This window comes from Nicotiana tabacum, chromosome 8 (assembly GCF_000715075.1).
Source record: "Nicotiana tabacum cultivar K326 chromosome 8, ASM71507v2, whole genome shotgun sequence".
Lineage (NCBI taxonomy): Eukaryota > Viridiplantae > Streptophyta > Magnoliopsida > Solanales > Solanaceae > Nicotiana > Nicotiana tabacum.
In genome coordinates, this window is record NC_134087.1 from 210557723 (window position 1) to 210612295 (window position 54573).

The following is a 54573-nucleotide window of genomic DNA, read 5'->3' on the forward strand; positions in this document are numbered from 1 at the left end:
ACATGTTCGAGGGAAACTGGTCTGGGATTTGGAAAGAGGAGAGTGTGATGGTTGTTTGGTGTTAATTTGGGTGAGATTAGGCGCCGCCAGGCTCGAGGTGGGGAAAAGAGGGGCGACGGATTAGGGTTCCTATTGGCCTCTGAGAGGAGGTGAGAACGAGACGATAAGAGAGAGGGGGAGGGGGGTCTGGATTCGGACATATAAGTATTAAAAGACCCCTTAGTTCTCACCCGTCTGATTAACTAATCTCGACAGCCCAGATCAAGCCTAACGAAACGACGTCGTTTGGCTTTAGGGTGGGGCGGACCGGGTTAGGGGACAGGTATTGGGCTGGGTTAAGGAGTGTTTAACACTTGGGCATGGGACAAACTCAATTGTAACAGCCCAAAATTCAGTTTTTCCTTTTATTTCAATTCTTTTTATTTTTCAATTTCAACTCCTTTCTTTTCAAATTAAAAATAAAATCCTAAATTAATCTAAATTAACCTACCCAATTAGATTAATCACTCATCATAGTATTTACAATAATTAATTAAATCCTAAATTTAAAGAAAACCATAAAATCCAAAATTAAAGAGTAAAAATGCAAAAATGAACTACATTTTTTTTTTGTGATTTTCATATTTTATAAAACAAACTAATTTACTAATTAATCCAAACGATGTAAAATTAAACCTTAAATGCAATGCGTGATATTTTGTATTTTTCATTAATTAAACAAAAATGAAAATGCACACACAAATGCAAACAATTATCAGAAAATGCCACAAAATTCACAAAAATTGCAAATAATGAAAAGAAATTATTTTGTTTTGAATTTATGGAAGTAATTCATATAGGGCAAAAACCACGTGCTCACAACAGTCATGATGAGGCAGTGACTATTGTTTCTTAGGTCAATTTTTATGGGCCTCCAAAATTTTAGGTGATCCGAGTTCGGGCTCCTGGGCCCGAGCAGGATGTGCGTGCTATATAGCACATGAATATATGAGAATCGGGCGGAATTTGAATTTTATTGCCCTAAGACGCCAAAAAACGAATAACGATCATTGCGATGCGATGACTTTTGTTTTTTTGGTTATTTTTTATGGGACAGAAAAGTTTTTGGCAATCTAGATCCAGGTGTCCGGCCCGTGCAGAAGGCGTGGGCTATCGCATACAAAAATTTGGGAATCGGCAGACTAGTTTTACGGCCTTAATACGCCAAAAAACGAGTAATAGTCATGGCGATGTGGTGACTAATATTCCTTAGGTCATTTTTGATGGACCGTTAAAATTATAGGCGATTTGCGTCCGGTCTCCCGGGTCCATGTAGGAGGCGTAGGCTATAGCACACAAACATCTGAGATTCAGACGAAATTCCAATTTTATGGCCTTAATTTGCCAAAAAAACGATTTACGGTCGTGACGATGCGGTGAGGATTGTTTCTAAGGTCATTTTTGATGGGCCGCAAAAATTTTAGGCGATCTAGGCTCGTGCTAGAGGCGTGTGCTATAGCACACGAAAATCTAAGAATCGGGTGAAATATTAGTTTTATAGCCCTAAAACGTAAAAAAACAAGCAACGATCATGGCGAGGCGGTGACTTTTGTTCTTTTGGTCCTTTTTGATGGGCCGACAAAATTTTTGGCGAAAATTTGAAAATCGGGCGGACTAATTTTTCGGCCCTGAAACGCCAAAAAATGAGTAATAATCATAGCGAGACAATGACTATTATCCCTCAAGTCATTTTTGATGAGCCGTCAAAGTTATAGGCGATCCGGGTCCGGTCAACCGTCCCCATGCAGGAGGCATGAGCTATACCACACGAAAATCTGAGAATCGGACAAAATTATAATTTTATGGCCTTAATTCGCCAAAATACGAGTCGATTATGACGAGATAGTGACTATTGTTCCATAGTCATTTCGGATGGACTGGCAAAATTTTAGGCGATCCAGGTCTAGGTGCCCAGGGCCATGCAGGAGTCGTGGGTTACATCACGCGAAAATTTGAAAAACGGGCGAAATCCAATTTTATGGTCCTAGAACGGCAAAAAACGAGTAACGGTCATGGTAAGGCAGTGGCTATTGTTCTTTAGGTCATTTTTTATGGATTGACAAAACTTTAGGCGACCCAGGTCCGGTCGCCCGCGCCCATTCAGGTGTGGGCTATAGCACAAGAAAATCTAGGAATCGGGCGAAATTCCTGTTTTATGGCCTTAAGACGCCAAAAAGGAGTAATGTTCATGGCGAGGCAATGACTATTGTTTCTTCGGTTGTTTTTAATGAGCTGACAAAATTTTAGGTGATTCGAGTTCGGTCGTCCGGGCCTATGCAGGAGGCACAAGCTATAGTATACAAAAATTTGGGAATCAGACGGAATTTCCAATTTTATGCCCCTAAAATACCAAACAATTAGTAACAGTAATGGTGAGGTTCCTTAGGTTATTTTTTATGGGCCGACAACATTTTAGGTGATCCGAGTGCAGTCATTTGGTCCCATGCAGGAGGTGCGGGCTATAGCATGTGAAAATCTAGGAATCGGACGGAATTACAAATTTTATGCCCCTAAAATGCAAAAAACGTAGTAACATTCATGGAGAGGCGGTGACTATTGTTCCTTAGGTTATTTTTTATGGGCCGACAACATTTTAGGTGATCCGAGTGCAGTCATTTGGTCCCATGCAGGAGGTGCGGGCTATAGCACGTGAAAATCTAGGAATCGGACGGAATTACAAATTTTATGCCCCTAAAATGCAAAAAACCTAGTTACATTCATGGAGAGGCGGTGACTATTGTTCCTTAAGTTATTTTTTATGTGCCGACAAAATTTTAGGCGATCCGGATCCAGTCGTCCGGGCCCATGCAGGAGGCATGGGTTATAGCACACGAAAATCTGAGAATCGTGCGCAATTCTGGTTTTATGGCCCTAAAATTCCAAAAAATGAGTAATGGTCATGGCGAGGCGATGACTATTGTTTCTTAGGTTGTTTTTGAAGGGTTGGAAAAATATTAGGCTATCCAGGTCTAGTTGCCCGGGCTCATGTAGGACGCGTGGCTATAGCACACAAAAATTTGAAAATCAGGTGAAATTCTAATTTTATGCCCCTAAAATGCCAAAAAGATGAGTAATGGTCATGGCGAGGTGGTGACTATTTTTTCTTAGGTCATTTGTTATGGGCGGGCAAAATTAGGCGATCCGGGTCTGGCTCCCGGCCCCTACAAGAGGCGTGGATATAGCACACAAAAATCTGAGAATCGACGGAATTTCAGTATCAGTCACGGAGAGACAGTGACTATTATTACTTAGGTCATTTTTATGGGTCGAAATATTTTTAGGATTTTCGGGCTCGGGCGCCTGTGCCCATACATTAGGCATGGGCTATAGCACACGAAAATCTAAAAATCGAGCAACATTCCAGTTTTATAGACATAATACGAAAAAATAGTAACGATAATGGAGACGTGATGACTATTGTTTCTTAGGTCATTTTTTATGGGCCGAATTTTTTTAGGTAATCCAGGTCCGGTCGCCTGGACCCATACAAGAGGCATGCGCAATTATGATTTTATTGCCCTAAAACGTCAAAATATGAGTAAGATCATGACGAGCTAGTGATTATGGTTCCCTAGGTCATATTTTATGGGTCGGAAAAACTTTAGGCGCTCCAGGTTCGGGCGCCCGGGCCCGTACAAGAGGCGTAGGTTATAGCACACGAGAATCTGGGAATCAAGCGGAATTCTAGTTTTATGGGCCTAAAAGGCCAAAATACGAGTAACGGTTATTGCGAGGCAGTGACTACTATTCCTTACGTCGTTTTTAATAGGGCGACAAAATTTTAGGTGATTTAGGTCCGGTCGCCCGGGCCCATGTTGGAGGCATGGATTATAGCACACAAAAATCTGAGAATCGAGCGTAATTCCAGTTTTATGACCGTAAAATGCCAAAATCGAGTAACGGTCATGGCAAGGTGGTGACTATTGTTCTTTAGGTCATTTTTATGGGCAGAGAAATTTTAGACGATCCGGGTCTAGTCGCTCGGGCCCATGCAAGAGGTGAGTGTTATAGCACACAAAAAATCTGAAAATTGGGCGTAATTTCAGTTTTATGGTCCTAAAAGCCAAAATACGAGTAACGGTCATGGCGAGGCGATGACTATTGTTCCTTACGTCGTTTTTATGTATTGGCAAAATTTTAGGCGATCTGGGTTTGGTCGCCCAGCCCATTTAGGAGGCGTTGGCTATTGCACACGAAAATCTGGGAATCGCACGAAATTCCAATTTTATGGCCATAAAATGCCACAAATGAGTAACGACCATGGTGAGGCAGTGACTATTGTTCCTTAGATTGTTTTTGATGGGCGCCAAAATTTTAGGCAATCCGGGTCTGGTCGCCTGGCCCATGCAGGAAGCGTGGGCTATAGCACACGAAAATCATTGAATCGGGCAAAATTCTAATATTACTACATGTTGATTTTGTAGAAGCTTTTAACGGACTCCGATTTACCTAAATTTTTGTAGATTTAGAAACGGCCTAGTGACTAATACTCATTTCTTACCTTAATTTTTCGATTCATTTTATGGCATTTTGAGGTCATGCAATACGAATTTGTGATTATATCCAGTTTTTCATTTGCATTAATACATGATGATTTTGTAAAAAAAAATGACGAACTCTAATTGGCATGAAATTTTGTAGGTCCAAAGGAAACGACCTAATAACCAATTGCCATTGCTTCGTCATTACTTTCAAGTTTATTTTATGGAGTTTCGAGGTCATGTAACACGAATTTGTGATTATATCCCGTTTTTCATGTGTATTGGTTAATGTTGATTTTGTAGAATTTTTTTATGGACTCTGATTGGCCTGAATTTTTGTTGGTCCATATGAAAGGCCTAGTGACCAATACCTATTGCTTTCCAATCACTTTCAAGTTCGTTTTATTACGTTTCGAGGTCAAGTAACATGAATTTGTGATTATATCTACTTTTTCGTGTATATTAGTACATGCTGATTTTTGTAGAATTTTTTTGACAGACTTTGATTGGCCTGAAATTTTGTAAGTCCAAAGGAAACGGTCTAATGACCAATACTTATTACTTCGCCATAATTTTCGAGTTCATTTTCTGGTATTTCGGGGTCATGCAACATGAATTTATGATTATATCTACTTTTTTGTATGTATTAGTACATGTTGATTTTGTAAAAAAAATTAACGGACTCTTATTGGTCTGAAATTCGTAGGTCCATAGGAAATGACCTAGTGACCAATACTCACTTTTTTTCGCCATAACTTTCGAGTTTATTTTGTGGCGTTTCAAGGTCATACAACACGATTTGTGGTTATATCCATTTTTTCATGTGTATCGCACATGTTGATTTTTTAGATATTCTTTTTTGACAGACTCTAATTGACCTGAAATTTCTTAGGTCCAAAGGAAACAATCTAGTTACAAATAATCATTGTTTTTCATGACTTTCAAGTTCATTTTATAGTATTTTGAGGTCTTGCAACTTAAATTTGTGATTATATCAATTTTTTAATGTGTATTAGTACATGCTATTTTGTAAAAGTTTTTTGACGGATTCGATTGGCCTGAATTTTTGTATGTCCATAGGAAATGCCCTAGTGGTCACTCATTACATAATATAACTTTCGGGTTCATCTTATGGCCTTTTGTGGTCATGAAACACGAATTTGTGCTCTTCTCCACTTGTCATGTGTATTAGTACATGTTAATTTTGTAGATTTTTTTGGCGGATTTCGATAGGTCTGAAATTTCTTAAGTTCACAGGAAACGACCTAGTGACCAGTACTTATGGCTTAGCTATGACTAATGTTGGTATTTGGTGTTTGGGGTTTATTTTTTGGTATTTTGGAGTCATACAACACGAAAGTAGGACCATTACTTATATCTATTTTTTTGTGTATTAGTATATGAGCATTGATTTTGTAAAAAAAAAAAAAAATTGACAAACTCTGATTGGCCTTAAATTTTGTAGGTCCATAGGAAATGACCTAGTGACCATCACGCATTGCTTCTCAATGACTTTTGGGTTCATTTTCTGACGTTTCAGAGTCATGCAACACAAATGTATGGCTATTTCCACTTTTCTGTGTGTATTAGTACATATTAATTTTGTAAAAAAAATTGACGGACTCTTGATTGGCCTAAAATTTTATAGCTCCATAGGAAATGACCTAGTGACCAATACGCATTGCTTCGCAATGACTTTCGAGTTCTTTTTATGGCGTTTCAAGGTCATGCAACACGAACTTATGATTTTATCCATTTTTTTCGTATGTATTATATTAGTTACGGACTCCGACAGTCTTGAAATTTAGTAGGTCCAAAGGAAATGACTTAATACCAATCCTCATTGCTTCTCCATGACTTTAGAGTTCATTTTATGGCGCTTCGAAGTCATGCAACACAAATTAGTGATTATATCATCTTTTTGTGTATATTAGTATATGCTTTTCTTGTAGAAGTTTTTTTATGGATTTCGATTGGCCTGAATTTTCGCAAGTCCATAGTTAACGGCCTACTGACCAATTCTCGTTGCTTACCATGACTTTCGGGTTTATTTTATGGCGTTTCGAGGTCATGCAACACAAATTTATGAATATATCCAGTTTTTCGTGTGTATTAGTACATGTTGATTTTGTAAAGTTTAAATGACCGGCTTTGATCGACCTAAAATTTCGTAGGTCCATTTCGCCATGACTTTTGAGTTCATTTTATGGCGTTTCGAGGTCATGTAACACGAATTTGTGATTATATGCATTTTTTTCATGAGTATTAGTACATGTTGATGTTGTAGAATTTTTTTGACGGGCTCTAATTCGCCTAAAATTGTATAGGTCCATAGGAAACGGCCTAGTAACCAATACTCATTGCTTTGCCATGACTTTGGCATTTATTTTATGACATTTCGAGGTCATGCAATACGAATTTGTGATTATATCCATTTTTTCGTGTGTATTAGTATATGCCTATTTGTAGAATTTTTTTAACGGACTCCGATTAGCCTGAAATTCATAGGTCCATAGGAAATGGCCTACTAACCAATACCCATTACTTTGCCATGACTTTCGAGTTTATTTTATGGTGTTTCGAGGTCATGCAATACGAATTTGTATATCTTTTTTCGTATGCATTAGTACATGCTTATTTTGTAGAAGTTTTTGTGTGGACTCTGATTGTTATGAACTTTCGTAGGTTCATAGAAAATGGCCTAGTGACCAATATACCCATTGCTTACCGTGATTTTTAGGTTCATTTCTAGCGTTTCGAAGTCATGCAATACGAATTTATAATTATATCCATTTTTCGTGTGTATTTGTAAATATTGTTGTCTAAACTGCACTCAAAACTTCATATAAATGAAAAATCAGAGTTTATTTGAAGAAGTACATCCATGCAATGCAACCAGTTCATTGCCTATGTCAATTTCTTATTTATTCATTTTGTTTAGTCGACGTTCCTTTCTCTTCTCATCTCAAACCATATGAGAAGATAGTAAGTAGTACATTAGATAAGGCTCGTGATTCAGACAATCCAATCAATTCATGTGTCTCTTTTGAAACTATTAATTTACTTTGTGAACAAAGTTGATTGATTTTTAGCTATTGTACACTAGTACTGCGTTACACATTCAAATAATCACCATGCTAGTTAGCATAATATGTTGGATTATAGAACTCTTGCATATTAATTTTCAACCTATTATACTGGAATTTTATTTGTAAAGAATTCGAACTCCAGTATATTGCTGGAATTTTCCGAATTTTTAAGGGTATTTTTATTCAGATTTTATTTTACGTAAAAAAAGTTACTAAATTTCAATTACTTTTGAAACTATAAGTAATTTTCAGTTAGCAGGTTTGAAGCTATTTCTAATTTTTTTGACACCACCTACTTGAGAAGGAATGTAACTAATAAATTCTTATACTAACATTTGTAAGTCCTTTAAAGGGACTATTGAAGCAGCCGTAAAGTTGTCTATATGTGATCTATAGGTCATTGGTTTCGAGCCGTAAAATCAGTCCTTGATGTTTGTGTCAGGGTAGATTGCCGACATCACACCCTCTTGGAATACGGCCCTTCCCGAAACTTTGTGTAAACGCGAAATGTTTCGTACACCGGACAGCCAATTATTTTAAGTCCTTTCCCCACCACAAATCGGCTGAATAGTTGTATCACACAGACACAAGGTGGACCTTGCTTTTCTCTGTAGGTTTTCTTTCATGTTGTCAAACTCTTGTCTTGTGGATACAAAATTCCCAAGTGTAACATTCAATTGTTAGTTTATCTCGATATTGACTATGGTCCATATACCAGAAATACTTACATCTTAACATGTGTCCCATCTTATATAACGACTAGTTAGACACTACATTCATTCTTAGGACCGTGAATTCGATAGAATTTATGTTGGTATTTCGTACGTTATATGATTAAGAAACTAGAAATTGTACTAAATGATGTGTCTTTTTGGTGAGTGGCAGCGTAAGCTGGAAATGAGAATTTATCTCTTTAAATGGTTGTTAGATTAACATTATGTTTTTTGGAATAATGACACAATTAGATCAAGGTTATGACTTGTAGCAAAAGGTTACGACCATTAAGTGTAGTTAACTAGGTCAAAGCTTAAATCATTTATGGCTAAAACGAGACTGAGAGCAACGTTAAAATTATTTTCGTGTAATTTATAGGATACAGATTCGAGCTATGGAATAACACACGAATGCTTGCGTAAGGGTAGACTGCATGTCTATATTACACCCTTTGGACGGAAGGTCTAAATTATTTATGGTTACAAGGAGCGTGAGACCAACAATAAAATTATTTGGGGGTGATTTATAGGGTGCGGATTCGAGCTATGGAATTAGACACTGACACTTGCATAAGAATAGACTGTCTATATCATACCCTTTGTGATGCCGTTTTTTCCTGATCTTGCATGAATGCGAGATGTTGCGTAGAGCAAATTGCCTTTTAATTATGTGTAACGAAAATTGTCCAATTTTCTGTTTTCATATTTTTAATCACGACTTTTCTGAATTTTGCAAATAATTGGCTAATAAACAGTACAAGTCTCAACGTATTTTTTATTTTATTTTCGTTCCCTATTCGTCTCTTCTTTTACACCGAACCATTAAAACTTCATAGCAATTATAATATTTCTTTTCTTTATTTCAAAAAATTACAATCGACTAAAATTTCTTGAGGCCCTGAATGTTTTACATTTAAGTGTACGTAATTGTTTTTTAGGCAAAGTGACAGAGCCACAGGGTATCAATCGTTACCCTTTTGCTGAAAAATTATACTGTGTAAAGTTAGGTTATTTTTTATATTATATGTATATATATTATATCGTGAATCTTCTTTAATTGTGTTTACTTCTTCAAACTTTAATTTTTTTTTGTAAAAATTCTGGCTCCGACACCGAATATGACATGCATACTAATTTATTTCCCTATAAATAACAAGAAAATAGAGGGAAAGAATACTGGAAAGTATTCTATCTGTCACGACCCAAACTGGAGGGCCATGACTAGCACCCGACCATACTTGTCGAGCACCAATGTACATTTTATCTAATCTCCTTTTTTTATTATCTTTTAGGGTTGACGAGATCAATATAAATGGTAGACATGGATCATGGACAACCAACAATAAAATATGATGGCATGAACATACATAGCAGAGGATGACCAGACAATCAAGAAACTACATATAAGGTACGAGCTACCACGCTACCATGAAAGACTATACAACAAAAACCAGCCGACAAGGCATACCAAACTATACATGAGTCGACCACAAAAATGTCTATAACAAAAATGCATACCAAGACCACGGCAAGTCCGGAGAAAGGATCTCGCCAATCACTGCTGAACTGGACAACCTACTGTGGTGGGGGAGCTGCACCTGCTTGTCTATTAGGGCCTGCAGCACGACATGCAGCGTCCACAAACAAAAGGACGTCAGTACGAATAAAGTACTGAGTATGTAAGGCAGAGAACCATAAATACGAACAGTAATGTAAGCAGGGATAGAGAATATACAACCTGGAACATCTGAGTACCTCTGAGGGCTACTGACATGAAATGCATGATACATATGTATGTATACATAAACTTTTAAAACATACGCCTCTGTGGGCATCATCATCATCATATCGTACCCAGCCATAATAGACTTGGTAAAAACATACCCAGCCGTCATAAGGCTCGGTAAAATCGTACCCGACCACATGGAGCTCGGTAAAACCCTACTGATCAGTAGTTGCACAATATGTGCCGTACCCGGCCGACTATAGCGCGGCTCGGTAGAGTAAAATAGATACATATATATAATACATGCTCGACTCATGGAATCACATTCTAAACCTTTTAGAGTGACGTAAGGTCGGTATCCTCTGTACACGTTATTAGGACCAACTCTTCATTACGAACCTTATAAGAATCACGAAGTACCAACAACATTGATAACATAAGAATAAGAGAAGTAACATTAACATCAATCCTTCCATAAGAGGGAAAGCAATGTAAGTACTGCTAGCTTCTAAGAGTAGAGTATCTTTGGAAGCTCGTTCATTACATTATGTACAATTGGAGTCGTGCAAAAGAAGAAAAGGGATAGCCTCACATACCTTGTATATACTGTCCCAATCACAAGCTATGCAATTGTCATAACTCCTTAGTCTACAATAAGAGAAACGATACTATCGTTATCATTTAAGCGTCATAACTATTATGTATTGACTACAACCTATTTTACGTTGAAATGGACAGCACTTCCCCTATATATATGACTTCACACCATTCAGAACAATCACCAAAAAGCCCAAACAAAATCAATAATAAACATATTGAGCCTCCCAAAACAATCTACGCACAACCTAATTACATCATACATACGACGGCCGCCGTAGTCGTGTCAAACGACCCGGAAATATTACGAATAACTATCATCCCACAACCCTACATATATATGGTGTTTCTCCATACCCTTCCACCTCAAAAATTCCACAAAATAGTAGTAAAACATGCAGCCCAATAGCAACACAAAACAGTCCACAAAACAGTCCGCTACAAGTGAATAACTCGAACTCACGGCTTCCGATCACCGTCCCGTGAGTTCTTACATGTATAGAACGAATTACCATGAATTCACAGCAGAGAAAAATGTATGAAAGATGACAGTAACTTACCTTACTTGTTGGATAACTCAGCCCTTCCCTTGGTTCTTCAAACTCTAGGTTTTACCTTCAAATAGAACTTGAAAGAGAGGGAAAATCGATTAGGGTTTGTGTGGGATTTTTGGGGAGGAATTGCAGGGGTTAACTTTGGTTTTGAGATCTGAAATATGGATGAAATAAATGAGTTCATAACCCCTTAAAAGTTCTCTCTTGGCTGACTTAGGTCCTTTAATTTTGTCCTATCATTTTGGCAAGTAGGTGATGCACCTACTTGTCATCTACCAATCTGCACAGGCTTGCGAAAATATAAATATCTCTATACTCCGAGATCGTATTGACAAACGGTTTAATGCGTTGGAAACTAGACTCATAGATCTTTAATTTGGTGGGTAGATAACCTCGTAATTCCTTGTAAATTAGGAGAAAAGCTTAGAAACATTTAACCTAATGTTTAAGTAAAATTATGAACTTAAGTTGCGACAACGTTTGTCGACTTTTGTTTCATAACTCGTTTGACTTCAAGTCTTATGATACGGATATTATATGATTCAAATACCTTAATACATTACCTCTTGAGTGTATTAAGAACCTCTAGGTTTACCTGAAAATACGAGTTACAACATCCTTGATTCATTTAACTTCTAATACTTGTTAATCACCCTTATACACCCTTGTATCACTTAAGACCAATAGGATTAACTTCTTATCATCTCAAAGGTAATTCCTTCTTGGATTTATGTTAACTAATATATGGCATGAACTAACACGTGTGGATATGGGTTGTAACACTATCATTCTATGCTTGTTTTTTTTTTTTGGTTTCTCACCCGGTGTCCGATACCCGCATTGGAGCCCGATTATATCTGGATTCGCGCCGCGTATGGCTCCATTCGGGGGGAAGCGTTCCCTACCAAGGATTTTTCCATACCCAGGGCTCGAACCTGAGATCTCTGGTCAAGGGAGGAGTAGTCTCATCCACTATACCACATCCTTTGGTGGTCTATGGTTGTGTTAATAAGGGCTTATTTTATTTTATTTTGTGAACCATAAATTTGTTGGAAGAAAACAAATACAGATTGTTCTCTCTATTTTTATCAAAGAGGGAAAGGATTGAATTTTTAATTATCAGGAATTGCGTTATTAAGCAATAAGCATTATCAAATGATGGAGTTTGAATTGAGTGGTCATTCCTTACTTATCTTAAAACAGATAAGATATACAAAATTTTGAAATGAGAGGAAGTCGTGTTTTTCTATATGTCATTTATGTTATAATTTCTATCCCTACTTTCAACTTTTCAAATTTTCTTTGATGTTACTAGGGGTGTACATATGTCGGGTTAGTTCAGATTTTATAATTACCAAATAAAACTAATTATGTCGGATTATTAAATTTAAAACCAAACCAAACCAATAAAACTCGGATTTTTCGCTCTCGGTTTTTTTCGGATTTTTGGGTTATTCGAGTTTTTCGAATTTTTTCCGGTAAAATCTTCGTAGAACAAAACATATAAATTATGCTCAAAATATTTCTTTAATCTTAGTTAGATACAACTATATAAAATATTTTACAAGAAAATAATACAAAATATGAGATGTGTCATGGCAGTATCCTAAAATATTCAATAATAAAGACAATAAAATTATGTAATATAGATATTGCTAATTAAAAATCCATAATAAAAATAAACATAATCTAAAAGTACTAAGTCATGCTAAAATAAGTAGACTAACAAGGGAGTATTAATTACATGACTAAACGCTAAAGAAAAAACAAAAATAGGTTATGCATTTTTATCAAAATTATTGCAAAACAAAAATAGATATTCAATACATTCTCGTTTGTACTATTGAATTGAATGTCTTTTGTTAGAATAAATATTGATTTGATTTTGGTTTGGACTTTTATTAGCATTATTTAATTTACTAATGTTAATGGCTCTAAAACTTATTGGAACATTCAAAAGTTCTAAGTCCAACTTTGAAATAATACCTTAAAAGATAAAATTATGAATTTTTTTAAGAAATATTTATAAATTACATCACATTAAGTATATTTATTTATTAAATATATCTAAAATTTCTATATATGTAATGTCGGGTTGGTTTGGTTTCGGTTTGACTTTTTTAGTTAAAACCAAACCAAGCCAAATATGATCAGATTTTTTTTCCCAACACCAAACCAAATCAAACCAAACCATAGTCGGATTTTTTTCTCGATTTGACTCGGATTATCGGGTTAGTGCGGTTTGTCGGTTTTATTTGTACACCCCTGGTCTAAACTGTAGGATTATCGTTTATGTTTCAAAATTATTACAATAATTAATCAAAAGCAAAAATTATTACAATAAAGTGAGGCACTTTTTTTCTTTTCTATCTTTTCTTTTTGGATGTACAGATATAGAATCTAGGGCAGATTATGCAAGTTAATCAATTTATTGTTTTCAAATCGAATTATGTTTATATATATTGAGAAAGTGGAAAATATATACGTCTAATATTTATTTAAAATTTACTGAATTCTAAATCCTGGATCAACTTCAATCATAGAAGATGTTTCTGGTTGTTTGGCTCAACAAAAAGACACGACCTGTCAATAATGCTAATATTATACTCTTTCTGGGCAAATTTATGTCACCCTATTTTCTTTTTAACTTATTTCTAAAAAAATATCATAATTTTTTAATTTATTCTTAATGACAAGCTTTTATAGTTTTACAAATATTATAATCTATTTAAATTCACAAATTTTAAAAGTATTTTTTCTTACATAAATAATAAAAAATAGTAATTAATATAATTTGAAGGGGAAAAAATAAAAAGTCGGTTTGTTAGTAATAATATTTTCGAGCTCACATCACATGGCTGATTGATTTCAAGTATATCATTAAAAGATTCCATAATAATTCAAGCTGAGGAAAATAGCTACCCAAGATAAGATTAGGTCATATATATGATTTTTTAACACTTCTCATCTTTTTATGAGGAAAATTTGGTCACGTAGATCTTCTATTTCGCCGGAATTCGTTGATTGCTCCAGAAAGCCTTGGAGCAAGAGTTAAGTTGTTTTCACGTGATTTATAAGTTACGGGTTCAAGTCATGGAATCAGCCATTGATGTTTGCATCAGGGTAGGCTGCCAACATCATACCCTCTTGGGGTACAGTCCTTTCTCAGGCCTTGCGTAAAACGCAAAATGCTTTGTGCATCGATCGAAGTATCGAACTACTCTTTTTTTAATTTTTTAATTAAAAGATTGATTCATATAATGCTGCATTAGTAAGGGAATTTCTTTCAAGAATAAATGTGTAGCCAATAGTATAGATATTTGTATTACGAGATTTATCATAAATTGGCAATTAAGTTTTATGCTGGCTACTAACCTACCGTAAGCCTTCTCGGGCTCGGAACTGATAACATGGATGAGATAAAAACTTATTTGGGATTGAAGCGTTATTGTTATTGTAGTCATGGACGTATCTACCTTGCTTCGAGCGATGTCATGACATTGCTTGGTGAATTTTTTTATGAAATAATATACTATAAATAATAAGTAAAACAAAAATATTAGATATAACTATAGAAAATAACACTACTTATCACTATAGTGATCTATTGATTTATTTGTTCACTTCTTTAATACCATTTATTAAAAATTCCCACGTATTCCAATGATTTTAGCAAATAGTATTTTTTTATTTTAGAACTATTTTCTTGCATAAAACAGCGCAAAGCACATGGTATTCTTGTGGTTGTAAATGCTTGCAAAAGAATACAAACAAACAAATCCTTTTAATAATTTTGTCCACAGTTTAACCTTTGGATTCGATTGGATATTCTCATATTCAGTTAGTACATAGTTTTTTGGTATTTCAGGAAAGGTTACGTGGCAGCTGATGCAAGGCTTACTATACCAGTCATCTTTTTCATTTTCATTTTCATGGCAAGACAAATTATTTTCCTTTTCTATTTTTTTGAAAAACAAGACAGAACAACGACTATATCGGCTTCTGTTGCTTTATGAGTCGAGGGTCTCCTGGAAACAGCCTCTCTACCCTTCAGGGTAGGGGTAAGGTCTGCGTACATATTACCCTTCCCAGACCCCACGTGTGGGATTATAATGGGTTGTTGTTGTTGTTGTAGACAGAACAACTGAAGAGTCTTGTAAACCCATGTGAAGCTGTTATTTTCATCACTTAATTCTCTTGTCCTTTCAAATAATATATTGATGAAACCTTGTGCTATTTGAATATGACATTTATACTGACAAAGAATATTTTCTCATGCATTATAAATAAAGTGACAATTTTTATTTTCTCGAAAAAATTTAAATAATTTACATGATTTATTTTGAGCAATATTAGAGATATATCTTATTCGAATATGGGCAAAAACACATTGATAAACATCCCTCGTTAACTCCTTTTTGTTAATAAGAAAATCTCGTGAACTATTTATATTGAGTTTTATACAGAACACTTATTGAAAATTATTAAGAAAATAATGGTCTAAGTCTTTCATAAAAGTTAGCTCACGAAATGAGAATTTGCATCCAAAATCTTACAATAGAACATGTCATCGCTTAAATCAATGTGAGACATTCTAACAAAAATTCGACGTTGTTTACCTTTAAAATGGATAACAATTAAATTTGTACGGGGTTTTAAGGATATGTGGATTGATTCGACACAAATAATCAAGAATATTAGATAAACGAGTTAAAGACAAAATGAATGATCAAACCAATTGTAATGCCACGGCCTGACTTGAACTTAGATTGAACAGTATTTTTGCCTTCGATCGGACCCTTGGTTCGAAGCCAGTTATGAACGAAGAATAAACAGTAACGTAAAAACTCTGCAATAGCTAAAGAGCAGAAAAATGAATTTGTATTGCCTTCATTCGCGTACTTCAATGTGTGTTGTTAAAGAAAAAGCTTCCCCTTTATAGTAGGAAAGTATTTTCCCTAGTACAATTCTAAAAAGGGTAAAAATCCTCCTTTCTTGTTAATTACTTATCCGTAATCGACATCGGGCGAGATCTGCGTCGTGATATCCGGTTGGGTACGGATATCACTGCCCTCTGTTAGTCGTGCGTAACTGTTTGCCATATTTTTCGAGGTCTTAGAGCTCGTTTTGGGTCAGGTGTCGCTTCATCACGCCTGATGATGAGCACATCGTTCACCTTTTATAGGCCTCAGCACGAAAGGCTCTCAGCCTCGATTGAACCTCATATGTCCCTACCCTTCTTCCGGCTTCTTCATCGGAAAATCGAGTATGAATTATTTTTTATTTTACCCGTATACAGATAGTCCCCTCATTTTCTGAAGAGTAGGTTTGCCGGAACAATGGGAAACGAATAGATGAAACCTGGTTTCTTCCTTTGTACATTATAACTGAGATAACGGGCAAATCGAAATGTCCCATCTATTGCGTCGTTCTGACTTTGGACACGTGTCAGTTATCGGTTGACTGTCTTTAATGTGAAACGTCGCACAATGATTGCATTTTTTCCCTGTAAAAGCTTCAACCCTCTTTACTTCTTTCACTTTCCGATCCTAGCTTTTACCTTCGGATTTTCTAACGGCTTTAAACCTTTTCAGATCTCCATATCCTGCTTCTTGAACCTTCGTATCTTCATCTTCAGACCTTCAAACCTTCATATTTTTTCTGAAATTCCAACCTAGATCTTCATACCTTCATACTCTCAAGCGGCTCCCTCGTCTTCCCATCCCGCCACGGGCGCCGAGGTGGCTGCCCCCGAGGTGTCTCACAAGCCTCCTATGAAGAGCTTTATACCCGGGGGTTGCTCCATCGGGGATGATTTCAAAGTTGAGAAGGCCTCTATTCAACAAGACAAAAGTGTGGGATCATGGAGATACATATGCTTTGTTACTGAAGATACCCTTACCATAGTCCGAGAGGACTGTAAATGAGAAGGTAAAGACGTGGTCGTCCCCGGGCCTAATGACGATATTCCTACTCATGTGGAGAGGTATTTAAATATTTATACTTACCCCTTCACGTTGGGCTCGGTAGATCTCGTAATCCCGTCTTTTCGCGATTTTAAGGATATGTAGATTGATTCAACACAAATAATCAAGAGTATTAGATAAATGAGTTAAAGACAAAATGAACGATCAAATCAATTTTAATGTTACGGCCCGGCTTGAAATTATATTGAACAGTAGTTTTGCCTTCGATCAGACCCTTGGTTCGAAGCCACTTATGAACGAAGAACAAACAGTAAAATAAGAACTCTGCAATAGCTAAAGAGCAAAAAAATAAATTTGTATTGCCTTAATTCGCGTGTTTCAATGTGTGTTATTAAAGAAATATTTCCCCTTTATATAGTAGGAAAGTTTCATCCCTAGTACAATTCTAAAAAAAGATAAAAATCCTCCTTTCTCGTTAATTATTCATCCGTAACTGATGTCGGGCTAGATCTACATTGTGATATCTGGTTGGGTTCGAATATCACGACCCTCTATTAGTCTTGTATAACCGTTTACCGTATTTTTTGAGGTCTTAGAGCTCGTGGGTCCGGGGAGTGTTGCTTCATCACGCTCGACGATGAGCACATCGTTCACCTTTTATAGGCCTCAATATGAAAGGCTCCCGGTCTAGATTTCGACCTCGTATGTCTGTACCCTTAATCGGGAAATCGGGTAAGCATTGTTTCCGATTTTACCCGTATACAGACGTCACTAATAATAATTCTAACTATATATATATATATATATATATATATATATATATATATATATATATATATATATACACACACACACACACGTAGGAGGGGGTATAGCCGTGCACTCAATTGCTTAATCAAATTAAAATAGCTGGTGAATGTATAATATGTATGTATAATCTATGTTTGATATGTGTATAATTAATTTATAATTTTTAAATAATAATTAAAAAATAAATATTGAATCTGATCGGCTATTTGCATCAAAAATCCTTTTTCTTATTCTTTCTTTTCCGTTAGATTTGTTCTTGGCCCTTGAGATAGAAAACGAAATAACAGTGATAATGCAAATTTAAGAGAGACAGACATTTGAACTTTTGTATTTATTTCATAAAACAGTCAAAACCCTAAAAAATAGAGTGTCCAAACTAGTGAAGGTTGGACCCTAGGGTGAGCTCTCTTCTATCCTTAAAAAAAACTGTTGAATATCCCAGCTTTCAGTGGGCACCAAGGAGGTTACATACTTGCTAGAGGTCACTGTAACAATAACAATAACAACTCAGTATAATCCCACTTAGTGGGGTCTGGGGAGGGTAGTGTGTACGCAAACCTTAGCACTACCCTAGGGTAGAGAGACTGTTTCCAAATAGACCCCCGGCATCCTTCCCTCCAAGAACTTCTCACCTTGCTCTTGGGGAGACTCGAACTCACAACCTCTAAACCCAACCAATTCTTTGCCAATAATTGGTATTAGTAGTACTTTTTCAATGTAACTATCGGATATATGGAATCAACTGGTCCGACTAATTAGATTTACATCACATAAAATTCATTTATGGAAAAGCGCTCCCTATATGAAATTTTTTAATTTTCGGATGCGAATCCAAAGCCTATAGTTAAGGACGAAGGGATCTCGTTCATCCTAGCACACTTCTTGATGTTCAAAAGAATGCCTGAAAATGTCATATAGTAATTACAACAACAACAACAACAACAACAATAATAACCTAGTGTAATCTCGCAAGTGGGGTCATGGGGAGGGTAGGATACAGTGGCGGACGCATGTGTTGGCAAGCGAGTTCAACTGAACCCGCTTTATCAAAAAATAATATTGTTTATATGTATAAATTACGATTAAACAGCGTATGTATAAATATTTTATTTGAACTCACTTGACAACTACTATTTTACGACTAAAGTTATGTACTTCTAAGATTAAACACGCTCGCACAAAATCCTGGGTCAGCCACTGATAGGATATACGCAGCCGTATCCCTATCCTAGAAGAACAGACTCTCTGTTTCCGATAGACCCTCGGCTAAAGAATCATATATAATTGCAAGATGACTTAAATAACAACCACTAAGTAAGAACGATTTGGCTAATAAATAAGATTGGTTTAATAGCAGTAATGAGATGGGGGAAAAACAGCACGCATTAATGAGTTTTTTTTCAAAAAAAAAAAACAATTTTTAGTAATCCTGTTGCAAAAATTAAAGATAATAGGAGTAATTAATAAGAGCTCGGTATTTCAAGAGACTCAAAGAAATATTGGAAGAAAACAAAGAACGTTGATAGGTGGGGTTATTATTACTCCCTGTTCACTTTTACTTGGCATATTTTAACTTTTCACGCTCCTTAAGAAATAATAAATAAAGTGCATAATTTATCATGATATTCATATTAATTGATGCATATTTTATTGGATTTGAGAAAATAATTTGAAATAAGTAGTAAATATTGTGGATATAACAGGAAAAAAAATTATCTTCTCTTGATATGCGTAAAGTGACAAATAAAAATAAATATTTATTTTTAGTATACCTGTCAAGTAAAAATGAACGGAGAGTGTAGTTGAAATGTTCTAGTCTAGTGAATAATTCAATGTGCTGAATGGTGGGGAAGCCTGTCCATTTTATGAGTTTTAATCCGGAATTTTATCATTACTTACTTAAATTATTTGGTTCAAAATTAATAATGTGTGCTACTTATTTAATAAATTTAACATAAGTTAGTGGGTTTGAATAAACCCATAACTCATCCTCTTTCTAAGCACTATTTTATTTATACCACATGGAAGATATGATTAATTTAGATTTTCTTTCTATTAATGATGATTAAGATAATTATTGAGACAACAATATTAATGGTTAGAAAAAAATTATCGCCTGTGAGTTGCCAATGGTTATTATTGTTTCTCTTTAATTAGGCTACATTTGTATCTTGTCACGTATGCAAACTCTAGCATTAAACAATAGTTGAGTGATGTTATTCACAATTTGATTAAATTTATAATTTTTGGTATGTTATAATAACTTAAGTAAATATTACACATGGGCAATATGTAATATCGTAATTATCGAATGATCGTACCAAAATTGAAAGTATTTGATATTTAGTATTTCGGCATTTTGTATGGTATTTAATTTAAGTTTAAAAAAAATTGATATTAGATATGGTATTTAGTAATTAAAAATATTGATACTGTACCGAAATATATACTAAAGTTACACAATGCAAATATTATTGATTATAACATACTAAGTTACACAATACTTTTCTTTGGCATTCATGTTGAGGTTGGCAGTCATTGTTATAATCTCTAAATTCAGCAATTAGCTATTAGCAAGTAACAAGACATTTTCAATAATCAATTTATTTAGTTATGCATCTTTTTTTTCTCTATGTATTTTAACTTGTTGATTTTGAATAAAGATTTTGTCAATAGTTAGGTGAGCTTAGAATATTTTTATATTTATATTTATGAGTACCTTAATTAATGAGAATATTACAATATGTCGCTCCACGCATTAGTTAATATTCAAGCTGAACAAATCGAAATTATCAGATCGAATAAATTAAAATCGGAAAAAGAAAAGTCGAACCATATAGAATTTAATTATGTATGGTAATAGTATTTTAAGAAAGCGAATACCTAAAATCTCAAACCGAAATATCTAAAAATCATATTGTACCGATCGACGAACACTCCTAAAGTAATTAAATATTAAGGGACAAAATGGTAATTGGTATTAGAGTCGGTTACAAAATACAAACTCGTTCACTTCAATGATAAAACCAGACCAACTGATTACAAGGTGCTCAATACACGTGTCTGACTCTTATTGCCAATAAGATCAAGCAGATTTGTATACACCCATGAAAACACGCCACGTGTCAAACCAACAAACACCTCATGCTGGCTGATAAAAAGACAGTATTACCCTTAATCAGCTATAAATTCATGACCATCTCCTCAATTCCAGAGATATTACAGAAACCAAATATACAGAATCTTTGATATTCTGCAAACCCTAAAAAATCCCAATTTCTTTCCAATTTGTGGAGAGTGAAATCATATTTAGGGAATGCAGAGAGATGGTAAGAGAATCCCCATTTTCTAATACCCTTTTAGGAGGCTGTAAGCCCCAAATCTCCCTCGCCGGCGGCCGGAATTGCCACCGGAAACACGTCAATCTTTTTTCTGAAGGTTCTTGAACCCACCCACCCACCCCCATTTTCACCCCCCACATAGACCCATCAATCTTTTATTGCAAAAACAAACACCCTTTTCAATCTTGCTTCAGAAACTTTGCTCAAAAAATAATCTTTTTGCAAAAACTAACACCCTTTTCAACCTTTCATAAAACAGGTTATTTTTGCAAAAAACAAACATCCTTTTCAATATTTGCTTCAAAAAGCAATCTTTTTAGCACAAAACAAACACCCTTTTCAGTTTTGCTTCAGAAAAGTTGCTCAAAAAACAATCTTTTTGCAAAACTAACACCCTTTTCAACCTTGTGTTCAAAAAACAGGTCATTTTTGCAAAAAAACAAACACCATTTTCAGCATTTGCTTCAAAAAAGCAATCTTTTTTGCAAAAAACAAACACCTTTTTCAGTCTTTTCTAATGGGGCCAGAAGAAAAGAATGGAGTTTTGTATGGAAAATACGAGCTGGGACGAATTTTGGGTCAAGGAACTTTTGCAAAAGTGTACCATTCTCGTAACGTGGTTACAGGGGAAAATATAGCCATGAAAGTTGTGGGGAAAGAGAAGGTGATAAAAGTAGGAATGATGGAGCAAATCAAACGAGAAATCTCCGTTATGAAAATGGTGAAACACCCCAACATCGTTGAGCTTCACGAGGTTATGGCGAGTAAATCAAAGATTTACTTCGCCATGGAATTTGTTAAAGGTGGTGAATTGTTCGAGAAGGTTGCCAAAGGAAGGTTAAGAGAAGATATAGCACGTGGCTATTTTCAGCAATTGATTTCGGCTATTGATTTTTGTCATAGTCGCGGAGTTTATCATAGGGATTTAAAGCCTGAGAATTTGTTGTTAGATGAAGAAGGTAATCTTAAGGTAACAGATTTTGGGCTTAGCGCGTTTTCGGATCATTTAAGGCAAGATGGTTTGTTACATACAACTTGTGGTACCCCTGCTTATGTTGCACCTGAAGTAATTGGTAAAAATGGCTATAATGGTGCAACAGCTGATATTTGGTCATGTGGTGTAATTCTTTATGTGCTTATAGCTGGTTTTTTACCATTTCAAGATGAGAATATTATGGCTATGTATAAGAAAATTCATAGGGGTGATTTTAAGTGTCCGCCTTGGTTTTCATCAGATGCAAGAAAGTTGATAACAAGAATGTTGGATCCGAATCCGAGTACTAGAATTACTGCTTCAAAAATTATGGATTCCTCTTGGTTTAAGAAATCTGTGCCAAAGACATTGAGGACTAAGGAGGAAGAAGAATTTGGCATTGGAAAGGCGAAAACGATTGAGTCTTTAAATGCTTTTCATATCATATCTTTATCGGAGGGGTTCGATTTGTCACCTTTGTTCGAGGAAAAGAAGAAGACGGAGAAAGAACAATTGAGGTTTGCAACAACAAAACCAGCTAGTAGTGTGATATCAAAGCTAGAGGAAGTGGCGAAGACGACGAAATTCAGTTTAAAGAGGAGTGATTCTAGTGTTAGATTGCAAGGGCAAGAGAGTGGGAGAAAAGGGAAATTAAGAATTGCTGCTGATATATTTGCTGTGACACCTTCATTTTTGGTTGTGGAAGTGAAGAAAGCAAGTGGTGATACATTGGAGTACAACCAGTTTTGCAGCAAAGAGCTTAGGCCAGCTCTTAAGGATATTCTTTGGACATCAGCACCTGAGAACTCAACTCTTGCTTGAGTTACTAGAAGCTATGGATTCATCTGTTACATTGAATTTGTTTAGTTTTGTTACTTGTTCTTGTTTATAGATGTGTTTATTGATATTGAGACTGAATTTGAGGTATGTCTCTTGAAATGAAACTAAGCTTCTGTTATTGCTTCTTTTGATTGTTCCTTTGTTCCAATTGTGTTTTCTTGAAAATGTTTGTATGATTTGGTGTTTGCTTTGAGTGATTCCTTTATTAGAATTTCATCGATTACTCAAGGTTCGAGCCGTCGAATAAGCTATTTGTTCGGGTAGACTGCCTACGTCACACCCCTTAGGGCGCGGTCCTTTTCCGAACCCTGTGTGACCGTCGAATCAGCCATTGACGCCTTTGTTTGGGTAGATTAGGGTGCGGTCAGCCTTGCATAAATACGGATGCTTTGTGTATCGAACTGCCTTTAGTCAAGGTTGTAAATACACACTCCTCTCCTTAGAGTACAGTTTTTTTCCAAACTTTACATGAATACAAGATGCTTTGTTTGTCGAACTGTCTTTTAAATCAAAGTTGTAAATATGTATGCATACAAAAAGAGGATTGGCCCTCTTTGAGAATTGGGTGCACATCTTCCTTTTTTTAACAACCACAAAAAAAAAAAGAAATTTAATAAAATATCAACTGATTTCTTCTTTGGTAGGCTATGGCCTGATAATTGAATAGTGTACCTTATCCCCTTTTCACTACTTGGCTATATTTGATTGTGTGATTTTGAAGAATGGCTCTTTTCAATTTGATTGGCTACATCACCCAGGTTTTGGACAGAAATGGAACCAGAAATTTAGTTTTATACGCTTTGAATTTTAGAATGACAATTTCAAGTGCTAATAATTAAGTTTTAAATTTAATTATTTGATAAATATTTAATATTCTAACCTTGGTGTCAGGACCTACGGGCCGAGGGACAGTCTCAGGTAAACAGTTTCAATGGGGCATACGCTTCCCAAAAGGTAACAGAGGCGTGTAAAGGTTTCCTTCGAACGGAGATTGACCCTCGAGTGCAAAGGCAGAAGGGAACTTGACTGTTTTTTCTCCTATTTACTACGGCGACGAAGAATCAAATTATCACTATACTTATTCTTTTTTCTACTTCTTCCAAGTGCATGATAACCCCAAGGGATTGTGGGTTTTTTTCTACCAATTGGGGCTCTCCCTTCAGCCTTCACTTCCGTTAGACCTGCTAAAGCCCCGAACCATAGCATACTTAGTACTGGTGCCACAAAAAGATATGTTTTTAGATCTCGCATTGAAAAACCTCCTTCTTTGGTATTATTTGCTGAAATAGATAATACATATATGATCATATTATACTATTTAAGTAAAAACTATGCTTATTCAGAACAATTATTACATCGTATTGTCTATGAACTAGGAAATCGAGATGGATACGTTAATCATTTTCTTAAGACTTAATAATGTGTATTAAATATAATAATAAGGTAAATAATTGTAAGGACGGTAGTCTATATAGGCACTAATTCCAAATATGATGATATTTTAAGATTCTAGGTGACCAATGTTTTAATTAAATGTATAATGAGACAAGTTTACAATAATTAAATACGACATATTTAAATACATCTTTGAGATATTATTTGAGTTAAAAGACAGTAGGACATTTCCATGTGGATTTCACGAGAATAACAACAATCCAGTATAATCTCACTTAGTGGGGTCTAGGAGGATAGTGTGTACGCAGACCTTACCCCTACCCTGATGTAGAGAGGCTGTTTCCAAATAGACCCCCGGCATCCTTCCCTCCAAGAACTTCTCACCTTGCTCTTGGGAAGACTCGAACTCACAACTTCTTGATTGGAAGTGGAGGTTGCTTACCATCAGAGCAACCCCTCTTGTCCGGATTTCACAAGAATGCTAGGTAGAATTCATGATTATTAAAATACTAATAATGACTCAATAATATGTTTAAAGTTAAACAATCCTCTATAAGCTACCATCTATTATGCATTTTAATATATGGATTTTTTTTTAATCTAGAAGTCAGGACATTGCTAGAGCAAATGCAATTACAAATGACCGCTTTCACCTCGATACAGTCAAACCTCTCTACAACAACGTTGTTTGTTCTGATATTCTTTTGCTACTATAGTGAACCATGCATATAGAGAGAGACTTGACCGTTATAGTGAAGTGTTGTTATAAAAGATGGTTGTGATAGAGAGATCTAACTGTATTCTCATACGAATACATAAATATATGAGAAAAATCACCAAAATTTTGACAACTAATATATTTTGAACTCATAATTTCAAGAGTTCAATGTGTTTTAGAGTTAAAAACTTTAAATATTGAAAATTGTAAATCCTGAATATCTACGTAACGTAATGTTTTCGAACTCTTAAAAGAATATAAAAGAGGACCATAGGCATGTGTAAACACATAACGAACTCATGTTGACACTATTCAGCCTGAGAACAATCTCTCAAATTCACATGCTGATGTTGTTGACCCGTTTTCTTTTCTTTGTTGATTCCTCTCAATGAGATTTTCCACATCCATCAAATGAATTTATAGACAAGGTACTAGACACACCTATTGTAGAAGAGGTGAAAATTGGCATACAACATTCTTCTCCATTTGAAGAACTTGACAACATGTTTCTTTTGGATCAAACATGGGGTACAAGGTTTCTGCTTAGAACAGCTTATATTCGAACCCGAGCAATCGAATAAGGTCTCTCCTGGCAAAAACGCACACAACGTTTATTTACAATTCAATCAATCACAACAAGGCATTTGAGATGAGAGTCTTTCGGAAACAGCCTATCTACCTTCATAGTAAGGTCGGCGTACACACTATCCTCCCCAGACCTCACTTGTGGCATTTCACTGGATTTGTTGTTGTTGTTCAATCACAAGAAGGCATCATCGGAAGCTTCAGTGGCAAAACATAAACAAGAACAGCAATCACCATAAAATTCACCGAGGCAAGAAATAGACTTACAAAATCTGTCAACTGTTTCTGCAGTTTAATTCCAAATGTATGATATTAGTAGTATGCAAATAAAGAACAGAACTTTGTCATAAACTTTTCAAAACAAGGAAAATGAGATTACTGCAGCAAAATCTGAGTAGACAAGCAACATTTAGTGGTTCTGATAGGTCGCAATTAGTTCATATTACACAATATTTTCCCTCTCTATATCACTCTGAATACTCAACTTCAAGTGGAAACCACCAACAATTACCGCAAGAGCAGCAATAAACGTCTACTTTTAGCTTTGCTTTCTCTCAATTGAACATAGTAGTCACGCAAAAGTGCTCCATAAACCTCATTGCATCCATAACTGGAGTTATTCGAGTAGCCAATTTTAGAATGTCCTTTACACTATATTTTTAGAGAATGAAAAGATTGATCCTAAGCGTTTGGACGAGATTAATTAGAATATGATGGAAGGAATCAAAGATTTTCAGCTGAACCCCTGGACTCCTAAGTGAACCATTTAATCACAAAATGCAGGCAACCGAAAGTGTGGTGAATAATGGGAACAGCCACTCCAGCCTATTCCATTTAATCACTTTTTATATAACTTCTTTGACAGGTAAGCTAATAAAATTGCATTGGTAAATCAAAATCAGAACTTCACATGCTTGCTCAATAGGAAGCATAATTCTGGGGGGCAACTGTCATTCTCCCCAAAGTACATCGACCGTTGCGTTATATCATCAATTTCTTAAGTGCACATTCTTGAGCACTTTCCTGAACCGGGTCTATCGAAAACAGTCTCTCTACCTTGACAAGGTAGGGGTAAGGCGGTGTAAACACTACCCTCCCCAGACGCCACTTGTGGGATCACACTGGGTTTGTTGTTGTTTTTGTTACATTCTTGAGCGCCATACAAATGGCAGATAGATAGACCGGTTGTACACTTTAACAAGTGATAGCTGTTACAACTACTATGAGTCTCACAAATCTAATCCTTTCATCATGTTCACTTCAACGCCTAAACTAACTTGGCTGTAATAGACAGGTACTCGTTGACTACATAGACGTGCAGGTCTTTCAATAGGTTCACAATACCCACGCTGACATAATTTATGTAATTGCGAACCTCTTAAATTTATCAAACAAGTAGTTGCAGCATACTAACTACAAAAGCTTAGATGATGTCAATAACCTTAAAATTGGTAGATGGTGAGAATCAAACGGTCGGACAAGGATAAGTAACAGAAAAAGGCGGGGATCACTTACCTAATCTCGTAAGGAAGCAAAGGTGGGCAGAACCACAACCCTCAACTTGGGCTCTTCTTGCCAATACCTGAAAGTTGGGGTAGATGAACATTAGACCAGCATGTAAGAACTCAAAACAGAATCAAATATGAACTCGTTAAACTAATTATACAACTGTCTCAACAATCATATGTTAACTCGCCAATAGACCATAATATCATTCACAATAACATTCCCCCATATGTACATCAACTTCCATCTCTATTCCGAACACCATAAATAATTATACAAGGACATCTTGTTATGCAGTTTTCTATTGTTGGATCTTTTAATTACTTAAGCATGAACAGGAAATGGTTTTGTGTCTCTCTTTCTCCTATCAAGTTCTATCCTAGTGCAATTACAGCATGATTTCATGCAGTAACGATCAGCACTTCGTCAAACATATATTTTGTTCTTTTCTTTTGTGCTTATACTTCCATAGAAAAATGGAAAATTCAGGAACATACATGTAGATCGGGAAATCCAAAAGAAAAATTCCATTTAATATATTCAGTAAGATTTGTCATCAGTGTGGAGGAATGTAGAATCTATTTCTAAAAGAGAAAGAAAAGAAAAGAAAACTTCTCTTTGCAAAAGGATTCATTCATGGTATTTCAAAAAAATTGAAAATTACATGTCCGAATTCACGCAAGAAATACGATTGACTTGACGCCGGTTCTAGCAATCGCAAGAATGGCAATTAAGAGCTCCTAACAAATATTAATGAGTTATTTCTCGAGTTTATTATGAGCTATTTTTAAATAAAAACATTTTGAGCTTTAGGCCAATTAACCGATTCCAAATATCACATTCACTTGGAATTAGGAAAATGAGAATTTTTATTTAATTTTGATAAGGTAAGGAAAGTGAGAATTTCATTTTGATTGTAAAGATACCTAGGTCAAGAATAGAGTGTTCTCAGTTCTCAACTGAGTTGCTCCGACATGGCAGTTTAGGTGCACACCGTGTCGATACGACACTAGTATGAGTGTGGGTATGAGATCCGTACCGGATTTGGTCAAACAATTTTGGATACTTTGACCATGACGAATAGAAAACTTTGAGACGAGATACAATTTGATTCCCGAAATCAAAACCAAAACAAGTGTAAATTTAAGGAAAATAGCAAACCTTATCTTGGAAATCAATTCCTTATTTATCTACAACTTGAGAATAAAAAAGAAATACAAACTTTATAAGCTCGACGTAAGTTTCTATAAAAAAATTCATAATCTAGTTTTTTTTTATTGAAATATTTTTAGCCGGATCCACGAGCCCGTATCCGTAGTAGGATCCATATCCCTGAATCTTAAAATTTACATATCAAAGGATCCGACCTCTAGATCTGTACCCGTGTCGGACACCCGCACCCGTGTCCGAGCAACTTAGGTTCTCACACAATGTTCGACATGATCATCTAAATGCTAGAAGGCTGGTGTAGAAGACCAGTCATGGCTATGGCAGAGAAGATTTTTCCCATTTAAATTTTGGTAACTTGAAAGTTTTAGCTAAAGAGAAGAAAGCGACCGGCTTGACTCTTCACTTCTCATCCGAATCAACTTTGTGAAGGTTGTCTTAGGGAAAGCAAGTAAAATAAAACTTCCCAGAGAAAAAACCTCTTCAAGATCCATCAAACCACTCCAATTTGTTAATGTGGATTCATGTGAACCAATCAAGCCATCATCTGATACTATATCCAATTATTTCATGCTCTTTATTGAGAGTTGTTAAGACTTTTGAGTACATTTCTTTAAAGAACTGAATGAATCGTTAGAGTATTTCATAAGTTAAGGATCTACTAGATGAGAGTAGCTATACATTCAAAGCCTTGAGAATTGATAGAGATGGTGAATTTGTGGGGTCCAAACCTCACCTACTAAATAAGGAAAAATGTGGTAAAGTTGGAGGAGACAAAATAGGAGGCTAAAAAATTTGCAAAAGTTTGGGCGGCTGAACTTTGTAAATTTTGAACCAATCAGATTGGTTGGGTAGGTGAAAATTGTGCCTATAAAAGGAGCGTTCCTCAATGAAGACACACCAAAAAACGAGAGAAACTAAGCAAAAAGCAAAGCAGTGAGAGTAATCTACAGATTGTTGTCTGTGAGATAAATAGTGAGTGGTAGTAATATTGTAGTGAGGTAGCTTTAAATAAAGAATGTTATTTCTTTCAAAATTGTAGTAGTCTCTTGACACTACCAAGTTGTAATATTATAATGGTTATATTGCTCCGCTCGGGTATTGTATTTTACCCCATTAAAAGAGTTGGTGTTGTTGTTACTCTCTTGTGTTATTATTATTTGCCGTGGATATTATTCCCGGGCGGGATTATTATTTTTTCCCAACAACTTGGTATCAGAGCCATGGCGAATAATGGTCCGTTGTCTTTTCAGTACCCCGTCTTACAAAAGATAATTATGAGAAATAGTGTCTACGTATGAAAGTCATTCTTAGCTCTCAGGATGTGTGGGAAATCGTAGATAGAGGGTATGCAAAACCCGATAATGAGGAAGTTCTGCCTCAAAATGAAAAAGAGGTCTTGGCAAAGACAAGAAAGAAGGATCAACAAGCCCTCACGCTCATCCACCAATGTTTGGATGATGTCATGTTTGAGAAGGTGGCAGATGCTACCACCTCAAAGGAAGCTTGGGGGATTTTACAAAATTCTCTTCAAGGAGTTGATAAAGTGAAAAAGGTAAAACTTCAAATTCTAAGGGCTGATTTTGAAGTTTTAAAAATGAAAGAATCCGAATGCATCTCGGATTATTTTTCAAAAGTGAGGGCTGTTGTAAATCAACTAAGAAGATACGGGGAGGACATAGAAGATGTCCGTACGGTAGAAAAGATCCTTCGCACTTTAACACCTAAATTTGATTTTGTGGTGTGTGTTATTAAAGAGTCAAAAGATTTAGACTCTATGACGGTGGAGCAATTGGAGGGTTCTTTATAGGCCCACGAAGAAAAAACCAAAAGGAGACAAGAAGTGCCATTGGAGCAACTTCTTAAAACTCAGGCATCCTTCAAGGATTATGGAGGTGAAACAAGCTATCGAGGAAACGGACGAGGACGAGGCCGTGACGGTCATGGAAGAGGAAGAAGTAACGGTAACAACTTCAACAAAGAAGTTAAAATTCACCAAACATTCAGAGGTTGTGGTCGTGGACATAGAGGAGGAAGAGGACGTGGCTACTACCAAGAAAATAATGGACAAAGGTATGACAAATCAAAAATTGAGTGCTATAATTATCATAAATTTGGCCATTACTCTTGGGAATGTCGTAGCAATATTGAAGAAAAAGCTAACCTTGTTGACGACAAGAAAGAAGAAGATGAGTCAACGTTGTTGATGGCACTCAAGGAAGAAGACATAGATGATTGCAGCTCATGGTATTTGGACAATGGAGCAAGCAATCATATGTGTAGATGCAAAGAGAAGTTTGTGGAGATCAATAAAACAGTGAGAGGTAACGTGTCCTTTGGAGATAACTCAAAGGTTCAAATCGAAGGGATAAGTACGATTCTGATCTCCTGTAAAGATGGCAGTCACAAGTTAATTCAAGATGTTTATTATGTGCAAAAATTAAAAAGTAAAATTTTGAGTTTGGGCCAACTTCTTGAAAAGGAATATGACATCCACATGAAAAATATGCATCTTTGGCTTAGAGATTCAAGTGCAATTCTAATTGCTAAAGTGCATATGGCTAAGAATAGGTTATTCTCTCTGAATCTTAAGACAATTGATGCAAAGTGTTTGAAGGCTAATGTGCAAGATGAATCATGGTGTTGGCACATGCGATTTGGGCACTTGAATTTTGAAGCGCTCAAATCAATGGGAGAAAAAAACATGGTACAAGGCATACCATCAATCAACCATCCAAATCAATTGTGTGAAGCTTGTCTTCTTGGGAAACATGCAAGGAGGAGTTTTCCAAACGAGGCCATGTCAAGATCAACCAAACCGCTCCAGCTTGTCCACACTGATGTGTGTGGACCAATCAATCCACCTTCTTTTGGTAAAAGAAAATACTTTCTACTTTTCATTGATGACTTTAGTAGAAAGACTTGGGTTTATTTCTTGAACCAAAAATCTGAAGCTTTTGCTGCTTTTAAAAATTTAAAAGTACTTGTGGAGAGAAAGTGGCTATGAAATTAAAGCTCTAAGGTCCGATAGAGGAGGCGAATTCACTTCAAACGAATTTAATGACTTCTGTCAACTTCATGGAATTCATCGCCCTCTAACGGTACCTTATTCACCTCAATAAAATGGTGTTGCAGAGAGAAAGAATCGAACGATTCTTAATATGGCTAGATGTATGTTGAAAGCTAAAAGTATGCCCAAGGAATTTTGGGCTGAAGCTGTTTCTTGTGTAGTTTATTTGAATAACAGGTTTGCAACAAGAAATGTTAGAGATCAAACCCCTCAAGAAGCATGGAGTGGAAGAAAGCCAAGTGTCAAGCACTTGAGAATCTTTAGGAGCATAACCTATGCTCATGTGCCACATCAAGGGAAAGCGAAGCTTGACGATCGAAGTGTCAAGCATGTGTTTGTTGGCTATGATACGAGTTCAAAAGGCTACAAACTATACAACCCAAGCAGCGGCAAGGTGGTGGTAAGTCGCGATGTTGAATTTGATGAAGAATTGGCATGGAACTGGGAAGCTCGGGAAGAAACTTCATATGATTTTCTTCCATACTTTGGTGATGAAGAAGAACCAGAAATCGTGGAACATGTGCAAGATACAACTCCACCTCCTTCTCCAACCAATGTTGCATCTCCCTCTTCTCAAGAAAGTTCAAATGAACAACCGCAAAAGACAAGGAGTATTCAAGAGCTCTGTGAGGACACAGAAGAAGTTACTAATTTTGATTTTTTATATTGTCTCTTTGCTGAGAGTGAACCAATGAACATTGATGAAGTTGTTACAGATAACAAGTGGAGACAAGCCATGAAGGAGGAGATCGAGTCAATAGAGAAGAACAACACTTGGGAGTTAACAACTCTCCCCAAGGGTCATCGAGCAATTGGATTGAAATGGGTATACAAGATAAAGAAGAATGTTAATGGAGATGTGGAGAGATACAAGGCACGACTTGTGGCTAAAGGCTACAGGCAAAGGCACTTCACTACAATATTACTACCACTCACTACTCCAACTGCAAAGAGCAATATAACCACTATAATATTACAACTTGGTAGAGTCAAGAGACTACTACAATTTTGAAAGAAATAACACTCTTTATTTAAAGACACCTCACTACAATATTACTATCACTCACTATTTATCTCACAGACAACAATCTGTGGATTACTCTCACTGCTTTGCTTTCTGCTTAGCTTCTCTCGTTTTTTGGTGTGTCTTCAATGAGGAACGAATAGCTCCTTTTATAGGCACAATTTTCACCTACCCAACCAATTTGATTGGTTCAAAATTTACAAAGTCCAGCCGCCCAAACTTTTGCAAATTTTTCAGCCTCCTATTTTGTCATCTCCAACTTTACCACATTTTTCTTTATTTAGTATGTGAGGTATGGACCCCACAGGGTATTGTATTTTACCCCATTAAAAGAGTTGGTGTCGTTGTTACTCTCTTGTGTTATTATTATTTGTCGTGGATATTATTCCTGGGCGGAATTATTATTTTTTCTCAACAGAATTCACATCTCATGAATTGGAAGAGTTTGATTATCAAATAGCATGGCATTTTAAAGTTTTTGAAAATAGATAGTTGGAGCAGTTTTTACAAAAGAAATTTAGAAGATCTTCATTTGAAGCTTTAGACACCGAGTATGCAATCTCGGTTGATGATATTCTAGAAAAGTGTCGGTTTGACTTGCAAAACTTCATTTGCAAAAGCAAGTCAAACAAACACTTTCTTCCAAAAACTCAAAAACAAAATTTGCATGCTCATTTTTTTGGAAAATTTCAAACAAATACTATCTACCATTCCGAGGCCACCTCAACAAAATTGAGTGGTTGAACTTAAGAATAAAACATCTTCATTATGGTCCAAAGTATACTAAGGATAGAAAGAAGATGCCTCAAGAGTTTTAAGCAGAAGCCGCTAAATGTGCCATGTAGTTTTTCAATCTTAGCCCTACAAAAGTGACAATGGCATAATACCTAAAAGAAAAGAATAGAGCGTGAGGATCGGCCTAGTAGCGGCCTAGTATTTCTGACATGTCGATTTTCAGAAGTCCTGCTAATGTTCATATTCCACGTAAGAAACAAACTAAACTTGAAGGGAAGCTTGTCTTCATCGGATCTGATTAATTAGTTAATGTCCACAATCTTTCCAATCCCACCTATGGAAATATGTTTACTGATAGAGATATGGCAATTGACAAAGAAGGCTAATGCATATGAAATGGCTCTTAAAATAATGAATATGGACTATTTCCTACAAAAGATGGCGAAGAAGCAAGGAACATGTTGCTACTCCTCCTCCATCACCTCAATAATAGCAATCAACACATTATAGCTTTTCTGAAAAAGCACGACACAAATAAAGATGTAAAGATCATCATCAGAAAAGAGAGGTAATAGAAAATCCAACTCTTTTTATCTCTTTCCTGACTCTGAGCCTCTCAATTTTGAAGAAACAATGCAAGAAAAGAAACGAATACTGGCTATGTATGAGAAGATCTAAGCAATTCAAAAGAATAGCACATGAGATCTCGTGGAACTTCCAAAAGACCTAAAGGAAATTCGTGTCAAGTGGGTGTACAAAATTGAAGAGACATACACAAGCAAAAAGTGTAAAGGTATAAGGTTAAGCTTCTGGCAAAAGGCCATGAGCAAAAGCAAAGCATCGACTATAATGAAGTTTTTGTTCCTGTTGGCTTACCAATGGATGATAGATGATTCATCAAATGGATGCATGTTAAGTCATAATTTTTGAATTGCTAACCTGACAAAGATGTTTATATTCGAAAACCAATGAGCTGCATAACCAAAGGCATGAAGATTAAGTGTTCAAACATTTCCAAGAACACAGATTTAAACTTTTACAAGATATACTTATGAGCACACTCTCTTATGTTAAAAAGGATATAATTGGAGGTATTTCCTTCGTTAATATATCGATGACTTACCTTTACTGAAAATGACTAAAAAATACGACCTTACTTGAACAGGATCTGTTCTATAGGCTCGTACCACTGTATCCTTGAGTTCTAAGGAGACAGGAAACCAAGTCTGGTTGATGAGACATGGCCACTAGACCAGAGCGTGATTAACAGCTCCCACGGCCCTCGGGTCATGGTGTTGTAGATGATCGTTCTCAGCCCCTAATTATAGGTGTTGGGATGGTCTAATGGAAAAAAAGAAAAAGAAAAAAAATGACTAAAAAATGTTTGACAAGTTCAAATGGGTGATGGCACGGGAACTTGAGATAATTGACACCGGTCCCATATGTTGTTATCTTAGCATTAAAGGGAAGCAATATGTTGATCGCATTTTATATCACAAGAAGCTTATGCAAGCAAGATACTTCAAAATTTTAGTATGCAGAAAAGCAAGTCAGTGAACACCTCGATTATGGAGAGTCAATTCACTACAGATTTATTGTCGAAAGTTTTGAAATTTTAATCGGCACAAGGCCTGATATTTTGTATCACAAGAAGCTTATGCAAGGAAGACACTTGAAAATTTTAGGATGCAGAAAAGCAAGTCAGTGAACACGTCAATTCCTTATGGAGAAAAATTATCCAAGCTTGAGGAAGGTCAGAGAGTGGAGTCAATTCACTACAGAATTATTGTCGAAAGCTTGATATTTTAATTGGCACAAGGCCTGGTATTTTCAAGGAGTTGGACTTTATATATTGTAGTGCACTAGTTTGTTTTTCTCAAGCTAGTTTATACTAGCAATATGATGAATGTAGTCTTTTCTTCTTTTGTTGGATTGCACTTGCTTAGGAGTTGAGAGTAAAACACATCAATTAGTTTTAACTGATAAAACTTGGATGATAGTTGGCCACCAACTTCATCACATATGACAATGGAAAAAAGTACTACTCGTGGATACATCAAAGATACAATTAATTACAGCCTCTACCATCAAGCATCTTAGCTACAGTGAAGGGTTGAATCGAAAGAGTTCTACGGGCTTTGCAATTTTTGTTTGTGTGGAAGACACGACATTTACTTGGTGTTTGAAGAAGAAACCGTTTGCAACACTTTTCTACTTGTGAAGTTGATTATGTTGCATCTGCCTCTTTCTTCGTGCAATTTTACTTCAGAACTTGTCGAAGATGTTATGCACGTCACAAGAGACACCTCCTATATTCATTATGACTCTAATTAACATTGCTTTGGGAGAAAACCTACATCATATGAATGAGCACATGAATCGATACAATATGCCATTTCATTGGAAAGCATCAAGAAGAAAGAAGTTGAAATCACTTATATCAAGATACCAAGGCATTAAAGTATGAAGTCTTTGCAAGATTTCGTCCTTTGATTCTGGTGTCAACATAAAACAAGTTTGGCTCATGAATTAGTATATATACATGAATTGTTGGATTCATAGTATTATATGTAGTTCATATACAAGTTGTAATACGTTTAAAGAGTTAAGAGACGTATGGTCAAAGTATTGGGGGTAAGCTACATTTACAAAAAAATTAAACGAATAATTTGAGCAAAAAGCCAAGCAAGAAGAAGAAATATTGCCTCTAATATTTGTGTGTTTCCTCTAAATCTTCTCCTTTTTACCACTATGGCCTCCACCGGCTTTCTATACAACAACAACAACAACCCCCGTATAATTCACAAGTGGGGTCGGGGAAGGGTAGTGTGTATGCACACCTACCCCCACCGTGAGTTAGAGAGGATGTTTCCAATAGACCCTCGGCTCAAGGCCTCCACCAATTTTCTATACAAAATGCAATTTGGTCCTCCTAAATGTCCTCAATATATAGATAGAAAATAAACAGCTTAACTACCTCAACTTACTGTAAAACAACTCCTATCAACATCTCTATGGTATCAAAATTTTCCAGTACACAGCCTAAGCTGACAGCAATTACCAAAACAAATTTCCCCAAAGCAACAATTATAGTCATCTTTGAATTCTTTCCATCAATAATCTATTCGGACAATGGAATCTGCTAAATATTTTTGGCAATTTATGTAGAGTGACAACATATCCCGTGTAGCACAAGTGAGGTCTGGCGAGGATAGAGAGTATGCAGCCTGACCCCTAACTTTATAGGGGTAAAGAGGATGTTTCCGATAGATCCTCGGCTCCAATGACAATTTATGTAGAGCATCTCTACTTATATCTTTCACACCGAATCGTTCAAATTTAGCCAGTCAGCCCAATTTTAATGAGACGAAAATTATCTTTCATAGCAGAATGGGAATTAAGCAATTGAGGAACTCACAACAAATTAAATGTAGTAACCGCAACCATAACAAATAGGATAATGAGCTAAAAAATAGCAGCTTTTTATACGCGAAAAACACGATATAACCATTAGATTCATAAACCCTAAAACACATTTTAAGTATCATATACAACAATACTATCTTTATTAAGAAGAAGCAACTACATATTTAAAGTTTTATCAATTTTAAACATGAATAAAGTTGGTAATTGATTCAACTCTAACCTGTACATGGAAAAATTTCAGCTGCATATCTGAGAAGCATTTGAACTTCTACTCTTTACTGGAGTAGTAATTTTCTTCATTTCCCATCTGCAAAAAACCTACATAAAATATTACCTGTAGACACAACACATGAAAATATACAAAGGAATCCAAGATTCATCAACTTAATTAGGAAAATCAGAGTTTAATATACAGAAAGAAAACTGCTTTTTATGGTTAATTTTTCAAAAGAGGGACAATCAACTAAAACAAGAGATTACCATAGGGAAAATGAAGAGAATTATAAACTGAAAAAAAAAAAGGAAAAATGAAAAGAAAAGAAAGAAGAAACTAGACAGTTCTAGGGAAGAGGGAAAAAGTAATCTTTTACTTGTTTAACAATTTTATTTATTTTAAGAAGAAAAAAATAAGTACAGTTTTCAGTTAAATAAGAACAGTAACAGGGTTACCTTCCAAATCCATGTCCGTCCTCTCCATCAGAGATAAGTACATAAAAAAGTCACATTAGGTCAAGAGTTTTTACAAAAAGAAAAGATCCCCAAAAAACTCAAACTGAAATTTTTCTTTTTTTATCCTGATCTGCTGTAAAACCCCATTTAAAATCTTGTAAAAATATGAATTTGCAAAATATACAAGATGATATACATGTACAGAAAAAATCAAATAAAACAAAATTCGGTCAAGAGTTTGGAGTCAATGTTATATTTGTATGGTAAGTTTGTACTATCCAGCTGCTATATAGAGAGAGGAACAAAAGAAGAGAGAGAATTCAAGAAATAGATGACACGCGTTCACTGCCATTTCAGTGTCCATTAATTCATCAAAAGGTACAATTTTTCTGTGTGTTAGCATTCTCTGCATCTTCTTCAATATCTCTCCATCTTACTTACATTTTTTTTGAAATAAAGTCTTGGAAAACAATCAAATTGTATTCGTGTAACCTATAGATAACATGTTCGAGCCGTAAAATCAAGAATACTTGTATCAGGATAGGTTTTCTTCATTATATCTCTTGAAGTGCAATTTTTTTTCCGATACTAAATAAACACACAATACTTTGTGTACCGGATTGGCCTTACTTGCATATTCTCTAGGTAGATATAGCAAATATGATAATATCTATACAAAAACAACAACAACAACCCAGTATAATTCCACTTAGTGGGGTCCCGGGAGGGTAGTGTGTACGCAGACCTTACCCCTACCCTAGGGTAGAGAGACTGTTTCCAAATAGACCCCGTCATCCTTCCCTCCAAGAACATCCCACCTTGCTTTTGGGAGACTCGACCTCACAACCTCTCGGTTGGAGCTGTAAAAATGAATGTAAACCTTTCATACACCAATTCTAAATTAATCGGACTAGTGAATTTGAATCACTCAACTATAAGAGGAAAAGAAAAAACCAATATGATCATAGAATGAAAAAGTAATCAATAAGGGAAACAAAATAAAACTAAAACCATTGTGAGCTAAAAAAAAACAAAGGAAGGCAAGAGAGGGAAGAAAACAAATAGGTGACAGAAAGAGAAGTGAGCACACGCAAATAATATAAACACAAAGGTATACACTCTATACAATTGTGTGCGTGTGCTCACTCTCTTCTGTCAGTCTGTCATCTCTCTGTCTGGTTCCGACCCCCTCCTCTCTGTTCCTCCCCCATTGCTTTCCACCATTAAAAGAGAGAGCCTTTACTGTATATATAAATATAATTAATCTGTCAGATCTGAAACCAAATATAATACCCCTTTATGGAAAAAATAGTAGGAAAAAACCCCATGACCAGAATTCAGATCTCTATTAGATTGTGTTGATGATACTCTCTGTCTCAAGAGGAAAAGTAGCAGAAAAGAAACCCTCTTTTTTTCTTTTTTTTAATCTTTTTCTTTGTTTTCTCTCACGTTGTTTTTTTAATTCTAACACTTTGATGTATATATATCGTTAGCATCTCACATGCAGTCAAAAATTATAGGCCATAGCATCTGTGACCGGACATATATCATATTAAACACAGCCGGTTAAAAATAATGAGAGGTGGAAATGGTAAAAATAAGACGGCTCGTCAGTTTTCGGACTGGTCATTGAAAAGTAGTCAGTATTTTCAAAGTCATTGAAAAATAGCTACTATTTTGCTGCAACAGAAAGTTTCAACATAATATACTGGAGACCGGTGCACCTGTGTATGAACTTCCAGCATATTTTGCTTGAACTTCAACACGCGAAAAGTTCTAGCATAATATACTGGAGACTGGAGCACATGCGTATGAACTTCCAGCATATTATGCTGGACCGATATATTATACTGAAACTCCAGTATATTATGCTGGAGTTCCAGCATAAGTATACTGGAACTCCAGTAATATAAGTATGCTGAAATTCTAGTATATTATGTTGGAGTATTTTTTGAATTTTGAACACTGTTTTCGTTCAAATTTATCTTTCATGAAAAGTGACTAAATTTCAATTACTTTTAAAATTATGATTATTTTTGAATGGACACTTGTAAATCTGCTTATTTTTTAATTTCTCCCTCGTAGAGGTGAAAGGAAGTCAATGACATACATATTGTTTGTTAATACTCCATTTTGGTTTTTAATTGATGTGTCTTACTCTTTTTTCTTAATCTGTTTTAAAGATGAAGTCTCTTTCTGTATTGAACAATTTTTTAAATTTCTAACATTCGAGTTTACCCTTAATAACACTCCTTTGTAGAACTGATATGTAAGTTTAAAATCAAAAGATTCAGAAAAAAATTTTGTTTTGTTTAACACACCTTTTGACTAAGATCAAAAAATTTAAAAATATTACATGTATCGTTAAATTTAATGTTAAGTCAAACTAATAGCATGTTTGGCCAAACTTCTAAAATCAGCTAATTTTGATAAGTGTTTTTCTCAAAAGTATTTTTCAAAAAAGTGCTCTTGGTGATAAGCAGTTTGTGTTTGGCTAATTAATTTAAAAAGCACTTTTGAGCAATAATTCTAAACAGGATGGGCCCATATTAAACGGTACACGAGATGGAACCGGTTTCCCATTTCGTCCCGTTTATCCCATCCCGTGTAAATTTTAATTTTTTTTATATAGAGCCGTTGGGCAGCGGCCTTGTTTGAAATCGAAGATAATAGACATTCATTAGCAGATGACAGCCTAGATATTTCCGTATTATTCAGAGATTGGATTTATTCAGAAAGAAGAAATTTTGATTTTGGAAAATTAACCACTAGGGAAGAAGAAGAAGAAGAAGAAGAAGAATACAATGAGATACTTAGCACTGGGAGCGATGACGACATGGAACTCATGGAACATCAATCAACATTGCCAATTCTAGAACAATGTCCGAGAGAAATTATAGATAAGTTACAACGAAACTAGCTTTATAGGAGCTTACAAATATTAGTATGATAATTTGTAATTGACTACTAAGAGGTCTAGCTCAAACAAAACCCTTCCTAGAAGGTGGTTGTATAGATTACGTGCTCTTCAAAAAAATTGTATTTTATGGTATATTTTAAAGTTCTATTAATAAAATAAAAGGCTCTAAGCCTTGACTTTTTTTTATGAATTGTCTTACACTCTTACTTAGTTACTTAATGGCTTGAAATTATATTAAATAAATTACAATTCTATAATTACTAAAATATTTCGTTACAAGTATTTGTTTTAATATTTTATAATTCTTTACTTAGTTTAGTTATAATTTATTAAGTTTTAAGTTTATTAAATAAGTCAAAAAACTAGTCATTGCCAAATTTAATGCTTAAATAATTATTTTTTTTAAAAAAGGCTCACTTATGGCCCACGAACCGTCTCGTCCCGTCCCGTCCCATTTGTTAGCGGGATGGGATGGGCCTACCGTTTTGTCCTGTTTAGACCCGTCCCTCCACCGTCCCGCCTAAATGTCGTCATGTCCTGTCCCGTTTTGTTTCGTCTCGTCCCGTCCCATCTCGTTCCGTTGGTGTCACGCCCCAACCTCGGGGAGCGTGACCAACGCTCAACCGAGTTAACTCGATCGAACAAGCCTACACAATACCTTCTACCCAAAACTCACCCGCGAATAAAGAAAAGGAGATAAGTCACATTAATTGACACCACAAGGATTCATGAACAACACTAATTCAATAACCATTATTTACTCCATTTAAAGTCCCAAAATACAATACATTTCATAACTATGGTTTAACAATGGAAACATGTAATACAATTGCGACATTTTTAGTTTAACTTTTCTCAACACCACTACACAATCCACACTGTATCTACGGAGCCTCTATTAGATACAAAAGAGTACAATGATAGTGCCGGCAATAAAATTTCGGCTATACCTCAAAACATAGTAATACACACGAAACAAAAAATGCATGATCCTGAAATAAGACGGGGCTCACCAAGTCAACTGGGAAGAACGAGTACCGTTATTACTGGTCAATACCCTCCGTTATGGAACCACATACATCCATTAAAGATGCAGCGCCCCAGCAAAATGGATGTTCGTACATGTCGAATAGTACTAGTATGAAAACCAAACACTTAATCAAGAACTTGGAAATACAACATGAATATGATGAATCAGGGTAACAATAGAATAGCATAGATAGTCGTTAAAGCCAAAGCAAATTTATCAAGAGCTGTCAATAACATTTATAAATTTTAAGTCAGGATCCTCTGTAACCACCTTTATAAAAATCGACCCACCGCCTCACCCCAATTTATGCGCGTGGAGTTGCAATACCACAAACTCTACTCAAGCGGCCCTACCGCCTCACCCCAATGTATGCGGGTGGAGGTGTAACCACAGTACTAAAACTCTACACAAAGCGGACCTACCACCTCACCCCGATATATATACGGGTGGAGGTGTAACAACAACACCATAACCCTACACAAAGAGGCCAAGTCGCCTCACCCCAATGTATGCAAGTGGAGGTGTGATCCCAATCACAATCTCTACACAATTTTCCATAACAACTTTCATTTGAAACACGACTTGGAGTTATAACATGTAGATATGCAGTTCATACTTTGAACACATCCTCCATTAGAAGAAGCACAACATAATAAGAGCATTTGAAATACATATTGAACATTTATTTTTGTCACAAAACTTTTTTGGAATAATCGATTTTCGAAAGTTTAGACAATTTACTTCACTTGAGCTTCCTTATACTCTAAAATGTTCTGAAAATCTTAGCAACTTCAATCTATTTATAAATATAACAAATTGAACCAAAAATTAGGAAGATGGTTATAGTTCCAGCTCATTTGAGCATTTTATCAAACACTAGGTGTGCAGTAAGGTTTCAAGATCCTCCTGTGGTGGATTTCATCATCTCCCAAATAATTATCTACCATTTTTAGCCCAACAATCTCCCTACACCCTTTGATAATACATGCATGCAAGATGGACAACTCTCACACTCAAGAATTGCCTTACTAATTACCTATTTTTAGTTAAATTTCGAAATTGAGGGTTAGAGTGTAGAATGTTACCTCTAGGATGAAGACCTAGTGAGTTTTCCTTGTTAATCTTCCAAGATTTGAGCAATTAGTTGAGGAACTCTCTCCCACTCTAAAGCACTTCCCACTCTCATAATATGAGTTTGAACCTTCTAAAATGACCCACAATATTATTTTATAAGAATGGGGTGGGGTTTATAAAATCAGAAAAATAAAGCTCTGAAACACAATCTGCGGTCGCATAATGCTTAAGATGTCCGCGAAATGGGCCGCAAAATGGCTTCCTAAACTGGGCACCTCTGACTGGGTATGCGATTGTTATGCGGCCCGCAGACCTGTTTTGTGGTCGCACAATGCACGGCAGACCTGATCTGCGATCGCATAGTCGACCGCAAAATGGTATCCAAACTGGCCCAATTTCTGCCACATTTTGCGGCCATTTTGCAGCCCGCAGAGTGGTTCTACGACCGCATATTAGACCGCATAAATGCCCGTTTCTGCCAAATATTTTCTTCAACTCCACATCATACTGTTCAACCCAAAAAATTCGCACCGCGGCTACAATTATGAACACGTAAGTCTACCTCGGCACTATAAAATTCTGAATTTTAGATAAAGTTTTATGGGACTTTACAGTTGGACAGTCATAGTATTGAACAAGTTTTTAAATTTTAACTTTTCAAGTTTACCCTTAATGACACTCCTTCGTAGAACTGTAAGTAAGTTTAAAACCAAAGGATTCAAAAAATATTTTTGTTATGTTATACACACCTTTTGATTAAGAATACAAAATTTAAAAATATTATATGTATCGCTAAATTTCATGTTCAATCAAACTAATAGCATGTTTGGCTAAACTTCTAAAATCAACTTATTTTGAGAAGTGCTTTTCTCAAAAGTATTTTTCGAAAAAGTGCTATTGGTGAGAAACAGTTTGTGTTTGGCTAATTAATTGGCAGAATAGGCTAGAGACACTTGTATTTTTTCCGATTTGTCATCACGGTCCCTATACTCCATAAAGTTTCATCCAGACACTTCAACTTAATCAAAACAAGACTTTTAAACCTCTCCGGAATCGTGTGACGCTCACTTGCTTGACGTGGATGACAAATAAAATAAAAAAGCAAAAATTTTAATTTAACAAAATAAAAAAAGCAAAAATCAGCATCCACATCAGATTCTATGCCAAAATAATATTATTTAATAAAATTTTAATTTCATAAACAAAAAATAAAATAAAAAAAGCAAAAAATTAAAATTAAAATTAAAGAAAACCCCTCCCCCCCTTCTTCAAACTCACCCACTCAACCTTCTTAAAAGAATAACCCACCTGTCATGGCTCCTCCACCATGAGTATCACTACTTCCTTCACTTCTTTTTTAAAAAAAGTTATCTATCCATGAAAAATACATGAGCAGAGAATTAAGTCTTTTGAATTTTGACTTATTCCTCTACCCCAATTTGGAAGGGCTGTGGAAAAATTTGAAAGCTAAAACCACCGAAAAAAATGGAGGAGTCATATAGAAGGGGAAGATGACATGATGGAAGAAGAAATACATGTCAAAGGAAAAAATCTAATAAAAGAAGGGATGAAGAAAGATGAAGAAGAAGGGGAAGGGAAAGCGAGAAAGGGATTGCCAAAATAATGGTCGGCCAAATTGCAACCTTTTTCCGTCTATCTCTGTTTGTGCTCGTTCCCAGCCCCTGTGTTTCTCTGTATCGTTTTTGTTCTAAAATAATCAAACGTTCTTAAGAGTCCACAGATCTTCTAAGAGCTTCGCTCTTTACATCAAAATCATTAGTAGGTTGTTTGACTCATTTTTGTTTCTATTTCCCTCTCGACAGTCTTTGAAGAAGAAGAAGAAGAAGAAGAAGGGGGAGGGGACAGAACGAAGGGGGAAGGGGCTGAAGAAGAAGGGGGGGCAGAACGAAGGGAGAGTCGCTGCTAGTACTTTTTATTTATTTATTTATTAATTTTTATTTAATAAAGAAAAATCATCAGCTCACGCACCTCATGTGCGTGTAAATCACTCATTTTGTCCACCTCGGCCATATCAATGCCACATAAGCTCGGTCAATGGTCAGAAGGGTTTAACAGTCTTGTTTTGATTAAGTTGAAGTGTCTAGATGAAACTTTATGGAATGTAGGGACCGAGATGACAAATCGGAACAAATACAAGTGTCTCCAAGTCTATTCTGCCTAATTAATTTGAAAATCACTTTTAAGCAGTAATTAGTGTTTGACCAAACTTTTTTAAAAACTGCTTCTAAGTATATTTTTCTCAAAAGTGCTTCTTAGAAAAGCGGTTTTGGATAGAAACTATTTTTTTCTCCTTCTCAAAAATTATTTCTGCTTCTCCTCAAAAGCACTTTTTTCCTTCTAAAAGCTTGGTCAATCACCTCAATTTTTGTAAAAAGACACTTTTGGCCCCAAAAAAAAAAAGCTTGACCAAATAATCTATAAGACTCATAAAATGAAAGAGTTATATATTTACTATTTTTATCCATTATCAAACTTCAATTCAACATAACAAAAAATTTAATAAAATAATTTTATAGCTATATCATCATTTGTTTCATTTTCCCATCGACAAATAAGTGAGAGTTTGGACATAAGAATGGTGAAAATTCCAAAAAAAAAAAAGTTTATTCTTTTTTTCAAGTTGAAAATGGTATTTGAAAATTAGAGTTGTGTTTGGACATAAATACAATTCGAAGTTGTTTTGAATTTTTGTGAATTGTTTTGAAGTGATTTTTTTTTTTTTTGAAAAATAGTTTTTTTGGAGTTTTTCAAATTCTAAAAAAAATCTGAAATTAAACTTCGAAGTGAAAATTAAAATTTTCATGGCCAAATAATATTCCTAAAAAGGTGACAAAACCTTCGAATAAAAAAAGGAATCTTTTCTTGTCCAAACGGGCTATTACAAATGCCTCTTTTCCCTTACTTCTTGTCTTTGGTACACAATTAGTTTGACAAAGTACGACACAAAATTATTTATGCTGACATTTTGGAGAAAAGGAATAGTTTTAGATGGCGGTGAAGAATGGAGATTTTTTTGGAAATTGATAGGTGGGACCTGGTTATTTCAAGTCTCAAACGCACACGCAAGTATACATAATTGACAAGTAATATCGGATTGTAACTTCAAATATCGTACTCACAGAAATTTGTGATTAACTATTCATTAAATTAAACTCAACAATTAATTTATTCAAGTAATTCCTAAGGTGTGATTGCTTAACTAAAGCAAATCTAGAATAGTAAACTAAGTAACTAAAGGAAATAAATTGGCGAAACTAGACACGAATTCAATGGGAGTCTATATTAGAGCTATGGTTTAGCTAACAATTCCGCTGAACCTTCCACTTAAATTATCTAATTTATTGGTTGACAGAGTTAATATTACTCGTAGTATTCTCCCGAATTCCTACTCGCTTATTCAAGCTAACCTAACTCATATATTCCTATGGAATTAGGATTAACAAGAACACATTAATAATTCTTGTATAATAACCAAGCAAGGCGATTAGATATATCCTTATCCTAACTGCAAATCTGTTCCTGATACTCGGGTTCAAGATCTCGTTCTACTCAGTCTTATATGCAATCTAGAATTCCCTCTCCCCAGTTCAATCCTAGATTCGTAGATAGTAGTCAATTGGTGGTCAAGCAATCAAATAATTAAGTGCAAGATTGAATAAATAAACCAATATGATAAAATAATAAGAATCATTCAAGCTTCAAACTACAACGTTCATGTAGCACTCCAAAACTCTAGAACTGATAAATTATGAGATTAAAGGAAGATAAGATGAAGAAAAACTGAGAATCCTTGCTCCCGAGTGTTTCGTGCGTGTATTTTCCTCTCAAAGTGGTGTCTCCCCCTCCAGAATAGGTTTAGACTTGCTTTTATACAAGTTAGGGCCGTCTTGGGTCGAAATAACCTTGTCCCGGACGAAGTAGGATACTTTCCCGTCACCCAGCGTCCAGGGTAGCATGAGGCGCTAGCCCTGGCGCTAGGATTTTGAGGTTCTGAAAACTGGGCCACAGGTAGCGCCCCATGCTACATGTGGCGCTACAAATGGCCATTTTCCATTTTTTCTCCTTTTTGGCTCCAATCTTGCACCTTTCGTCCCATATTGCCTCTAGATTATTCCTACACATAAAAACACCACGAATTAGCATAAGTCAATATATTTCACATTCGAACTCTACGAAACACGAGTAAAATGTGAGGCTATATATATATATATACACACACACATGTACATATACATACTTTGAGCCGAATATTAGAAGGCCACGTGTCATAACAATTAAGGGGTCGTTTGTGTGATGATTATGAGTAATTAGTTTCTCTATAAAATCTCGCTTGAGCGCATAATAAAAAGTAGATGAAAATCTTGAATTAAGGGTTCGAGTATAGAATTCTAGTACTAACTTATTTGATTTGCTAGGTTTCTAATCTATTACTTATACTTATCTAGTGTTTTTTTTAAGACACATTACACATACATGATATGAACCAAATTCGAAATAAATTCATATGTTGCACTACATCTGCCTTTGAAATAAAAATAAAGGCCGGCTAAATAATGCAGCGATTGGTTTTAACAATGCAGTATTTAAACCATTTATAGACCCAAAAAACAATTAAAATAGTAATTCATGTATTATAATCTTCTCAATATTAATCATTTTTTAAGAATTCCTTCACGGTAATCTTCGCATAAATGATCCCTGCATTACTACCTATTGATGATAGAGGTAGAGATGAAATTTTAGCCTCTAAATTTCAATTAATTGAATATATCATCTTCGAGTATTATTCGTATTTTTTCGTGTATGAGCCTCTTCAACGAGAATTAATTATTAGGGATAGACGAACTGATAAAACTACTTCTAAGTTTGTTTTTTTTTTTTCGCATTTATAGTGCGATTTGACTTTTCGGAGGACATTGACCGTTAGATTAGGGTGCAAGATTTATGTCTCCCCTGATGAAAGGACATATTCAAAAGTTGGAAACTACGCTAACGTCTGACCATAGATTCTCAAACTTGTTTTAAAAAAATTTATTTGGGTGAAGTTTGGTTTGAAGATGAAAATTTGTTTGGACATGAGTTTTCAAAAGATATTTCACCTTTTTAAAAAAAACATGAAACATGACTTTTTCCTTTTGATTCATTTTAAGAATCCCAAAAGTCAATTTTTGAAACTTCCGATTCCTCTTTACGTGCCAATTTAATGAAATGTTTAAATATGTATCAATATTACGTTACTCTTTTATGGGTAAATTTATGATGATTTATCTCATTTTAAATATTTGGGAGTTATGAAAAGCATGAGGTTATGGATATTATTAAGATACTTTATGGTATTCCTCTATATTTGCTTATATAAATTCATAACTTTTGTTTCATGTGACCCCTAGCTACCCAAGGTTACCCTTTTCAATCCATGTATTTGAAATAGTAATGGCGTAATATTTACCACAATATTGGATTCATGTTTTAGTTTCACTCAAGGAAGAAGACTCTTGAATGATGTTCGGTTTGCGAAAGAGGGTATCAATAAGAGCTCCAAAAACTATGCATTGATTCTATATTTCTGATGTGCAACATAGATAACAACGATCCAAACACTATTCTTTCATGCCTCAATTACTTTTGCTCCCTTTCAGGTCAAAAGATCAATAATTCTAAATCAAAAATTTTAGTTTCTAAGAATTGCACACCTGCTACCTCTAAATACCTAGCAGAACTGTTTGGTATTAAAATCAGTAAGACATTTGGTAAATACTTAGTTTTTCAATCACCAACACAAAACCTAAATCTTCGGACTATCAATTCATCTTGGACAATACGTCTACTAGACTATCCTCTTGGAAAACAAATTTCCTAAGTATGGCAGGTAGGGTTACCCTAGCAAACTCTGTCCTCAATAGCATACCCAATCACATTATGCAATATAATTTCCTTCCCACCAAAATCCTCAAGCACATAGACAAAATTCAGAGAATTTTCATCTGGGGTACTACAAATACAAAAAAAAGGCTTCACCTAGTAGTGACTACTAAAAAGATTAAGTCAATCACTCTAACCAATGGCTTAAGTTAATTAATAACTTTATCCAAAACAGTGATTGGCCAGGCTGAAGTTAATCACTTTATCCAAGGTAGTGATTGGCCGGGCTCCTCGGAAACCAGTAATTACTACTCAATCTTTTTTAAAATGTTGTGATTACGCTTTCCTCGAGTCGAGTTTATCGGAAACAACTTCTCTACTTTCACAAGACAGGAATAAGGTCTTCTTATACATTAGCTTCCCCATATTCTACTTAGGGGTCGTTTGGTAAGCGAACTAAATTATCCCGGAATTTTAATGCAGGATTATAATCCCAGAACTAATTTATACCACATGAGAGATGGGATAAAATAATTCCACATTTGATGGAATAAAGTGGGATAAGATGGGATATCATGGATTAAGTCTGGGATTAAATTTATATCTTGTTTGGTTGGAGGTATAAATTTATACCCAGAATAAATTTATACCGCCAACCAAACACAATATAAATTTAATCTCACATCTTATCTCACCTTATCTCTAACACCGAACGAACCCTTATGGAATTACATTGAGTATGTTTATTGTTACTCTATTTTTAGTTAAACTGACCCTTGAGATCCAATTGTAAAGATATTATTTGCAGTAATCATCTCAAGGTTTTTAGACGTCACAATTTTATTCTCTTGAACTTTAACACAAAAGGCGTCTCAATAGTTTTACCTCGAATTCTCACGTATATGTAGGATTGTTCAAAATTGAACCGTAATTGATAACTAAACCGTAAAAATGGTTTATTAGCTTATCGGTAATAGTTGGTGAATAGATTGAAATTTTATAATTAATGGTTTATCGGTTTGGGTATGAATTACTCAATTTTCTTATCGGATAAACCATTAACCGCTAAGAATTATTATATTCATATTTTTACCCCTATGTATATAAAGTATCTTTTCCATTATTTGAAACCCTAATTTCTTATTTCCTAAATCTCAGCAACATAGTCATTAGTCTACTATAGTGTGATTATGACTTTTTTTCCTCCCAAATTAGGAGGATCTATAGTGTATCCACACTTCCCCTCCATGGTGACTCGAACCCAGGACCTAACGATCGTAGGTGGAGGTGTTTTTACCAACTGAGCAAGCCTCACTTGTCAGTGTGATTATGATTGAATTGTCTATCTATTGTTTATTGTCTTGCTTATTTATGCAATTTTCATTGTCTATTTGATTTAGCTGATAAACCGCTCGATAACCGCCCAATAACCGTTAACCCGCCGATACCAATCACCTGATATCTTATCGAGTGGCTAGCGGATTAGTATATTTACAAACCAATAACTAATAAATCAATTCGTTAAGCGTAAATATCCACTCAATTCACCCTATAAGCAGCCATACGTCTATGGACCCTAACTTTATCCTCCCATTTTAATGTTGGATTTTGCTAAGAAAGTTCCACAAAAACAGTACTTTTGAGATTAACCGCTAACTATCTATGGACTGTTATACAAACACTTTCACTTATAACAAATTGAATGTAATTAATTAGTTGAATGTTCTTTGCCAATTATGTTATATCAAAGAGAGAGAGAGTGTGTGTAAAAGGCTTTTTAAATTTAAGTAAGTAAGTTCAAAGCATTGTTGAAGACATTATCTTTCTTGATTTAATTTACATACCTGACAGATAAGATATTTAATACGTGATAATACGTGACAGCAAATTACAACAATATATTTTTTACTTTTGACTATGTTTAATTCATGCTAGTAGGCACTGAATGCATCAAAAATCGTACATATATTGTGCATAATGAAGATGGTACAATTACTATAACAAACACTGATAGTGGACATAATATTTATAATATACGTTTTATTTGTCAGGTTAGTTGTTTACCTCGAAAATATGAGTAACAATTAAACTTGATTTGTTGTTTTAAAGATATGTGATATAGTTCAATACCAATTAATAATCAAGAAAAATAAAGCAGAAATGAAAGAAGCAAGTAAATCAAACCAATGTTACTAAGCAGTAGTGACCTCGAGCTCAGTGACCTCGAGATGGATTAAGAGCAATAAAGTAAGAACAATAAATGTAAAGGACAATTCTGATGATCAGTAGGCAAAAAGTAGAGAGTATATTATTTGCTCAATAATTAGATGATCTTACAAATGATTGGGGTTCCTTTTATATAACAGGGGAACCCTAAATAAGAAGTATTTCTATTTACAGTAAGGAATATTCTTGACACAGTTGTCTAACCGCCTAGTACGGAATCGTACAATCCTATTCCGGGATTTGCGCCATGATCTTGGGGACGTGGCAGGAATCTAGCTCATTCTGTTACAAATCTATAACGGTACTATTTCGGGGTCGAGCATACTCGGCTTCGATCTTCCTCGTACTCCTACCTCCGGGCATTGCACTCTGTCTTTGAGCTTGAGTCTGGTCTCGAACTCGAACTCGCCCAAACTTGGGCCTAGGATGGACTCTCGAGCCTATAAATCGGAGGCATATGATTTTGACCGTATACAGATAGTCCCCGCGTTTCTGGAATAAGATGATAAGAAATGACTAGAATCTCGATCTCCTCGATGTCTCGATCACGTTGCCAATCTCGTGATATCAGCGTCTGAAGTGATTGAAAGGTCGCGTCTGCACAATTTCGTTGGTCATTAATTTGAGGCGGCTGACGGTCAACCTTTTGACTTCCCAATACGCTTAAGTGACTTCTATAAATAGGCCAACTTCATAATTTTGCAAACTTTACTTCTCAATTTGTTCCCAAATCTTGTTAGCTCCTTCAACTTTCGTGAGATCACACTTCTCTCAATTTGTTCTTTACTCCATCATCAACCTTTTCTTCTTTACTTGAACCACAATGGATAAAACATCCAAAATCGTTCCCCAACAAGAAAAAGCCTCTTCGTCATCACAGCCATCTAGAAGTAAACCGGTGGTGACACCTCGCATCGAGGAGTGCATTCCCCTGCCATGTGAAATAACATCCGATTTCAAAATTGAAAAACATGTATCGACACCAGACCGATGTGAGCCCATGTCTCGATACATCTATTTGATAACCAAGGATGAGCTTGAGCATGTAAAAAAGGATTGCAACTGGGATAATAAAGATGTGGTGATTCCATCCCCAGAAGAGGACATCATTACCCATAAAGTGAGGTACTTAAGCGTGTACACCTACCCATTCATGCTGGGCCCCGCAAATCTAGCTCTGGGTCCCATAGATCCAGTTATTCTCGATTTCTGCCAATGATATCAAGTGACGCTTGGCCAGATCACCCTTCATTTTGGCGAATCGTTCATTTGATCAGGTTCTTCTCGAGCCAGGCCGAGGGGATGCCTTTCACCCTCGACTATTTAATCAGGTTGTATAATACTCGACTGTACCGAGGTGGCTTGATAAAACTGCAACGCCGATCCTCGAAATCTCTCTTCTCCAGCATCGATGAGGACAAAGACTGAGGTATATGAGCCGGTTTGTTCGAGTCAGGACCTTTGACCTTATTCCTGCTGAGAGGATTCCATTCCCCGAGGAATGGAACATGAAACGTAAATACATAGTAACTTTATACCTTGCTTCCCTTTTTCTTTCATGATTTTATCTTTTTCTCGATATAACCCCTCCCCGATGGTGCAGCTGTCGCTTGGTTTCCTGGAGTGATCTTGGACCTCGAAGGTTGGGTACGCAAACTTGCCTCTACTTTTTCATATGCGGAGCGTTGCTGGCGCAATTTAGCTAAGGGCCGATGGGAGGCAAAAAACCACGGTGAGTTTTCTTGTTTGCTTACTTGTGTTTCTCAATGAAATACTTACTTCATATTTATGCAGGTCTCGGAGACACTATCAAAATACGGCTGCCCCTACCTGATGAAGGAGAGATCCCAAAGCCTCCCAAAGAAAAGTAGAGAAAGAGGGGGTCGTCTGCAAATACGCTGAAGCCGAAAAAGAGCACGGCTCGAAAGCCTAAGGCCTATACTGTGGCCTTATCTCCAGAAACGGTCCAACGCCTCCGGGACCAGGAAGAAGAAGATGATGATGATGATGATTGCCTGTTGGTAGCTTGTGAAAGAGGAAGCTATGACGCTTCGAAGGCTGTTGAACCGATGGTGGAAGAGGCGGTTCGGTCTTGAACTGAAAAAATTTCTGACGGGAGCTCGAGCAAAGTCCCCGAGTCATCAGGTGAAAAAGGCGTGACTCACCTCGAGGGACGCTTGGTGGATGAGCTAGAAGAGCCTAACCCCGAGGCTCTTCAAAGACAAGATAATATCCCAAGTGAAATGCTTGGGGTAATCAACATAGACGACTTGCCGCAGGGCCTGGTCTTATCCAAGGGGCAATTCCGAGATGCCCACGCCATGGAGACTCCCGATGTTGGAACGAGGCACGAAGGGCATGATATTTTTCGAGAATTCCTTACTGGGATCGAGGATGGCCCCAACCCATATGCTTGTTTTATTTTCGATGAGGCCCTACGGCTCTTCAAACAAGTAAGTTTTTGTTTTTTGAAATCACGCTTGTGTTTTATCCTTGTAGTTTTGAGTCTAACCTATCCCTTTTTGGGAAGGCCGTCGTGCTCCATAAGAAATCATTCTCCAAGTCTCAAACTTAGCTTGCTCGATGTGAGATCGAGCTTAAGAAGATCTCAGAAGAGAGGGACAATATTAAAATCCTCTATGTCAAGAAAGAGGAGGGGATCAACGATCTTCGAGCTGAACTGGCAAAGGCTCGCCGAGATAAGATCGAGCTTACTAAAAAGGTAATATTCCCACTAAAGTTTTGTTATGGATTTGCTCGATCAGTCTTTTAACATTCTTACTTTGCAGTTTCAACAAAAAGGGCGAGTTGGTGGAGCAGCTCCGAGAGGAGCTCAAGATGAAGGAGGCCGAGACCCTGGGGTGGAGGCAGGGCATGGACAGTCTCGCCTCTGAGAAAGAAACTATTTGGGAGCAGTCGGCTTCACTCGAACGCTAGTTTCAAAGTGTGAAGGAGGACATCCTATCTCGAGGCCACGAAATCGAGGAGCTTAAAGCTAAATCCGCTGTTGAGCTGGCTAAGGCCAAATCTGACGCTGAGGCAATCATATCTTCGTACCGAGTTGACGTTGAAGCAGATAACACCCGGGAAAAAGATATCTCTGTTGCGGTTAAAGTCAAGTTATCATGTGCACTTGACCACACTAGGCGATAGTCCCAAAGAGAGACCCTCGAGGGGGTGCATGCTCGCGATTTCGATCTCTCGGCCGATATTGAAAAGGCAAATAATTTGGAAGAAGAGGCCGTCGCTTTGCATTATAATGATGAGAATTCAACCAGTGACTCCGATAGTGGGGGAGACGAAGATGAAGGCCTCGAAGATGAGGCTCTCGAAGGCGCGACTCCCGGAGATGCAGCTGCCGAAGATACAGCCCTGGAGTAGTTTTAGGTTTCTTTACTTTGTTTTTGTGTAAGGACCCCTCGTAGGTATTGTAAATATCTTTTGCAAACATCTCTTTGGAAATACAAAAGGACCTATTTGTTTCAGTTATGGCTTTGTGTTGAATCTCATTTTGTCTTCATTTGTGAAAAAAATTAATTGTGTAACTTAAATGATCAGTCCGAGCATTGGTTTAGACTCATAACATAATAAACCCTTAGGTTTTTATTGATCAATATAATACTCCTTAAGGTTTTAGGTAATCCTCGAGCTAAGCTTAAATCGATTTGATGCGAGCTCGAAGCAATGGGACTCTTGGGTCCGAGTTGAGTGAGTACGAGGTCTCGAACTCTATATGTTTTTGGCCCTTAAGCTCTTTTAAGTTGGCCTTTAGGTTCTTTAAGTTGGGCCGATTCGGCCTCTAAAGTGGCTATAATTTTTTTCTCTTTTCGGCTAAAAGACTTAGTGAAAATTTTGTATGCCTTAACATGTATTTTTTGTACCCGTTGGGTTTTTCCAGGGTTCAACGTATCAGAACCTTATTAGTAACTTGTTTGTGTAATGATAATCGAATACCTATTGAGGTTTTTTCGAAGGCTGATATTATCGAAGCCTTTAAATTATTTGAGGGCTGAATTTATCGAAGCCCTTTATATTTTGTTTTTGCCGAGGGTAGC

General features: G+C 35.9%; 1 protein-coding gene, 1 long non-coding RNA gene and 1 other non-coding gene across 6 annotated transcripts; 2 read left to right on the top strand and 1 right to left on the bottom strand.

The window, feature by feature from the left end:
• Positions 1 to 21147: 21147 nt before the first annotated feature.
• On the top strand, positions 21148 to 23215 carry LOC107796784 (CBL-interacting serine/threonine-protein kinase 6-like). The gene has a single exon (XM_016619592.2). It carries the CDS (start codon positions 21795 to 21797, stop codon positions 23070 to 23072), a length of 1278 nt encoding a protein of 425 aa, XP_016475078.1. The 5' UTR covers positions 21148 to 21794; the 3' UTR covers positions 23073 to 23215.
• Positions 23216 to 25327: 2112 nt separating this feature from the next.
• On the bottom strand, positions 25328 to 38553 carry LOC142162936 (uncharacterized). Of its 4 annotated transcripts, none has more exons than XR_012694444.1 (5): positions 37386 to 38553; positions 36937 to 37023; positions 27304 to 27370; positions 25883 to 26073; positions 25328 to 25792 (listed from the first exon to the last, which is right to left on the bottom strand). It is a non-coding gene; the product is annotated as an uncharacterized LOC142162936 (long non-coding RNA). The 4 variants fall into 4 exon arrangements; XR_012694445.1 differs by having other exon boundaries at positions 36937 to 37034; XR_012694443.1 differs by having other exon boundaries at positions 36937 to 37050.
• On the top strand, positions 34438 to 34649 carry LOC142163709 (small nucleolar RNA U3). Its single transcript, XR_012694651.1, has one exon. It is a non-coding gene; the product is annotated as a small nucleolar RNA U3 (small nucleolar RNA).
• Positions 38554 to 54573: the final 16020 nt, after the last annotated feature.

What these genes read in the sequence shown, in the direction of transcription:
- LOC107796784 (XM_016619592.2), top strand. Translation starts at nt 21,795, where the DNA reads ATGGGGCCAGAAGAAAAGAATGGAGTTTTGTATGGAAAATACGAGCTG.